Source organism: Palaemon carinicauda, chromosome 20 (genome assembly GCF_036898095.1).
Source record: "Palaemon carinicauda isolate YSFRI2023 chromosome 20, ASM3689809v2, whole genome shotgun sequence".
In the NCBI taxonomy this organism is placed as follows: Eukaryota; Metazoa; Arthropoda; class Malacostraca; order Decapoda; family Palaemonidae; genus Palaemon; species Palaemon carinicauda.
Genome location: NC_090744.1, coordinates 72,186,570 through 72,258,658, shown reverse-complemented (window position 1 = coordinate 72,258,658; position 72,089 = coordinate 72,186,570). Strand labels below are relative to the sequence as shown.

Sequence of the window (72,089 nt, the reverse complement as noted above, 5' to 3'; positions counted from 1 at the left end):
TATTTAATATATCATATCATACACTGTTCATTTACTGTTAAATTGTCACTGTCGAAAGACTCATGAAATAAGAAAGTCTTCAGTTTCCTCTTCAAAGCCTTAATGTCTTCAATCATTCGAATGTTTCATGGGAGCTTATTATATAGTCTCGGGGCCGCATATTTAAAGGCTCTAGAGCCTAAAGTAGACATAAATCTAGGGTCCAACAGTTTGAAGCCATCTGTAACTATTCTCGTGTCGACACGATTTGCTGGCAGCGCAATGTGTAGCAATTCTTTTAAGTACTTCGGACGCCCGGTTCTGATAACTTGGTGGGTTATTGTACCTATTTTAAATTCAATTCTCGCTTTAATCGGCAGCCAGTGTAAGTTGATTAGTATAGGGATGATCCTTTCTCTAGGTGGGACACCTTTTATCAGTCTTGCTCCTCTGTTTATTATGTTTTGTAATTTCTTATGTTGCACTTTTGGTAAATCGTAGTAGATAGAGTTGCAGTAGTCAATCCTGGTAATAACACAGTTTATCACAAGTTTCTTTACAGAATTTTCGTCCAGGTACTTTTTTATAAATGCAATATTTCTTAGATGAAAACCAGCAGTTTTTATTACATTATTTATTTGGGCATTTAGAGACAGGTTACAGTCAAGAAATGCACCTAGATCTCGAACTTTACTAGATATCGGCGCACCGAGTCATTATTTATGTTCATTTGAATATCACCTAAGTTTCTCACGCTGTTTCTCTTGCCCACCACCATGAATTCAGTTTTATTCTCATTTAATTTTAGTTGTTTAAAGGTCATCCATTCTCTAACACTGTCAAGGATTCGGTTTAGAGTTTTAGTAGTGTCATGTATATCAATTATGGAGAAGTAGCTTTAAGTAATGTATGTAAATTACATAAGACTTTCGTCATTCATTTAATTGTATTTTCCTTCAATTCAGTATATGTAAATTTACGTTATTTTTTAAAAATTACCTTTTTATTTCACGTAGTTTTGTTACGAAGTCTTATGTAAACTCATTTAGGTATGCTGTATGACTCACATAAATTATGAGTACAAGGGATTACATCATCTTTGTATTTCCACGGGGTTAGAAAGTGCAAGAAAATTCTCGAATTAGGTTTACTCTTTTTATTGTCACGAGAGGTAAGTGGGCTGAGTTAGCTGAGTGAGGGTTGCCTCGCAAGCAAGGTTAGTATCCCTTCTTCAATTTACTATGTTGGCAACCTTGCGCCGCTAGACCCTTCTCCCCACGCTTCCAGTAGGCCAAACTGGAAGGTTCTGGAATAATTAAGTCAATATATATAGCCCCCAAGAATGCACAAACAGCAGAAGAGATCCAGCCTATCCCTTTGAAAGAGACAGCGTCCGCTTGCCCTCTCTCCTCTCAAGTGTGTGTCGTCTCAAATGTGAATAAGTGATTTTTATCGTATATTGTGTATAGTGTTAATCAAACGTTGGTGGAATTATTGGATGTTAATTCAAGCGTAGTGCATTAATGAAGTGCATTTAACATAAATTTTTGTAACTGGTCCATTGAGATTTAGGTTAAACAATGAAGTGCATTAAAGAAAATTTATTAACCATTCTGTAACCTTGTGTAAGCCAAAAGACGTAAGTGTAATAATTACGTGTATGTAAAATTATTCATGATTTATTTATTAGAGTGTTAAAGTGTTAACTCTTTTCATTATTGTCAAAATTAAATACTTTTATAAACTAATTTCAAGTGAAACAAGTGATTGTATAATTTTTTTCAAAGTATCTTTCTTTTGTCTTAGTCTAAGGTTTAATTCAGAGTTAATATTTTGAGTGATTTATTTTTCGTGTTAATTTTTGTGAATTGCTGTTAACTTTTTATAGAATATATCTATTTCTTGTGTATTATTTCAATCACCAATTTTTTTCTCAGTGCTCTGCTAGTATTCCCTGACTAAGAACCAGAGTAAGAGGTGGGTTTTTTTAAATTTCACATGACTAATCGACCAGTTTTGTTTTGAGTGTAACGTAAAAACCTTTGGATATTCAGTGTTCATATATATATATTGCCATATGGGAGTTGCAGAATATTCTCAGAGCTTTGTTTTTTTCAAGTGTAACAGATTTATGTAAAATTAAAGCAGGTGAGTTTTGGAGCTCGGGAATTTGCGTAATTCATCAGCCGTAATAATATATATATATATATATATATATATATATATATATATATATATATATATATATATATATATATATATACACACACACTTGAGGAAGAGGGAAGTTTGGGAGAATATGGCTAGAATGGTAGAGATGATATACAAAAGAACAAGGACAAACGTAATAACAGCTGTTGGAGAAACTGAAACCTTTGAAATTAGTGTTGTATTACACCAGAGGTTAACATTACGCCCATTTTTTTTTTGCGCTGATGTTCGATGTGTTAAGTGAAGAGATCAGAAACAAAAAGTTGTGAGAGGTGCTATGTACAGATAATTTGGTGATTACTAATGAAAATAGGGAAGACTTACAGACAAGGGTTGCAGAGTGGCAAGAGATTTTGGAGAGGTGTGGCTTGAGGGTAAATGCGAATAAGACTGTAGCTATGCACGGCTATGGTGAGCAGTAAGGAAGGTACGGATACATGATAGTAGAGGCTTAGTTATAAAACAGGTAGAACAATTCAGATACTTGAGATCTACTTTAAGTCAAGAGGGAGGATATGAGGCTGAAGAAGTTGAGAATAGTAAAAAAGCACATAGGGAAAGTGGCGGGAGGAGGAAGGAGTGGTATGTGATAATCAAATGTCAACCAAGGTAAAAGTCAAGATCTATAGCACAGTAGTAGGACCAATGTTAATGTATGGATCAGAATCTTGAGCTTCAAGAGGAAAAGAGGAAGCAAAGCTTGAGAGAACAGAGATGAGACTGCTGAGGTGGATTATAGGTATATCACTGCTTTAAACATTGGAAAATGATGAAATAAGAGTGACGTGCAGAGTAGAGATTACAGATGTGATAAAAGCATCACGACTGAGATGGTGTGGGCACGAGTTGAGGATGGGTGATAGGGAGGGAGTAAGAAGGGCTTGGGAGGAACTTGTTATGGGGAGAAGATTAAGAGGGAGACAGAGAGTTAGATGGCGAGATAGGGTGAAGGGTGTTATGGAGATAAGAGGTTTGGTGGAAAAGGATGCCTTTGATAAAGGCATTGGAGAGGGGTCATCAGGCAACCAACCCCTTAATGTAGGGATAACGGTGGGAAAGAAAAAAAGAAAAAAAAAAATATATGTATATATATATATATATATATGTGTGTGTGTGTGTGTGTGTGTGATCAACAAAGCTGTGATAGTCAGGGCCATCTGTACTATGGTGGTTTACTGTGACCGATCAGACTAAAATCTCCCACCATCACCAATCCACACTAGCCAACATGGTGAAGATAATTGGCCAAATCTCAGGCATGAATTGACATTTCTGAGGCATTTATCCTGCAGTGGATCAGAAATAGCTGCCTTTATTCTTGTTGTATTTGATAAATGACTTTGAGGACAAAAGCAATCTTCCAATTACTATGAGATTCAGGGCCTCTGTAACACGGTTTTTTCGCAATAACTTTTTTTCTATGAATTTCATAAATATAACGCTTATTCAGAATGCACATTATATCCACACATAAATTTTGACTATATTCTGCATTACGTAGGTTGAATAAATTTGGTACTTTATTAAGTAAAAGTGACGATTTTTGAGAAAAGGTTTCGAACGCACTCGTTACGTAACTTATGACGGCATTTCTTCTCTCTTTCTCGATCGATGATTGGTTATACGTAACGAAGGCTATACCTCTGCCAACAATAACACAAAAGTGTAAATAAAAGCAAAGCAGTACACCTTTATGAACTCTGAAACCTCTCCACTGAGAATTGTCATAATGAACAAACCAACAAAATATGTTAATAAATACAAAAACACTTCGATTATTAGTCTAACTCCCAAAATAAGTTTCCTAAGCAATTACAGTCTACTTTATAGGTCACAATCAGATTGACAAGGTGTAGGGAATAGTTGGTAATTTTCAAAAAACATAGTAGACAAGCTTGATTTGATAACTGCTATATCCAATGTCAAGCAATTTTTATTTATTGTCTATCTACCTACCTATTTACTGTAAGAAAAGAAAAATAGCCGGTACCGTATTTTGGCTTTAAACCTTCACCAAGAATGATGACTTCATGAGGCTCCACCCACTTTGGCAGCGTTACAATTCAGGATAACACTGAAGGCTATCATGGGCATTGTTGGGTCAGAAAATTTAAATTCTGGCTATAAAAACTCATTCCTCGAGTAGTTGTAAGAAGTGCTAAATGCTCCTCAAGGATCCCAGCAGTTGGCCTAAACGTTTAATTCATGTATACTACTGTTGCGCACTACTACGACAGTAGTATTACTACGCTAGCACAGATACCCCACCCACATTTATGTATCGTTCCGCCATTCATAAAGTCTTTGTAGTGTTTTTTCACTGTGCAATAAGCCATGGCGTCCTCAGAAATTAAGTTTAACATTAGATGATAGGTTATTTTATTAAGCTGTCAAATTATGGCATCTGGGTATGTTATTGCCGATGTTGAAGCTAAAGATAAAGTATGGTATCATTCCTTCATTGCATTATCATCTTTACTACTATTTGTTTTGCTACATGTAGTGATTATTTTAAAGGATAAATGAATTATGTTCACTTTACTTCTATAAATTCCCATTAGATGTAGAAATAAAACTCCTAAAACTATTCATGATTTATTTACAAAATGCAGTCATGCCTAAAACATAGCCAACACGGTCGTACGGCCGAAGAAGAAGAAAAAATATTATATTGGATGATCCGTTGGTCTGCTGGAGAGATTAGCACAAAATTCTTATTTTAACAAAAATAGTCATATAAAGACTGTTTACATACAATCTCTCTCTTTCTCTCTCTCTCTCTTTGTGGCATAGTGAATAGTTAATGGAAATGTTCAAAAGCCTGAATGACATTACAAGTATTATAACCATGTTACGCTACATACATATCAGACCATAAACATTGGATTTAAACTAGAAACTGAATAATTACCTATTCAGGCTATAGTAAATATGGCCACGGGCTTTCTCTTGACTGTATAAAGTTGCAAGTCGTAGGACAAATGCAGTTTTGCAACCACGGAGGCAAAACTGTTATGGGTTTCAGAGCCGAATGTCGATGGAACAAGGTGAATGGGTGTCAGGTGGATGGGCGGGTCAAAATTTTGTCAAAGGGTGTTTACATTGCTTACGTAATGAATGTTTTCGACTCTTGGCTCGTTATAACTGGCCATGGCGTCGGCTAGATCATTTTTACTCTATAAAAATTAAAAGTATCGGGTTTAGATTATTGATAATGCTGACAAAATTTGTGTGTGGTTGTAAAATATACATATGTCAACTTTCAGCTACATCCGATGCTTTGATAAGGAGCAAAGTCCAAAAAACCGTGTCACAGAGGCCCTGAATCTCATAGTAGGCTTCAGAAGACAACGAGATCTCCCAAACCCACTGCAGACGAAGACGTCACTCTGCCAGAATCTTCATGGGCATCCGATGAAGGGCCTGGAGGAGTGATTTCTTCGTCTGGAGAGGCTTTGGGGATCTTGTTGCCTTCTGGAGCCTAAGTAGATTGTTTTCGTCTTAAAAATCATTTATCAGATAATTTCTTTGTAAATTTCAGACTATTTAAACTTATACACACACACACACACACACACACACACATATATATATATATATATATATATATATATATATATATATATATATATATATATATATATATATATATACATATATGAGTGTGTGCTTTTATATATGGTACGTGTTTGTTATTATTATTATTATTATTATTATTATTATTATTATTATTATTAAGTAGCCTACAATCCTAGCTGGAAAAGCAGGATGCTATAAGCCCAAGGGCTCCAATATGGAAAAATGGCCCAGTGAGGAAAGGTGATAGAGAAATAAATAAGCTACCGGAGAAGTAATGAACAAGCAGTATAAAATATTTTAAAAACAGTAACAACATTAAAATAGATCTTTCGTACATAAACTATTAAGAGAGACTTCTATCAGCCTGCTAAACATAAAAACATTCGCTGCAAGTTTTAACTTTTGAAGTTCTACTAATTCAACTGCCTAATTAGGAAGATCATTCCACAATTTGGTCATAGATGGAATAAAACTATTAGAATAATGTGTAGCATTGAGCCTTATGATGAAGAAGGTCTGACTATTAGAATTAACTGCATGCCTATTATTACGACGATGGTACTTTCTTTGAAGGTATGAAGGCAAAGGACGGGCTGAGTTATGAAAATTCTTATGCAACATGCATAAAGAACTAGGTGAACGACAGTGCCAGAGATAAATATCTAGATCAGGAATAAGAAATTTAATATCCACACTAAGACAAGATTCGGCAGCTGAAGATCAGGCAAGAGAACAATGCTTGAAACAAAGCAAAATGAAAAAATCAAAACACTTCTTCAGAATATATTGAGCACCAAAAATCTAAAAAGAATTTCTCAAAAAGCCAATTTTTTGTGCAATTGAAGAAAAAAATAGTTTCTCAAAAGTATATTTGCAATCAAGAATCACACGTAAAATTTTAAAAGAGTTGTATAGAATTCAAGAAACATGTTCAATGCAGTTATCTAGATTTTAGGGGAGCTACTGTCCTCGACCTACATATCCTACTTCCAGATTAATATACTCTTACGGGCTGTCCAGCGACAAGAGCCCGTGTCATGCTACAGGCATGGCAATCTTCACCAACCAACCAACGACCTACATACAATCATATTTTAAGTTTTGTTAGGGTTCAACTTCATGACCCATAATTTTCACCATGCATTGATTCTAGATAAATCTCTACTAAGGGATTCAGTAAACCCATCTATACATTCAGGAGATGGAATTGAAGCAAAAGGAGTAGCATCATCTATATATATGCATGAGCTTGATTCCAGGGCCAACCCACATATCATGTGTATATAACATGAGGAGTAATTGGTCAAGAACACTACCCTGATGAATACCAGATGTCACATTCTTATACTCAGGATGGCATCCATCCACAGCTACTCTTTGCAATCTATTATTCAAACAATTCAATAATGGTACTAAGAAAAAGCCCCCCAGCTCCTAACTGTTTGAGTTCGAAAACAAGGGCGTCATGATTGACACAGTCAAAAGAAGCACTAAAATCAAGGCCAAAAATACGAACTTCCTGACCACAATCAAAGGATTTCTGTACAGTATTGGAGATTTTAAGAAAGGCACTACAGGTTTCGTGATCTTTACAAAAGCTACATTTTTTCTAAAAGACGTTCAGATACTTTGAATAATATTGGAGATGTGAAAATTGGGTGGAAATCCGCTGGACTAAAGCTTCAACAAACGCATTTACGTAATGGAGTAACATTATCCATTATCCAACAAGTACTAAAAGCTTCTCTGCATACTAACTTGCAGAAAATAGCAGACAACTTGGAGCTAAGAAATCCCCAATAGGGTCTGCACTTCCAAGCTCATCAAGGTCCATCAAGAGAGTTTTAATTTAAAGGGACATAAGCTAAACTAGTTAGTTTAGCCACAGGTATGAGGAAGATCAAGTTTCTCATTACCCTGCTTACTATCATACATCTTTGGACAATGAGCGACAGAGCCATCTGGTTTAAGTAAAGGAGGAACTGTTGCATCCACACCAAAGAGTGCAGGTTTAACGGTAGCCCACCCCTTATGTTCCTGGCTTGTACCAGAAAAGTTTCTTATATGATTAAAATTTATTCCTTTTCAATTGAAACATAAACTTTCTAGGCATCAACTCTTTACTGAGTGTAGTTATTCCAAGTCAAGTATAATCTCTCAGCAAATAACAATACATACACAGATATATATGTATATATATATATATATATATATATATATATATATATATATATATATATATATATAGCTTATGTATATATATATATATATATATATATATATATATATATATATATATATGTATATATGTATGTATATATATATATATATATATATATATATATATATATATATATATATATATATATATATATATATATATATACTAGGAACTGGGGATATTTATAACATGAAAGATGATAGATTGCGTTTAGGAGTTCCTTCAGTTTCAAGACCAAAGTGACATAAACAATATATGGACAGACATGGTTGAAACATTTCCCAAAACCAAGTTTTACATAAAACTGGCATACTCTGAAAAACAAAACAAAAGAATGAGAAAAAACTTCGGGAAATAATCTTGGACTATTTTAGCATGAAACATGTTACGAGATCTAGGTAGCAATGAAACGGGAATTTCTTGAAAAGAGAAATTTGGAAATGATCGGTTTATCAAAGTAGGTTTTTTGGCCTAAATTTAGGACTCGAATGGAATGGAGCAAATGGGTCATTGTAGACATGGAAAAGACGATTTGCTAGAAAAAAGAAAAAATATGAGCCGTTAACAAAATTATTTGATTTTGAATCAAGTCTATTGAGAGCATTTTCCCCGATAGAAATCATTTCATGCTGAAGTAATGTGCTATCAGACGAAAAAAATATGAATATGAACCCTAAGATTAATGGAATTCCTTTCATTATAGAGAAAAAAAAATTGGTGCATAAAATGTTGAAACAAAGAGATGCCATAGAAGTAGGCCAGATTTATAGTAAGAAATAAAATGGAAAGGAGGGAAAGTAAAAGATATCGTCTACATTTACGGCGCACCGCCTAAGGCTCTTGGCGCAAGGGCACGAAATCTGGACCATAGACATTGATGGAAGAAATCTCAGCGACCGGTTCTAGAAAGCGAGTTGAACACAATGAACCTTAATATATTCACATTTTCTTTGGGCGTGTAATCCTGGTGGCAATGGTATGGATAAACTCCAATCAATAGACGCACTTCCATACAGGACCGCCATCGAAAGGAGTCGACCCTAAATTCGTTCGCCAGACCAAATATTAGGACTGGGAAGATTCCTCGCATTCACCAGATGGAATCTAAACACATATTATTTACGCTTGGCCGTATATAAAGACTCAGCGCGTTCTTATCACCACGATATCAAGGGAAGGGAAGAATGTTTTGGCAACGGGGTATTTAAATTCCCTTCTGGACCAGTTTCTACAAAGACTGCCAAGGGATTCTTCCTCAGCCTAGAATGGGAATAGCAAAATATAACGAATAGCACGTCGATATTTTTTATATCTATTTACTCATTCTCGTCGAATATCATGTGACGTTTTTATTACCTAACGTTGTTAATATAGAATTACAAAGATATGTCAGAATTAGAAAGACAATATTTTGGTATTTTTCCTCAAAATCTGATGATGACTGGAAATTCATATTGTTTCCCTTTGTCATTAGACTCGTTCTATAGTTTTAAAAAAAACTATAGAGAGAATTTTCCCACACATGCACACATACAATATATATATTTATATATATATATATATATATATATATATATATATATATATATATATATATATATATATATATATATATACACATATACATCACCACAAGAGATATGTAGAAAAGTTCCTAAACAAGATTAAGGAAAAGATTTAGTAAAGACCAACAGCCTAATAAAGAAAAGATTGGAAATGAGCATAAAATCCAAGAGAAATGAAACAGAATTAGCAAAACTATCCAACACAATAAATAAACTAAAAACTCAAGAAATGTGTAAAAACAAACATATCAAAATTGAAGAAACAATAAAGGAAAGAAGAAGCATCAAATTGATTAAAAGAAAACTTTGAACAATGCGCCAAAAGATGTTTGCTTTAAAGGATGAAAATGGAAATAGTATCAACAAAAGAGATGGAATGATAAAAATTGCTGAGGAATTCATTACAATGTTATACAATAGTGATATAAGAAATGACTTTGTCAATGGAAATAATGAAACACTTGAGCCAGTACTAAAAGTAACAGTAGGAGAAACAAAGAAAGCATTAAAAGGAATAAGAGGCAAAGCTGCAGGAAAAAATGGCCAAACAATTGATTTAATAAGGAATGGAGGATATTTCGTAGTAGTAAAACTCTCTGAACTTTACACCAAATGTCTGCTAGAATGCTCTATACTTACACGAACTTTATCATCATATCAACTCACAAAAAAGGGAGACACAAAAGACCCGAACAATTACTGCCCAATAAGTTTACTCCCCGTAATTTATAGAATAATTATAAAGATCATATTAAGCCGAATAGAAAGGCAACTAGACTTTAATCAACCAAGAGAATGGGCAGGCTTTTGAAGGGATTATTCAACAACTGACTATATCCATACAATTAAACATCTGATGGAAAAATGAAAAGTATGAGAAACCACTATGTATAGCATTTACAGACTATGAAAAAGCTTTTCATTTTGTCAAAACTCACCAGTATTGAAATCTCTTCAAAGACAATATTATGTTAGAATACTTGAAGATATCTATGCAGGAAGTACAACAATCCTAAAACTATATAAAGATGGCGAGAAAGTTCTGATTGAGAAAGGAGATAGACAGGGAGACGATTCTCTTTTAGATTATTCACAGCATGCCTTGCAGTTTTGAAAAACGTAGGCCGGGAAAATGTCGGAATTAATATTAGTCGGGAATACCTTAACAACCTAATATATGCAGATAGCATAGTTCTGTTTTGTGGATCATGGGAGAAATTGCAAAATATTATAGATCTGAGTAGAGGAAGCAGAAATGTAGGACAAAAAAGGATATGAGTATAACTGATATAATGTTCAATGAAAATATAAAGACAACAAATAAAGGAAATGGACGAACCTCTAGAGATTGTTAATGAATATACGTTCTTAGGGCGGACAGTAAGTGTTTACCCAGGACACAAGATTGAAATTAAAAGGATACAAGGGCGCAGGAGTTTTTTTTTTTTTTTTTTTTTTTTTTTTTTTTTTTTTTTTTTTTTTTTTTTTTTTTTCAGGTGGAGGTTGCTAAACATTGAAAAAAACGGGGTCTGGGGGATCCTCCCTCAGAAACCTTTTACGAGGTACCACCTTTAGATGCAATTCCCTGGCATTTGAGAGCAGATTGTACCAACAACAAAATAATATATTTCGACGATTTTTATGTGACAAATTTCAATTTCTACATATTGACTATAATGAAATACTGGTAGGCATACTTGATGAATTTACCAAAATACTAATGATGTTGATTCTTTGCTATAAACTCAATCCCAAGTTTGGGTTTTCTATCATTTGTTTTTCAGTTCCAATTTTATCTTTAAACTTTTAAAGTCTTTCATGTTTTTAATGCCTCCTAATCAGGACCCTGTCTGTCGAAGATGTTGCTGTTATTAGAAAAGCTGAAGCAAACAAATTTGGATATAATAGGATTGATGAAATTAGAAGAACTGGGGAATCTTATACATAGTTAAAAGAGGGCCATGTCTTTTTCCTGAAATGACATGAAAAGAAAAAAGAAAATGGAGTGGGTTTTCTTGTTAATAAGAATTGTACAGGTAACAGAAGTATTTTATAGTATCAGTGATAGAATTACAGGATCCCTTATCAAGTGAAATAAAAAGAATGAAAAAGATCATTCAAACGTATGCCCCAACAACAGAGAAAGAAAGACAAACTATTCATGGACATCTGGATATATCTTAAAAAAACATAATACCCTATTTGTTTTGGGGAATATCCATGGCAAAGTAGAGCAAAAGAAGAGAGGAGAGTCAGCTGTAGGCAAATGAGAAGTAGGCGTGAGAAAACCAGAGGAGACATGCTTGTATAATTTAGTAAAAGAAAATAAATTTTAAATCATGAACACCATTTTTTATAAAAAAGGAAGAAGCAGAAACGAAAAACTAAATAAATTTTAGTATCAGTGGGAAAAGTTAATTTACTTGATGATGTAGCAGTGCTAAAAAAGTTAAATTCAAGTGACCATAGAATTGTAAGAAGTACAATTTGTGTATATCTGAGGAAAGAAAAAATTAAAAAGGAAATAAACACTCCTGTAATAAAAGAAAAATATGAAGAATTTAGTTTAACAATACAAAATATGTACTCCAAACTACATAACAGAATGGAAGCAAATAAAGACGATATGAATAGTAATCTAGCAAAATTTGTATTTGAATCGTTCCAAGAAATAGCTTGAAAAGTTTTTAAACAAGATAAAGGATAGTTTTCAGAAAACACCTAAAATCTAATAAAGTAAAGTCTGGAAATGAGGGTAAAATCCAAGTGAGATAAAGTAGAATTAGCAGAATTATTCCAAACCATAAACAAACAAAAACCCAAAATATTCGCAAGAAAAATCAGACGAAAAAGTAAAGAGGAAGAAATATCAAATTAAGGAAAAGAAGACTTGGAACATTGTGCCAACAGATATTTCCCATTAGCGGATGAAAATGAATATATCAACAAGAGGGGGCGGTATAGGATTTATATATAATGCTATACAACAGCTATGTAAGAAAAAATTTTCCAATAGAAATTATGAAACACCTGAGCCGGTACCCAAAGTAACAGTATAAGTGAAAAAGCAATACATTAAAAGAAATGAAAGTATACAAAGCAGGAGATGGCCTAACAAATGATTTACTAATAGTTAGAAGATATTTCACAATAGTAAATCTCATCGTACTTTACACAAAATATTTGCAATACTGCTCTATAGTTTCAGTTTGGAAAGAAATATCATTATATATATATATATATATATATATATATATATATATATATATATATATATATATATATATATATATATATATATATATATATATATATATATATATATATGTATATATAAATATATATATATATATATATATATATATATATATATATATATATATATATATATATATATATATATATATATATATATATATGTACATATACATATATATGTATATGTTTATATATATATATATATATATATATATATATATATATACACACACACACACATATATATATATATATATATATATATATATATATATATATATATATATATATATATATAGTGCACGTGACCCATCATTTATTTAGACATGCAAAGACATGCACATGCAACCCACTCTCACCAAACAACTCTTCTTCGCTCAGCGGCTACTTTCCCCTTGGTAAGGGTAGGAGAGACTATTAAGCTATGGTAAGAAGCTCTTCTAGGACGACACTCCAAAATCAAACCATTGTTCTCTATTCTTAGGTAGTGCCATAATCTCTGTACCATGGTTTTCCACTGACTTGGGTTAGAGTTCTCTTTCTTGAGGGTACACTCTGACAAACTATTATATCTGTTTCCATAATTCTTTTCCTCACTGGCCTATTTATTCCTGTTGTATTCCTTGGGTTTATAGGATCTCGCTTTTCCACCTATGGTTTTAGCATAGCAAGTAATAATAATAATAATAATAATAATAATAATAATAATAATAGTCAAAGAGCGGACCATGAGGTTTTCTTTCACACACGGAATTGAAATCTTTTGTGAGAAACCTATTTTGAATAATTGGAATAATTGTTTTTACTGCTTTTCAGTGTATGAACTTCAATTTTCTTAGTATTTATTTTTTTAAAACAAAAGTGCTTTGACGGTCGAGGGTGTGGGGAAGTTCTGAACGGCTGCTACCTTCTCAGGGAGGGGATGGACTCCTTCAGGAGTGATGCGGTGTCCTAAGAATGACACTTTGTTGGTGCCAAAGGTACACTTGTCGTACCGGACTACAAGGCCATTTTGTTGCATGCAGTCGAGCGCAATGAGAAGGTGACGGAGGTGTTCCTCTTTGGGGAAGAGAACACAAGCATGTCGTCCACGTAACATACACAGAAGGGTGGACCCCTAAGATGCCATCCATGAGATGTTGAAAAGTGGCCCTAGCATTACGAAGGCCAAAACAGGAGTAATTGAAGGTGTATGTACCAAACGGAGGGATGATAGCAGTCTTGGGGATGTCTTCTTGGTTCATAGACACCTGATAATACCCCTTCAGTTCGAGGGTGGAGAAAACCTTCGCTTTGTGCAGGTAGGAGGTCACGTCAGGATGTTTGGGATGCGGTAGTAATCCGGTTCTGTTTGCATGTTCAGGCACCTGTAATCCCCACACGAACGGAGGGAGCCGTCTTTCTTCTGGACGATGTGTAAGGGTGACGACCATGGGCTGGAGGCCTTTTGACAAAGGCCCATTTCTTCCATTTCGGCGAACGTCTGTTTGGCGGCTACCAATCAATCCGGTGCCAGAAGTCTGAATTAGGCAAAGACTGGGGGTCCCGTTGTCTTGAGATGGAGATAAATACATACCGTGTTTGGCAGGACCCTTGGGCATTTGGCGAAGTTCTGGACGGAAAACTTCCGGGTATGACATGAGGAGGTAGGCGTAGGCATCCGTGGGTGCGCTGATGGGGAGAGCGAGGTTGGACAGGGCAGGTTGAAGAAGTGTCGACAAGTATGAGTCTACGTTGACCAATCATCAGTGGGTGACATCGACCATAAGGTGGAAATGAGAGAGGAAATCCGCACCGAGGATTGGCAATGTGACATCAGCAATGAGAAACTTTCAATTAAATTTGCCGTTTCCAAAGGATAAAGTGAGGTTCTTGTAACCGTAGGTGGGTATCGCAGATCCGTTGGCAACTACAAGGAGGACGTCGGCAGACTTAGACAGACTACGTCGAGTCCTGAAAAGTTCTCTTGGCAAAAGAGAACGACAAGCACCCGTGTCTACCAAAAATCGCACGCCCGTTCCTGCATCATGAAAAAAGAATGGATTTTGACGTAGGAAAAATCTATTTTTGGTTGAGATAGCCATGTCGTCCTGATGGAAGTTCCCTTCGGCAGCTTCCAACTGTATAATATTCCTGCGAGTGATATTACAAGAAAATTACCATCAGTTATCGCAGGTTTCTAACCCCTAGAACAACTATCCAAAGATATCCTGTATAATCAGGGACGTATCCGAAAATAACCATAGATATCTGCACCCCCAATAGACTTTACCCTGTCTAATCAACTAAGGCAAAGGATAAGTGAGGAGCCGTTACATATCCTCTCAACCTAAGGTGCCTTCGTTCGTCTCTGAGCCCCCACTCCACATAGCAGCGTAACTACTGTGAAAAAAGAGCATCCTACGAGGAATCGGGGAGGGACAACGTAACGGGTGGGCCATCAGGACGACATGGCTATCTCTCCCAAAAATAGATTTTTCCTACGTAAAAATATGTTTTTGGGCTCGAACCATGTCGTCCTGATGGAAGTGTACCAGAGGATTACCTATTACTCGGTAGGAGGCCTTGAAGAGAGGTTCCAATACCAAAATGTGCCAACCGGATTACTCCGTCAAAGCATAGGTATCAATCTCAAACTTCTATTCCAGAACAATAAAGAAGCTGTATTGACAAGTATGATGGCCTGTCAGGGAGGCAGAAAAGGGCCAAAGGACCACCTTCCTCAATGGGAAAGACATCCGATTTCAGTAGTGAGATTTTAGAACACCTAAAACTGAAGGAGGCATCGTAGATAAAACGTATGGAACAAATACTCATCAATATGTTAAACAAGCCTGTTCAGGAAGGATAATAATCAAGAGGCACACTAATTTTATTGCCACTGAAATAATAAGAGGCTTAAAAAAAAAAGGCATGTAAAAGTTCACAGTCTTTTATTTACAAGTATCAGTGCAAAGAATAATAAATAAATAACATAACTGGCACATAGGAAATGTGTTTGTACCAAATAATACATCCCTACCATACCCATACAAATGGTAACATTAGGGAATATAAAAACATGACATAAGGCACCGTAGGGAACTTATGACAAAATAAAATGATTAATAAAGACAAAACATACATGTACAACAAATAAATTGAACTATAGTCTAATCAACATTGAGACAGTTAGTCCATAACAGTAAAGGTAAAACATTATGTCGGAGAGACACGAATGAACCTGAAAAATAAATTATTTATAGTATTTTTTTGTGTTCCTGAAACGAAAACTCACTGTTTACTCATTATAAATAACAAGCTGGAGGAGTGCCCTAGGACGCACTTGAGGGATACGTCGATGCAGTGGGTTTGATAACACTTCCCGCAGCCACCACAAAATAACGTATCTCCTCCAATTGCTTCAGATAATGCCTGAAGAAAACCCTAGTGGACTTCCAACCGGTATATTCCTGTAGTCCCTCGAAGGGACTACAGGGTCATGACCCAATGGCATACTAGCCGGGTCCGCTCTTCGTATAAAATAAGTAATCTTTGCTGTTAACTGTTTCAGAGACAAATCTGATCCCACCATTTCCCCCTTAAACAATTGATCACCTTTAAACTGCACTGTTCTTAATAAGTAAACTTTTAGACACTGCACTGGACACAGGGAGGGATCACTTGATAGGGGAACTATTTTCCATGGACTCCAACATTTAGAGGGAAGTTCATTCTTAGCTAGGAAAGAGGGATCAGGATATAGATTAACCTCAACATTATCCACAAATTCAATGTGACCCTCGTCTCTAGAAAGAGCCATAATTTCACTAACACGAGCACCGGGAGCCACCACAACTAAAAAGACGACTTTTTGAGTAAGATCATGAATAGAAGCTGTTTGATTGTCTATGTCCGAAGCGAATTGCAAAACTTTGTCCAAAGACCAAGAAATAGGCTTCAGTGGAACCGACAGCCGCAGCCTAGCACAAGCCTTCAGAATTTTGTTGAAGAGATCCGAGTTAAAATCAATATCAAAGGTGTATAGTATAGGTCTAGCAAGGGCCGACTAGTACAACGAGATTGTGGAGGAAGCTAGACCTTTCACGTGCAAATCAATCAAAAAAACTAAACAAAAATCCATAGTAATTGAACCTGGATTCTTGTCCTTGACATATTTGATCCATTTCTTCCATGACATTTCATACTTAGTCATAGTGGTAGAAGTCTTATAGTTTTTTGCAAACTCCAACTTATCACGTTGAATTTGGAATCTCTTTTCCAGAGCTAAGGCGAAAAAATCACGAGATAAAGGTTGTTCGTTCTCCATGATGAAGCGTAGACAATCTTTAGCTATACCTCCTGGAACAGAATCGGGTTGGGCAACGGCACCAACTTGGGATTCAATTATGTAACCATGGAAAACCAGTTGCTCTTCGGCCACAGAGGAGCCACCAAGTCCGCTGTCCCTTTGAACGTCCGAAGCTTGTCCAGAACCTTCATGAGGAGAGTGAAGGGTGGAAACAGGTAAATCCTCGTCCAACGATTCCAATCCAGGAACATCGCATCCATGCTCACTGCTGCTTGATCCACATTCAGGGCTACATAGCAGGGAAGTTTCTCGTTGAGACTCGTCGCAAACAGACCCACTTGAAATCCAGAGACTTGATCCTGCACGAAAGAGAATGATTTTTCGTCGAGAGACCATTACGTCTCTAGAGGTTTTGTCCGAGATAGGGAATCTGCCATCACATTTCTTACTCTGTGAAGGAGGAATGCTGACAGATGCCAATCTTTCCTCTGAGCCAACGTAAAGATGGCTAACATTACGTGATTTATTTGAGGAGACCTCGATCCTTGTCTGTTGATGCAATGGACTATCACTTTGCTGTCGAGGACTAGACGAATGTGAATGTTCTTCTTCAAGTGTAACTTCTTGAGGGACAAGAAGACTGCCATGGCCTCCTGAATATTGATGTGGAATTGTTGAAATTTCTGGGACCAACCACCTAGCACTTTCTTGAGTGGGGTATGACCCCCCAACCATCCAATGAGGTGTCCGTATGAAGTATCACTACCGGAGGAGGAAAGCGCAACGGTATCATCTGTGACAGACTTTTGGTAGTGGACCATGGTCGAAGTTGTCTTCGGAGTAAAAACGGGGTCTTCTGATGGTCGCAAAGAGCTTTGGAGGCTCTTTGTTTCCAAACTCTGCTTGCATCCTTGAGACGTACTTTGAGGACAGGGTTCATTACCGAGGTGAATTGCAAAGATCCTATAACCCTTTCCTGGCTTCGACTGGTGATCGTCCTCGACTTGATCAGAGACCTGACTGACTTCGCTATATCCTTCCTCTTGGAGGGAGGGATAGAAAGGGAATGAGACTTTAGGTTCCAATGAATCCCCAACCACTGGAAATCTTGAGCTGGAGTCAGTCTTGATTTCTTGAAGTTGATCTGAAATCCGAGAGACTAAGGAACCTTACAACTTGAGTGGTTGCTTCTGAGCACTCCGGTGCCAAGGGAGCCGACACTAGCCAGTCGTCTAGGTACGCCGCTACTTGAAGGCGTTTTTCCCGAAGTTGCTGAACGACTGCGTTGATAATCTTCGTGAAAATCTTCGGAGCTATGTTGAGCCCGAATGGCATAGCTCTGAATACATAGCCCTTTCTCTCCAGGCTGAAACCAAGGTAGGGGGAGAAGTGTCGACCTATCAGAAGATGCCAATAAGCGTCAGTAAGATCTATAGAGACGGTGTAAGCCTCCAGGGGTAGTAAGGTCCGTATCTGCGAAATAGTCAGCATCTGGAACTTGTCGCACTGAACGAACAGGTTTAGACGGGGGACAACACGAGAATAGTTTGAGGTATGTTCGAATCTTTCTTTGGCACGCAAAATAGACGACCTTGAAATCTCATAGATCTCGTGCAACGGATAACTCTTTTCTTCATCAGGTCTTGTACATATTGTTCCAGATGAGGTGTTGATCTCTGAAAAAATCTCCTGAGTTTTGATGGCCTTCGCTTCCACTTCCCACCAACCCGTTGGAAATGACGCTCTATCCCCAAGGACTGAATGACTATCGGTCCTTGAACAAGGTCAGCCGCCCCCCTACCAGGAGATCCTCATTGTTTGATCTGAGGACGTGCACCCCTTCCTCCTCTGCCGCCTCGATGTCCCCGACCCCTGGATCTGCCTCCTCTGTCAGAGTGGCCTCTGCCCCCTCTTTCTCTCTCTTGAGATCGAAAGGACGACGACCCCTCCTCATACACTGGGTTGAAAACCGGGTACTGTGTCATCACGGGCTGAGGTACAGCAAAATCAGTCTGAGGGATGGCGGCGGGGGATAGAGCAAACGACTTCCTTAGGTAGGTCGGTTTGCGGGACATCATAGGCTGTGGTCCTCCTCCAAGGGCGAACTTTCTCTTCAAAGAGATCCCCCACTTCTGGAACATGCTCTTATTCTCAACTGCAGCTTTATCCGTAACCTCCTTCACTAGCTTCTGGGGAAAGAGGTCTTTTCCCCATATACTAGAATCGATGAGACGTTTCGGCTCATGGTTTATAGAGGCTGAAGAGGGTACATGTTCTCTACAGGCTCTACGGGTCTGAAAGAAAGCATAAAGATCCTTCATAAAGGTGGCAAGATGAGTTTTTGCTAACAAAGAAAAGACTGGGGCATCCATAAAGTTCCCAATCATCCTTTCCATGAAGCACTGGAGAGACATTGAAACTGATAACCTCTCTCTGGTCTCCATTTCAGCCTTAAGAAGGTGTTCAGGAATCCTGGGCAATTTCTCATTAAAAGGGCGGCTGGCTACATCCTTATCCAGTTTACACTCTGCAAAAGTAAACTGGACATCTACCCAGTGGTCAGCATCATGTGGGAGGATGAGTGATAATGGTTTGCACTCTTTCAACACTGGGAGAGACTTACCCTCACGAATGGCTTTCTCCACAACCATGAAGCCTTTCGAAGCAAAAGGGAAGACCATCGTGTCCAGAGCCACAAAGGTGGCTAACCTTTTACCAAAGGCACCAAGCTGTGTATTAATACACCCTTCCGTCTTCATTTCTTTCACTACCAGGTGTTGAGCTCTTGTATGTTCCAGAAGAATCATTTCTTTAGGGATGGTGTCATCCCTCAACGGAACCCCTTCAGCTAACCTCACGTAGCAAAATGGATAGGCATCAATATCTGGATAAAAATCAAGATCGGCTACCGGTCTGGAGCCTAGCCCCTCGCCAATGTGGAGGATGCCCTCGGAAAGCACCGCATGGCCAGAATACCTCCAGGGAATCTGCTGCATGCAGTAAGGTAGCTGGGAGGGCAAGACTTTATCCTTAACCGGTTCCTCTTGCTTCTTCAAAGCCTGGATCTCTTCACACAAGGCTTTAAACATCATGAGTTGGTATTGCTGATTCCCCTCCATGAAAGCCTTCATGTTAGCCAAAAGTGTCAGATCTACAAATGTACCCGATGTACTCGGGAATTGAGGGGGCTCCAAAAGCTCTGCAGGAGATGGCGGGGGAAAAGAAGCAGGAACCATTCCCGTCACGAAAGATGTAGTCGTCGTCGTAGACAGGGAAGCCACTGTCGTAGTGAAAGCTGAAATGGCAGATACTACTGAGTCCTTAACAGACCCCACACTAGCATCATCCAGCTCCGGCAGGTAAGAATCATCCACCGGAGGGAAGGGTTCTTCATCTGACTCCACTGTAGAAAGGAGAGCCGATTCTCTACCCGGAGAGAGAGAGGAGACCATAGACATCCTCTCTGAGTGTAGACTCATAGCAACTAATGCCTCGTCAACTTGTAGCTGGACAGTTGGGTTGGGTTTAGGGTAAAAGTAACCCAAAACCAAATCAGGTGCTTCCTTAGGGAAGAGGATACACTTCCACTCGGTAGATGGGAGGTAAGGGGCCTTCGGATCCACATTCTTCTTGATTCCCCTTACCCAGGTGCGAAGGGATCGTTGGAAGAACACCCAGTCATCCTCAAAGATATTCTTCGAGATCCAACCCGAATGATGCAGGTCCTTGCAAACACTGCAATCCTGTAGATCCCAATATGAGACTGGACCTTTCATCTTCCGACACCTCGCATGGGTGCGACAAGTATCGTGACCGCACGGATGTCTCACGGTCCTGGCACAAATCTACACTCTACATTGCATCTCCGTCATAGACACCGCCTGTAAAGAGAAAAAGAAGTACAATGAGTACGTGGGTCTCTAACAGCCACCAAAGACTGAAAAGAATGGATTACTAACATTCTATGCTGACAATAAAGGGAATAGTAATCCCCAAATTGTGTGTAATTGCAATTGGTGAGAAAGTAGGAGATGAAGTACAAAATGTCCAAACCCCTACTAAGGGTGTTAGATTGGAATAATTAGCCACTTTAAAAATAGTTGCTATAGGCTTAAATGAAACAATAGGGGGGTATGCTCATGAAAAGAACCGTCGCTCCTATATCTCCACAGAGAAATAACCAATCAGAAGTCAACGGAACAGGTAATCCAATAGACAAGCAATCGACGCATTGATAAATGAGCAAAAGTGTATAGCGACATGGAGACTATAAATGCGGGTTGATAATCTCACAAGAGAGAACCGAATATAGGGATCTAGCCTATAGAGTTATCAACCATCTATCCAATCTACAGCTTCAAAGGGAAATGGACAAATTGATGGAAAACATATAACCATGTGTAGTGGTTATCTCTATGCCAAGACACGGAAGACCTTTCGTAAAACACACTCCCATGTCCAGCATACATAAAGAAGCCTCAAAAGTGGACGGAATAAGGCCTTTATGTTAATAAGTAGCGGTAGTCGCCTACAGTCAGTAGAGAACCCACCTTATAGTAGATAAAGCAGTCTTAAAAGGACAGAAAGACATGTGCCCTAAAGGTACCATCGTTGCCGGAAGTAACGGCACCGCTCTGGTAACGGCATTGTCGTCAACGTGTTAACCGCCCTAAGGTGCTCGCACAGTGATCATTCCCATAGACTAATACTAGCCCCGCCGCCAGTAATGACAACGTCGGCTGGTGTATGGCAGCGGAGAGAAACGGCAATGGTTTCCGCAGAAACACTATGCTGTATGGGAAGGCAGTGTCGCTAAAAGCACCACCGCCGTAAATAGCGATGCATGGCCAGTACAGGTACTATAGGAAAGTATGCCGTTAGGAGGTGACAAGGCCGTTATGTACTGGCACTGCCATCAGTATAGCTACTCACCCCTCAGGGAGAAGCATGCTGACAGCTCTGGAGGGTCAGAACCCAGAAGGAACCAGCCCTCACCAACAACAATTGCAAATTCACAGCCTGATCTAGAGATCCCAGAGGCTAAGAAAAACGGCAGAACAATAAAGTCAGTGCACCAACATTTTGAGATCACCCTTCACAAAGGGGAACTCCAATGAACTGCACGGACCCAGCATGAGAAATCACAGAAAAATGTAGCATGGCGGACCAACGGATTCACTGGCGAAAGTTAGGCTAAGCCTGGATGCAACAAGTCAAACGAGAAATCCCATAGGCTAAGAGGAACGGCAGAACAGGAAGTCAGCGTACCAACAAAATGAGATCACCCTTCGCAAAGGGGAGCTCCAAAGTACTGCGCAGACCTAGCCTAGGAAATCACAAGTGATTGCAGCACGACGACCATAAACCTAAACGGTCTAAAATACTGGAGGATCGAAGACAAGTGGGCATAATTACTCAGTAAACTAGTATAATTAAGGTAAAAAAACCCTAAGGGAAAAGGCCACTGCCAACGAGTCCAGTAAGACAGACCTAAACGCCATCGGTGAGCCCGTCTCCAACTAAAATGTTACTGCTCTCTAGGCTAGGCTACCCGAAACTAATATGCACCAACAAAAACATAAAATACAATAATGCACTGTAAATGCAAACATAAAACAGAGCCCAAAGTGTCGAAATGCTAAAATAATACTAGCTAATGTGAAACTTATAAAATAAACTAAGTGAACACAAGAAATAAGGGCGATCAGGTACAATAACAAGACGCCCAAGCTAGCTGGACTCAGAGCGCTCCGGCTCCCTCATTGTAAAAGCTAAATAACTTTCCCCGTAGGGATCCAAAACACTTACAGCTAAAGCAAACTGTAAAGAGATGTTGGTGCTCAACTTAGACAATGAAAAGGAAGCCATCATACGAAGAAAACACTTCAAAAAAGTTGATAAAGAGCACACAACGAAACAACAACAACAGTAGGTCTACGCTGCGAACAAAGGAAGAGGACTTCAGAGACGAACGTGGGCACCTTGGGGTGAGAGGATATGTATCGGCTCCTCGCTTATCTTTCCCCTTAGTTGATTAGACTGGGTAAAGTCTATTGGGGGTGCAGATCTCTATGGTTATCTTCGGATACGTCCCTGATTATACACGATATCTTCGGATAGTCGTTCCAGGGGTTAGAACCCCGTGATACCTGACAGTAATTCTCTTGTAATATCACTCTCAGAAATATTATACAGTATGAAGCTGCAGAAGGGAACTTCCATCAGGACGACATGGCTTGAGCCCAAATGATAGATTAGATACACGGGAGGCCACCGCCATGAGCGATAGACTACTTACACCTTTTTTGAAAACAGACAATCCTTGGCACATTTCTTTGCGGCAGCCCCGAATCTGGAGTGGTAGTAGCAAAACTGCGGCCGATGGGCGGCAGTAAGTGGCTGTAAAAGTCGTTGGTTGGGGCGTGACCAAGTGGTGGGTGATGGATGGCTTTGTCGTTACTCTGGCACGTCACGGGGTAGACGTGTGTGTTCTACGGCATTCACGTCATCTTCGGTTGATGTTGAATAGGCATCCTCTTTGTCAGGAGTGAAGGCGTTAAAAGAGGTCTTGAAGGTTGTGAAGTGGCTGTCCATAAGGGCGTCGGCTTTGGTCATCAAGTCCTTTGTGGGTAAACTATCGACATCGGGTATGGCAGCGCATACATGTTCGGGTAAACGGCGTACTCAAAGTGCACGAAGTAGGTTCACCTCACGAGGAGAGCCATCTGGTCATTTCCCTGAGGGCGAGCGAAGCCCTTTGGTCCCCCAACAGTTATACAAAATATATCTAAGATATATTTCACATTTATTGTTTACTTGACAGTATGTTATTTCTCTTTAACTGTATTTACATAAAACTCCTGGATACCTTTTAAAATATTTTGTTTCTTGTTAAGCAGGGGGTTTAAGAGTTTATGTTTCGAGTTCCTTCTACATCTCATGAATCATAATCACCAAGTTAATTATAGAGATTCAAATTTACTATTTTCACTTTATTATGGCTAAAGTTTTTGTTCAGAAAGTTAATTTGGCTGATTCATGGTAAATGTTCTTTTGACTAACCTTTTCAAACCTAAAGCTATAGACGAAATAACAAAGTTTAGCAGACACAACCATATAATGTCTTGAAGCCGAGGCGACGATATAACTGCCAAAACGCAGAAGAGCAGTTGTGACTCGAAGACTAGAACGACAGGACCTGTAGTTGAACCATCCTACACGTTTTTCGTGTATCAGCCAATATGCTTATAGTCTTCATGGACCATAGAGCTTAATGGTATAATCAATATGAAGATTTATTAGTAAGAAGTTTGCTGAGTACAGCTGCCATTGACGATGAAAGTGAAATTCAACAAAAGTACCGAAAGATTTGGGGAGAGAAGGGGGACAGGTTTTTAGTAGTTTGGAGGTAAGAATCGAGTTACATTTACGCGTGTTTTAGTCGATTTTCAAATTGCTTATATTTGAACTTAGTCAATTCATTAACCTAACTTGCACGTCCTATAAAACATTACCTGATAGTTCGTGATATTTAGAAGGAACTTGATGATTGTCCTTGCACTGTTATTTTCTCGTGAACTTTGGCAAAACTTAGCGAGGTTTAAGTATCATAGATTAAGCTAACAAGTAACTCAGTTCTTTCATGTATTAACGTTGAAAAACTTCTAAAAACTTTAGACTGGGCTATTGAGCTTGCTTATAGGATGGCTAAGTAGACTAAGCACTGGAAAAAAATTATACTAAATTTTAAGCTAGGCACTTAACCTAGTAAGGTACTTTAAATTTGTATCAGGCTAGCCTAAAACTTGGCTATCCTACTAAGCTAAATACTAAGAATATTACGGTCTTTGCTATCAAACTTATTACATTTTTATATATTTACATTTAAGTAAAAACATTAAAGACTTACGCCTTAGTCTAAACCATAGATGGCCATGGCCTTTATTACAGATATTTCATTGTAATTGTCAGGTTATGTAAAAATTCAGTGGTGACCATGTGCTGGAGTGGTGTCTGGCGTAAGGTAATATCTTCATGAATAGCACGGTTTGGAAGGGTTACAGTGCACAAAGGACAAGGATTCTATCAGGCAAAGGGATTACATTTCATTTTCCTAAGTTATAAATTTTATATTTCATTTTGACTGTTGTAATTAAATATAAATTAAATGATTTCCTTAATTTATCCTGTCACCATTAAATTGTAAATTATTACATGATTCAAATAAAAGTTTTTCCATAAAGGTTGTTGAGAGAGCTTAAAAAGCTTTGCTATACAGGCGGCTGGCGACGGCGAGTACTGCTGCAGAAGGTATGTTTTGACGGAGTGATACGCTATTGGGGTGTCTCCTTGTTCGCACAGCCAGTCGGAGATTTCCGGGAAGGTGTCCTTAGGTATCGCCACGAGAACACAATCTGCTTTGGTGGTCGAGCGAGTCACGCCTTTGATGCGGAACTGGACTTCTGCGCGCTGAAACTAAGCAGTCGCCTCTCCGCTGGCGAACGAAGAAAGTTTGAATTGGGCGGTGCCAATTTCCGTGGAGTCCACTATAGTAACAGTGAGAGGGGGATGGTGGGAGGAGTGAGTTGCACTCCGGGGTCACCAATGTGACGGGCCAAGAGTAGGTCTTGAGTCAAAGGCGTGATGAATGCAACTGAGTAACTTTATTACTTTACTTACTTTGATGGCTGCTTTTCCGGTCCCATACAGCAGGAGAACCCTACTCTCTACAGGACCTCCGCTGTCGTTTTACCTTGTTTGTTCAGAATGTTTAACATTTCAAATCACGTATTGTTCATTTACTGTTGAATCGTCACTGTTGTATGATTTTTTAAATAAGTAAGTCTTCAGTTTCCTCTTGAAAGCCTTAATGTCTTCAATCATTCAAATGTTTCGTGGGAGCTTATTATATAGTCTTGGGGCCGCATATTTAAAGGCTCTAGAGCCTAAAGTAGACCTATATCTAGGTTCCAACAGCTTGAAGCCATCTGTAACTATTCAAGTGTTGACACGATTTGTTGGCTGCGCAATATATAGCAATTCTCTTAAGTATTTTGGACAATCGCTTCTGATAACTTGATGGGTTATTTTACATATTTTAAATTCAATTCTCACTTTAATCAGCAGCCAGTGTAAATTGATTAGTATATGGGTGATCTTTTCTCTAGGTGGGACACCTTTTATCAGTCTTGCTCCTCTGTTTATTATGTTTTATAATTTCTTAAGTTGCACTTTTGGTAAATTGTAATAGAGTTGCATTAATCAATCCTGATAATAACACAGTTTATCACAAGTTTCTTTACAGAATTTTCGTCCAGGTACTTTTTTATAAACGCAATATTTCTTAGATGATAACCAACAGTTTTTATTACATTATTTTTTGGGGCATTTAGAGACAGGTTACAGTCAAGAAATACACCTAGATCTCGAACTTTACTAGATATCGGCACTGAGTCATTATTTATGTTCATTTGAATATCACCCAAATTTCTCACGCTGTTTCTCTTACCCACCACCATGAATTTAATTTTGTTCTCATTTAATTTTAGTTGTTTAAATTTCATACATTCTCTAACACTATCAAGGATTCGGTTAGAGTTTCAGTAATGTCATGTATATCATTTATGGAGAAGTAAAATTGTGTCATCCGCAAATGGTTTGACCTTCACGCCATGCCTTTGTAGTATTTCCGATAGACCAATAGTATAGATGCAGAATAAGATTGGGCCAAGTACATTCGCCTGGGGTACCCCTCTGTTTAAGGGTTGATATCACCAATAAGAGTTTCCAAATTTTACACAGTAATTTCGTAGTCCTTTAGGTACTCGAAGGCTTGATCTTCAACGCCGATGGAACGTGGATCATTTAGTAGTAGCTCATGCACCACTGTATCAAAAGCAGCACTGAGATCGAACAGTATTAAAATACCAAATTTATTTTCATCCATCATTTCCAGCATATCATTTACAACAGAGCAGATGGCTGTCTCCATGGAGTATAGTTTTCTGTAAGCAGATTAGTTGTCAGGCAAAGCTTCTATTACTTCTAAATGACTGACTAGTTCTCAAGAATTACATATTCAAGCACTTTTGATTCAAAGGGTAGATTTGAAATAGGTCTATATGAGCTTAATTCCTGATAGTATCATATTCCCTTTTACTCACTTTATTATAGTAGTCGTAAGACAGTTAGCACACTTAGCTCCTAACAGACGTTGGTCATCATGGTCACAGGGAATGTTGATAGCATCTTTTATTTTCTTTGTAACATCTTCAATAAATACGGTAGGAGAAAAATTTGATTTACGTCTAAAGTTTATTTTCTTTACTAATGCATGTTTCTGTAGAGGTAGACTAAACGTAATAAGTTTGTGTACTGGGGAGATAGTACATTTCTCTTCAATATTTATATCAGATACAATATTATTCATGTCATCGCTTAGAACTAGGTCTAACGTATGCCCAGTTAAAGTAGTTGTACAGTCGACATTATTCACTAGTCGATATGATTCTAGTAACTCGCTAAATGCCAAAGAGTCAGGATTTGATGCGTCATCCATCCAAAATTTGAAGTCTCCACAGATAACTAATTCGTTTTTCTCCATGATAATCATCTCAATGAGAGCACCGAATTCTTCAAAAAAGATACATGTGTTTGTTCTAGGGGGTTTGTAGATTGTTACAAAGGATATTCTTTTCTTTTTTGGCATAAATTTTATTCCTATATACTATAAGCTTGTTACACTAATTCTTTTCAACATTTTGAGATTTGAGTAACTTTTATGAATAAAGAGTCCGACACCCCCACCAGACCTGCCTTCTCTCGGTAAGTGAAAGAAGGCATGTGTGGGGGGCGTCATTTCAGTGATCTTTGCCTTGTCCAAGTTTTTTAACCATGATTCAGATAATGCTAGCATATCCAAATACTTCTCATTTATCAATTCTCGAATCTGAACAGTCTTATTACCTAAAGATTGTATATTTACATAGCCACAGTTTATGACATCCCTAGTAGCCATGATCAGTATTTTCCGCTAGTCTTTTCAATTCCAAGTCATAAGCTTTGCTGTCTCTAGAATTTACTGTGTGGTCACTTGGTTTGTTTAACTTTGTGCAGTTTATACACTTTGACACTTGCGAATTACACTCCCTGGTGGAATGTCTCCCTGAACATTTCTTAGACTTGCAATCTTTTTCAAAATGTCCATACCTCTGACAGTGGTAGCAGGGAATCACGTGGTACCTATCACGTATGTTATAGATACCCCATCATAACGAAACTTTGTCCCTATTATCATGAATAGCCCTACGAACTTCAGGATCACATTTCAGCACATAGTGGGTGGTTCCCCCCCCCCCCCCCCCGGCTTTTTTCTTCAGGACTACACTTATCTTCACTTATATATTTAGGATTTGGTCCAGGCAGCTATTTATTTGAATCAAAGCATTTACTACATCATCTTCATCATTGTATACATTACGACATATCAAGTATATATGCACACTAGGTCCTGGTAAGGAGGTCACAAAACATAAAGATACTATTTCTTGACAAACCGGCAACCGGTTCTGTTAACAGTTAACAATGAAGTAGGCAGACAGGTTGAAACAAGTGGCTGTCAGTGCGAGGGGAGAACGAAGATACAAAGAAGATGCAAAAAAGAGAAATGTTGTTACAATGTACGCTCGTGTGACACACGGGTGGTACACCTCTCTTCTGAAAGGTTCAGTCTGTCATGCAGGTAATCATAAAATACTCTAAGGCTTTGACATTAATAACAATAGATCGGAAACCCTTTAGTAGTATTTCATGCACAAGTGTGTCAAAAGCAGCACTCAGGTGTAACATTTTTCTTTTTCCATCATTACAAATCAGTAGATAGTTGTATCCGTAGAATATGATTGCCAACAATGTTAACTAGTTATCTGCCATAGCTTTCATTCTTTCTAGATGATCAAAAGCTTGCTCACAAATTACATATTTTGTACTTTGACATGATGGATGAATTTAAAATAGGTGTGTATAGCTTGAGTCTACATAATCGAAAGTACCTTTCTGAGCTGTTGTAACTATAACCACTTAGGAGACTTATACTCATTAATGATAGTATTTACTTCTCTTGAAATTATTATTATTATTATTATTATTATTATTATTATTATTATTATTATTATTATTACTTGCTAAGCTACAACCCTAGTTGGAAAAGCAGAATGCTATAAGCCCGAGGGCTCCAACAGGGAAAATAGCCCAGTAAAGAAAGGCAATAAGGAAACTACAAGAGAAGTAATTAACAATTAAAATTAAATATTTCAAGAACAGTAACAACTTTAAAATAATTTTTCATATATAAACTATAAAATTTTGAAAAAAACAAGAGAAAAGAAATAAGATAGAATAGTGTGCCTGAGTGTACCCTCAAGTAAGAGAACTCTACCCCAAGACAGCAAAAGAGGCTATGGCACTATATTCAAGTGTTATGTTTAGCTATTGTACATGACGTAGATTATGCAAAATCTTCTCATAAAGTTTACGAAACAATAGGAAAACATTAATAGCAAATGAAAATTATAGCCAGCATACATAAAATATAACTATATTGAAGATTAAACTTAAGTAATTACAGTATTGTACAAAATCCACCAAATACTCATAGCACACCATGACTAATAGTTAATATACATAAGTTCTTACTAAGAGGTAGATATAAATATAAAAAGATGATATAGAGAAACACAGCTTCTGGTGTTGAACAGAGGAATTATTGAACTTCTTCATCTACTTCAATATAAAAAGAAGCAGGTTCAATAAAAAATTCCAGGACACAGACAGTAGGTGTACCTGAAATGTCTCCACTCACAAGCAGTGTACCACCAGTGTGTCACACTGTCGTACATAGTAACGACAATTCTCTTATTTGTATATATATTTTGTATCTTTGCTCTCCCCTCGCACTGACAGCAACTTGCATCATCCTGTCTGCCTATTTCACATTGCTAACTGCTAACGGAACCGGTTGCCGGTCGGACAAGAAATAGCATGTTGTATTTTGTGACCTTCTTGCCAGGACCTAGTTTGTATATATACTCAATGTTGTGTCTATAACAAAGTACTCAGTTGCTTTCATCTCACCTTTGAGTCACAACTTACTCTTGGTCCGTCACATTGTTGACCCCAGAAGTGCACTCGCTCCTCCCGCCTTCACCCACCCCCCTCACTATTACTATGGCCACCCCATTGAAACTTTCGTCGTTTGCCAGTGGAGAGGCGTTTGCTTGGTTTCAGTGCGCAGAAGTCCCGTTCCTCATCAAGGGCATGACTCGCTCAACCACCAAAGCCGATTTTGTTCTTGCGGTGATACCTGAGGACACCTTCCCAGAAATCTCCGACTGGCTTTGCAAACAAGGAGACACCCCAATTGTGTATGACGCCCTCAAAACATGCCTTCTGCAGCAGTACTCACCGTCACCAGCCGCCCGTATAGCAAAGCTTTTTCAGCTCTCTCAGCAACCATTGGGGGACCAAAGGGCTTCGCTCGCCTTCAGGAAATGACCAGTATCGCTCGCCTGCAACCTGCCACAGACGGCTCTCCTCGTGAGGTGAACCTACTTCGTTCCCTTTGGGTACGCCGTTTACCCGAACCTATACACGCTGCCATACGCGAGGTCAATAGTTTACCCACAAAGGACTTGATGACCAAAGCCAATGCCCTTATGGACAGCCACTTCACGACCTTCAAGACCTTCATCAACGCCTCCACTCCTGACGAAGAGGACACCTATCCAACGCTAACCGAAGCTGACATGAATGCAGTTGAACACACATGTCTACCCCGTGACGTGCCGGAGCGGCGATAAAGCCACCCCAACCAACGACTTCTACAGCCACTTACTGCCGCCCATCAGCCGCAGTTTTGCTACTACCACTGCCGCAAAGAAATGTGCCAAGGATTGTCAGTGGCCAAAAAACGTGTAAGTAGGCTATCGCTCGTGGCGGTGGCCTCCCGTGTTTCTAATCTTTTCTTTTTACATGATGCAGGAAAGGGCGTACGATTTTTGGTAGACACGGGTCCTTATCATTCTCTTTTGCCAAGGGAACTCTTCAGGACACGACGTAGTCTGTGTAAGTCTGCCGATGTCTGCCTGGCAGCTGCCAACAGATCTGCGATACCCAACTACGGTTACAAGAACCTCACTTTATCATTTGGAAACGGCAAATTTAATTGGAAGTTTCTCGTTACTGACGTCACATTGCCAATCCTGTGTGCGGATTTCCTCTCTCATTTCCATCTTCTGGTCGATGTCGCCCACTGACGATTGGTCAACGCAGACTCATACTTGCCAACACCTCTTCAACCCGCTCCCTTCAACCTCGCTCTCCACATCAGGGCACCTACGGATGCCTACGCCCACCTCCTCATGTCATACCCGAAAGTTTTCCATCCAGAACTTCGCCAGATGCCCACGGCTCCTTCCAAACACGGCATTTATCTCCATATCAAATAGACGGGACCCCCAGTCTTCGCCAAATTCAGACGTCTGGCACCGGATCGATTAACAGCCGCCAAACAGATGTTCGCCGAAATGGAAGAAATGGGCCTCTACTAAAAGGACTCCAGCCCATGGTCGTCACCCTTACAGATCGTCCTGAAGAAAGACGGCTCCCTCCATCCGTGTGTGGATCTGCAAGTGTACCTTTGGCGCCAACGAAGTGTCGTTTTTAGGGCATCGCATCTCTCATGAAGGAGTTCATCCCCTCCCTGAGAAGTAGCAGCCGTACAGAACTTCCCCACGCCCTCGACCATCAAAGCACTGCAGGAATTCTTAGGCATGATCAACAATTGTCACCGTTTTCTGCCAACCATTACCGCCACTCTTGCTCCCCTCTACGCCTCCCTCAAGGACAAGCCAAAAGACCTGAATTGGGGCCTCCTTCAAGAAGCGGCCTTCTGCAATGCAAAGAATACCCTATCAACTGCTGCTGTTCTCACTTTTCCCATCCCACATGCCCCTCTCCTTCTCTCTACCAATGCCAGCGACATCACTATTGGTGCAGTACTCGAACAGATGGTCAACGGCTTGCCCCACCCATTGGCCTTCTTCAGCAGAAAACTGTCCAAGGCAGAATCATGTTATTCTACCTTCGATCGTGAATTGCTGGCAGTGCAATTGGCTGTCCGTCACTTTTGCCATTTCTTAGAAGGTATGCCCTTCGTCATTCGCACAGACCATGTGCCTCTGGTGCATGCCTTCACTCAACAGTCTGATGCCTGGTACGCCCGTCAACGCCGACATCTCTCCGCCGTGGCTGAATACAATTGCACCCTGCAACACGTCCCTGGGAAGAAACACGCTGGCCGCCGTTTAACTGGGATTGAATTTAAATGCCTTGGCTGAAGCCCAACAACAGGATCCAGAGTATCAAGCATATAGGACATCTTGCACATCCCTCCGTTGGGAAGACGTCCCCCTCAACACCACCCTCCTCTGTGACTTCAGTCCTGGTAGACCACGACCGTGGATTTCTGCTCCCATGCACCGACAGGTGTTTGATTTCATTCACGGCCTTTCACATCCCTTGCGTCGTTCTACTGCACAGCTGCTGAAGATGAAGTTCATTTAGCACAGCATTACTAAGGATGCTAAGTATTGGGTCTGCGCCTGTAGTTCTTGACAAACTTCCAAAGTACATCATCACACGGATTCAGGAGTGGGCACCTTTCCTCAACCTCAGTGTCATTTCACCCACAGTCACGTCAACATTGTAGGCCCCCTACCCACATCACAAGGACATCGTTACCTGTTTACCGTCATCCACCGCTCCACTCGTTGGCCTGAAGCCATTCCCATGGAAACTGCAATGTCCGCCTCATGTACATCTGCCTTACTATCAGGATGGATTGCAAGATTTAGTATCCCTGAGCATATTACTTCTGACAGGGGTACCACTTTCACCTCTCAATTGTGGACTTCATTAGTGAATCTCTTGGGCATCACCCTACATCAGACAACTGCCTACTACCCCGCTGCCAATGGAATTGTTGAACGCTTTCATCTCACCCTCAGAGCAGCTTTGGTGTCCTGCTGCAAGGACTCCAACTGATTTACTCAGCTTTCCTGGGTCCTCCTGGGCCAAAGGACCACTCCTAAAGACACCATGGACTTCTCGGCAGCTGAAATGATGTATGGCGACCCGTTGGTCTTCCCTGCCAAATTTTTTTCTTGTGCAACCTCCTCCAACGATCTCCAGCGCGTACGTCACGTCGGGGGAAAATTTACTCCATTCCGCCAGACTTACAAGCCCCCAGCGAAGCATCATATACCAACAGAATTACACTCTGCAACGCAGGTCTTCCTATGCAACGACACTAGCAAGCCACCGCTAACGCCCCCTTACACGGGCCTTTTCCTTGTGATCTGACGCAATCCGAAAGTATTCCTACTAAACATTCGTGGCAAAGAAGTCCGGGTCTCCATTGATCATCTAAAGCTTGCTTATCTCCTGCCAGATGACCCACCTACTGTTCGCCTCTCTAGATCAGGGCGCCCTATTTAACATGCCCTCTTATACCATGTACCACCCGTGTGTTACACGATCGTACATAGTAATGACATTTCTCTTTTTTGTATATATTATCCTTTGTATCTTTGCTTTCCCCTCACATTAAAAGCAACTTGCATCAACCTGTCTGCCTATTTCTCAATGTTAACTGTTAACAGAACCGGTTGCTGGTCAGACAAGAAATAGCATGTTGTATTTTGTGACCTTCTTGCCGGGACGTAGTGTGTATATATACTCATTGAGTCTATAATATAGTACTTAGTTGCTTTCATCTCGCCTTTGAGTCACAACCTACTCGTGGCCCGTCACAGCAGTGCTCGGTCAGGTATCTCTCCTCTCGTGGCAGTGGTGCCACATCAACAGATTGATCTAATTGCTACATATTTTTTTGCTAAAAATATCTATAATTTCCAAAAAGTCCTAAAAATGTTCAAAGTGAACCAAATCTATTTAGTATTTACCAAAAATAATCTGCAAATTACTACAATATTCCTTTATGTGTAGGAATATTAAAGCCACATCGTCAACAGTATCTACTTCATTACAATGCCCATAAGCTGCACTAAACTGGGTAAATATATTGTCACAGAATGGATTCTGACCTCCATGTTATGAAGACATTTAAGCATCAGTTTCCTTATAAGCCTAACCTGAAAACTGGTGACAGTTGCCATTATGGTTGCGTACCATTCTTGTTTCATTTGTGTTTATACTATTATTATTATTATTATTATTATTATTATTATTATTATTATTATTATTATTATTAGCTAAGGTACACCTCTAGTTGGAAAACCAGAATGCTATAAGCCCAAGGGCTCCAACAGGAAAAATAGCAAAGTGAGGAAAGGAAATGAATAAACGATCTGAGAAATAATGAACAATTGAAATAAGATATTTCAATAACAGTAGCAGCATCAACACAGATATTTCATAAATAAACCATAAAATGACTTATGTCAGCCTGTTCAATATAAAAAAAACATTTGTTGCAAGTTTGAACTAATGAAGTCCTATAGAATCAACTACCCGATTAGGAAGATCATCCGCACAACTTAGTCACAGCTGGAATAAAACTTCAAGAATACTGTGTAGTATTGAGCCTTAGGATAGAGGACTAACTATCAGAATTAACTGCATGTCTAGTATTATGAACAGGATGGAACTGTCCGAAAAGGTCAGAATATAAAGGATGATTAGAATTAGGAAAAATCTTATGCAACATCCATAACGAACTTAAGGTTGTTGCTACTTATATGTGTGATGGATTTCAAGTGGATAGCTTGAATGCCTCTATAATTCGCCTATAGTCTGTGGTGTCATTACATTTGATAAGATGTCTTTAGGAGATTGGTTATCTCATTAAGGAGGGGAGAAGAAAGTGAGTATACGAGCAGTAATAGTCTGTCTTTTCCTGGCGATCTTCAATCCTCTATTTTTCATTTCTCTTCTCCACTCCTCCAGTTTCTCTTCTACTACGTTTCACCTAGTGCTACACAGTATATCATCATCAGCAAAAAGCATACACCAAAGAGGCTGATCTCTAATACTTTGGGTTACTACATCCATGACCAGATCAAATAGGTAAGGGCTCAATGCAGACCCCTGATGTGGTCCCACATTCACTGGGAAACTTTCTGTTAGGTCTAAACTGCTCTTAACATTTGCTTCTGCCCTCTTATACATATCTTGGGTGATTCTTACATATTTCTCAGGGACTCTCTTTTCTCTCATGCATCTCCACACCTTCCGACATGGTACCTGATTGTATGCCTTCTCCATGTCAATAAAGACCATATATAATCCCTTCTGTTTTTTCCGATGTTTTTATACCATCTGCTTCAAAGCAAATATTGTATCTAGAGACCCTCTTCCAGGCATGAATCCAAATTGTTCCTCACCAATTATTGTTTCATCTCTGAGTCTCTTCTCAATGATCTTCTCCCAAATCTCCATAGTATGGTTTATCAACTTTATGCCACTGTAGTTGCCACATTCCTGGATGTCTCCCTTCCCCTTATAGATGGGGATGACTGAAGATCTTTTGCATCAGGTCACACAAGATATCTATCGCTTCCTCTTTAAGACTCTTCCATAGCTCTACTGGTATGTTATTCGGTCCTACAGCTTTACTTTTTTCATCTTCTTTACTACCTGTTCTACTTCTCTTCTAGTCACTCCTATGGTAACTGCCTCGTCTGGGAGTCCAACTTCAAATACTGTTCCTGGGTTATCCTCATTCAATAGTCCTTCAAAATAAGTTCCCCACCTTCTTTTAATTTCATTCTCTTCTGCTAGAACTATACCATTGCTATCTTTTATTTGCCTTATCTCAGCATCTCAGGCCTTAGCAATTCGTAATATTTTCTTCTCTCCTTCTGGTTTTTCCATCTCTTTATAGACTTCATTTCATTTCTCTGCCTTCGCCTTTGCTACTGCTCTACTTGCTTCTTTCTTTGCTTGCTTATATTCTTCTTTGTCCTGCTCTTGTCCTGATAGATCTTCCTTCTTCTTGGCTTCTTTCTTGGTTTTTACCCGTTCTTGCACCTCATCATTCCACCACCACGATTCTTTATCATTTGGGGGTTTTCTTCCTATTGACTTTCCAAGTACTTTCTCACCGATCCTTAGAATCACTTTACTATTCTCAGTCCACCATTCTTGTACATCCTCACGTAACCTTACTGCTTCCAGCACTCTTTCCTTATACAAGACCCTCAGTTCGGCCTCTTTCAATTTCCACCACTTAATCGTTGGGTCCATTCTCGTCTTTTTACTTCTACAATTCCTTAGTCTGTAATCAATTACCACTATCCTGTGTTGCGCTGTTACACTCTCCCCATTTATCACCTTGCAATTTCTATCCTCCGTCAGATGGTCTCTCTTATACAGCAGCAAATCTATTGGGCTTTCCCTGCCACCGCTACTGTAAGTAATCATTCTGTTAATCTTTTTCTCAAAGAAGGTGTTGATCATTGCTGGTCAAAAGCCACTGCAAAATCAGTCACTCTTTCTCCCCCATCATTTCTCTTGCCCACACCACAGCCTCCATGCACTCTCTCTATCCCTTCCCTACAAATTCCCAAGTGACCACTCAGATCTCCTCCCATAATTACCCTTTCCCTTGCAGGAATTATTCTAATCCCCTGGTCCATCTCCTCCCAAAATGTATCCCTCTCCTCCTCTTACATCCAGCTTGTGGGGCATAGGCACACACCTCATTGACTATTGTTGCTCCCAGTCCCACCTTTAATCTCATAATTCTGTCATTTTTCCTATTCACTCCAATCAAACTTTCCTTCAAATCTTTGGATAATATTATTCCTACACCATTTCTTCCTTCATTATTTGCTCCAATGTAATAAATTTTACAACCTTCGCCTAGTTCTCTTGCCTTATTTCCCTTCCACCTGGTCTCCTGCTCACACAGCACTCCAATCTTCCTTCTCTCCATGAGGTCAATCAGCTCCTGCCCTTTTCCAGTCATTGTCCCCACATTCAGAGTTGCTACTCTCATCCTCTCCTCATATATTTTCCTCCAAGCTTGCCTCTTTAACTCAGCCCACCCATGACTGGGTAGCCCTTGCCGATTGTTTCGGAGGGATCAGGTGACGTCCCAACGCGTCACCTATGGGGAACGCCCTAGCGTTAATTCTAATCTCACAATCTCCATGGGCCATATTGGTTTGGGCTAATGGAGCCTTTGTAGGGTGACAGCCAGATCCATTTTCATTCATAGAAAATGGGAATATTATAAAGTGGGGTGGACTGTGGCCGTCATTCTATAAATCGAGTTCGTAGAAAACTGGAATATTTTGAACTGTGGCCGTCGTTCTAAAATCGATTTTGGCGGGAGAAGCTAACTTAAAAAACCCACCTAACCTATGCTAAAAGCCGTGTCCTTACCCAGGGGGGCTTCGCCCCCCCGGACCCCCCCCCCTTACCTACTACGGGAGCGAGAAGATTCGTGGCCGGAGTAAGAACTCGAGCCACAAATTTTCAGGTAATTTAGGGTTTTCGGCAAATAACATAAAAGTGTGCGTTTAAGCACATATTTAAAATCCGTAGACCATTTCCAAGCGTTTTTATTCTATAAAAGATAACAGTCGGGGCGATAATAAGTAAATTAGGACGCTTGGCCGTAGCGCTACATACTACCTGGGCTAATTTTTCATAGCCGGATGCCTTTCCTGCTGCCAACCTCCCTATTTACCCGGGCTTGGGACCGGCACCAAGTTGAGGCTTGCTTGCCCCCCTCAGTGGCTGGGCTAATAATAATAATAATAATAATAATAATAAAAATAATAATAATAATAATAATAATAATAATAATAATAACAACAATAATAATAATAAAACAGCATGCAAAAGAAGTGTGATCACACTTACATTCACCCACGAAGGGAAGAAATGGTAGAAGTTTGCAACTATGCTGATCAAATTCTTCTTGGCTATATAGTCCAACCTTCTCCTACCGACACTATGCACTGCTGCAATCCCTTTCCTACAAACTTTGTAGGCTACACCAGAATGCATCACAGTGAACATTGTCTTTACTAAGAGTTTGCTTTTCTCCTTTGTATACTTTCTTTTAAAAGACTTCTCATTAATACAGCCACAAATATATGCATTTTGCTTATTAATATCACCGAGGGCCCAATAAGTCTCAAGAATATCTTTCACTTTTTCCATAGTGATCCTTTGAAAATAAACATCTTTACACTGGGGCCCAAGTTTCTTTAAGCCCTGTATTTCAATTTTGCAAGCATAACTTTAATAACTTAACCGTGAAGAATATTTCATTTATCTTAATGTTGTCACGTGCACGAGGAAAGAGGGAAATATGTAAAGAATGGGTAAGACTATTCAGCATATGTGTAGGCAGAGAAAAAAATTAGCCGTAACCAGTGAGGGATCCAATGTACTGTATTGCTATCTGGCCAATCAAAGGACCCAATAACTGTCTAGCAAAAGTAACTCAACGGGTGTCTGGTGGCTTGGCCAACCTACTACCTACTAGAAAACTGTCAATTTCAGTGTTATCGTTCACAACACTTGCTGATGTGTTTTTATTGCAAACTGTCAACTGGATCGATGTTATTGTCATCTATATTTTACTTGGAATTGGAACCTGAAGAATATGTAAACTTACACCACCAGTTCTTGTTCCTTAGCACTTACCGATGCACTGTTTAACGGTAGAAAACCCCAATATTTATGCTACTGCCACTCGATGTGGTTGGTTGGAGATCGATCAGTACACTCACTATCATTGTTCGATATCGTTCCAAGTGTTAACAATGTCTAAAATAGCCAATAAACCTTGAAAAATCAACACAAAATGTTTTTGGGAGAAGTTCAAACTTGACAGCTGAGCCGCCGCCGCAAAATAACAACTGCAAGTCCTCGAGCATTGGCTGCCTGCCACTTCGTTCATAAGCATTAAAATTTTCTGCAAAATATTGTTTTCAGATTGTGTATCGGCAGATATTTTCAAACTTAATTTGATTATTATTGCACACTAAATAAAAAAAAAAGTAATGTAATATATTTACGCTTCTATGTGGCATCCCTGCTTCACCTATCATCCCTGCTTCACCTATCAGCTGACAGGTTCATAGGTGAGGCATTAGCCCTTGTAACGGCACTTCTAATAATAGCTGATAAGAGATCGGGAAATGGTTAGCACTTAGCACGGAGCAAGGTTTCGAATTTCGGCTCAGCCAACCACAAGGTTCAAAATCATATGCACACTCAATGCGAGAATCAAACATATTTCATTTCTCGGATTTTACTCTCACTTATACCACTAGAAAGAGGATTATTTATTATTATTAAAGGGAGTGATTAACCAGCCCATATGAGTCAAGCCACTAGAAATAGGGGAAATGGTGCTTTTTTTTTTTTTTGGAACTTTCCAAAAATTGTGCAATTTCTTTTCATCATCTTCACATAGGTGGGCAATACTATTGCTATTCTCACAACATGATTCATAAGTCCAAAAGACATTTAATGGCCACAGCTGCAATGCTTGGTAATCATGATGTAATAATTCCTGATTTGCATCAGCTGTTTATTAACACTACAAGAAATCAAGCCATAAATACTTGAGTAAAATGGAGGGGTTTGAATTCATGGTAATATTATATTTATGGGCTTATTTTCTGGATGTATTTCTCAAGACTACAGTATTAAAACACTACAAGACCATAAAGTTAGTCTAGATGTATGTAGGAAATTGTATTCTTCACTTTCGGGTTTTGTTAAAGATATAACTGGGATATTTTCGATTATTTTGAGGAACTGACAAAGGAAAAATTTATTAATGTTGATTTCAACAGATCTAAGAGAAGGCATATCAAAGATGATGCTTTAGAGAACCTTGAGCCTAGAGACAAATTCAGAGTCAAACCCTTTATACCTGTGTTGGATGCATTAGAGTAAAATCTATCAAAGCTATAAAAGAAGAGATTCATGAAGAAGTTACTTACTTTAAGGGCTGCTTAAAGGCTTTCATCTGGTCCTATACTGCAGAGGAACCCTACTCCCTACAGTTATTTACAGAATTCATTTAATCGTATACATTCAAACACATTCAACATTTCACATTGCATACTGTGCATCTATTGTCAATTCCATATTATCAAAGGATGTAGAAAACAAGAAAGCTAAAGTCTCTTCTACCCTTGCCAAGTGGAAAGTAGCCACTGAACAATTAGCCTACAATGCAGACATTGACCCCCAGAGCAAAGAACAATTGTTTGGTAATCTCGGTGTTATCAGGTGTATGAAGACAGAGGAGAATGTGCAAATAATAGGTCAGACTATTCAGTTTATGTTAAGGCAAAGAAAAATGAGTCGTAACCAGAGAGAGGTATCCAATGTAGTACTGTCTGGCAAGTCAAAGGACCCAATAATACTCTAAGTGGTAGCATCCATGGTCCTTCCACTAAACCTACCCAGCACCCCATTAAAAAAAAAACAAATATATAAATAAACAAATAAATAAATAAATAAAAACAGAAGACAGAGAAAAAGATGGATGAGTGTGCCCGAGTGCACCCTCGAGTAAGAGAACTTTAATCCAAGACAGTGGAAGACCATGGTACAGAGGCTATGGCACTGTCAAAGACTAGAGAACAATGGTTTAATTTTGGAGTGTCCTCCTAGAAGAGCTGCTTACCATAGATAAAATCTCTTCTACTCTGACATAGAGGAAAGTAGCCACTAAACAAATACAATACCGTGTAACGATTTGTTGTTTGTGTAGGAAAAGGTGAAGTGAGCCATAACCAGAGAGGGATCCAACGTTGTACTGTCTAGCCAATCAAAGGTCCCAATAACTCTCAACGGTGACTCACCACTTGGCAATCTTACTACCTATCTTTACTTATACATATGTAGTATATATAATATAGACATGTATATGTATATATATACATTATATCTATGTATATATATATGTATATATATATATATATATATATATATATATATATATATGTGTGTGTGTGTGTGTGTGTGTGTACATATAAACATATGTATGCCAAATTACATTATATATATACACACACATCTCATACATTATATATATATATATATATATATGTATATATATATGTATATATATATATATATATATATATATATATATATATATATATATACAGTATATATATATACATATATATATATATATATATATATATATATATATATATATATATATATATGTGTGTGTGTGTGTGTGTGTATGTGTGTGTGCGTGTGTAGCCTAGCAATTGATTTAATAATAGCTGGAAGAGCTTTCATAGTAGTAAAATACACTGAACTTTACACAAAATTTCTGCAAAAATGCTTTATACCTACAGCTTGGAAAAACTTATCATTATATTAATTCACAAAAAGGGGAACATAATAGACCTGAACAATTTTCATCGAATAAGTCTAATCTGAGTATTATGTAGAAAATATTCACAAATATCATATTAGGCCAAATAGAAGGACACCTAGACTTTAATCAACCAAGAGAGCAGGCAGGCTTTAGAAGTGGGCATTCAACAACTGACCAGCTAATAGTAAAATCAACCACTTTACATGGCATTTACAGATTACGAAAAACCTTTTGATTCTGTCAAAACTTCAACAGTAATGAAACCCCTTCGAAGACAAGGAATGAATTAATCTTATGTTAGAACATTTGAAGATATCTGCACAAGAAGTACAGAAAACCTAAAACTACATGAAGCAAGTAAGAAAATTCTAATTGAGAAAGGAGTTAGAAAGGGACACACCATCTCTCCTAAATTATCCACAGCATGTCTAGAGGTTTTTTAGAACTTAGACTGGGAAAATGTAGTAATTAAGATTAATAGGGAATACCTTAACAAGTTAAGATAGGCAGATGACATAGTTCTATTTAGTAAATCATGAGAGGAATTGCAAAAGTTGATAGAAGATTTTGATAGAGAAAGCAGAAAGGTAGGACTTAAAATGAATATGAGTAAAGCTAAGATTATGTTCAATGAAAAAGCAGAGACAACACATAATAGATTGTTAATGTATATACCTTCTTAGGGCAGACAGTAAGTGAATCCCCAGGACATGAGACCAAAATCAAAAAATGTTAAACATGTGCTGGAAAGCTTTTGATAAACAAAATGTGATTATAAAAATAAAATACCCCTTTCTCTTAAAGGAAAAGTATTGAATCAGAGTTTCATAGGGTCCTACCAGTATTAACTTATGGATCAGATATTTGTAGCCATACTAAAGCCTTAGAGCATAAACTAGCTACAACTCAAAAAGCTAAAGAAAGAATAATGATGGGAATAACACTAAGGGATAGAAAAAGAACGGCATGGATACGAGAACAAATTGAAGTAGAGGATATTTTAACAATATGTAAGAAAAAGAAATGGACATTGGTAGGGCATATTATGAGAATATTGAATAATTGATGGTCATTACGAGTAAAGGTCATCGAGTAGTTGTTCTTTATGGCTTAACAACATTTTGATCGTAAATTGGTAAAAATGTACAAAAATCATAATGGGTCCCTATAAATATGCAAATTTGATTAAGTCTATTTATGAGCATGGTAAGTGCAAAGTTAATGTTAGTGGAGTCCTATAAAAGGAATTTTCAGTGAACAGTGGAATAATCCAAAGGTATGTGTTGTCACCTATGCTGTTTATCCTCCTCATGGATTTTGTAATGCATAGAACAGTTGGAGATGGTGGAGAAGGATTGGACTGGATGAGTAATAAGAAGTTAGCTGACCTAGAGTATGCTGATGACACTGTCCTTATTAGCAAAACACCACAGGATTTGCAATGCTTGCTTGCCAGAATACATGAAATATCACACGAGGTTGGGCTCAAGATAAATACAAGAAAGACAGAGATGATGAGAACAGAATGTGCAATGGAAGATGAAATACCATTGGAAGGAGAAAGGATTAATGAGGTAGAATCATTTGAATATTTAGGACCTATGACCTCTAATACAGGGTCTTTAGAATTGGAGCTTAATGAAAGATTGAAAAAACAAATCAGACAATGGTTAAGTATAATTTGGGAAACAAATCGCCTGAAATTACACAAAAATCAGGCTATATATCACCTTAGTGAGATCAGTGTTACTGTATGAACATGAGTCGTGGTATGACAATGAAAAAATATCCAACAGATTTTGTAGAATTGGGAACAAACCCCTCTGAAGAATATTGGGAGTTAGATAGCTGGACAGGATTAGAAATGAAACTCGAGTGCCATATGTAGATGAGATCATGATGAGGGGTAGATGAAGATGGTTTGGGCATGCTCTTCGCACTCCCAAGAAAGAATAGTTCACCAGACTTTCAACTGGGTTCCTCAAGCCACTAGAAGAGTTGGAAGACCCAGGCCTACATGGCAGAGGACTATGAAGCGTGAAGTAGGTGAGATCATGGTAAGGGGTGAATGGAGATGTTTTGGGCATGCTCTTTGCACTTCCCAAGAGATATTAGTTCACCAGACTTTCAACTGGGCTCCTCAAGGGACTAATAGAGTTGGAAGACCAAGACTTACGTGGAGGAGGACTATGAAGTGCGAAGTAAGAGATGGTGAATGGAGAAGTATTGAATTAAAAGCTCAAGATAGAGACGACTGGCGAAATCTAACTGAGGTCCTTTGCGTCAATAGGCGTAGGAGGAGATGATGATGATAATGATAGATTGCAAAAGCAGCAAAGGAAGGAAGAGAAGATGGTGGATGGACGAACTAAGAAAATTTGCTGGTATAAATTGGCAGAGAGAAACCTTAAACAGATGCAAGTGGAAGGACATGTCTGAGACCTTGTTCTGCAATGGACTATGGTTGCTTGACTTTAACTTATTTAACACTGTTACATCTTTAACTAAATTAACTTTTTTCATTACGAACAAAACCTACCGGTATTTCATTTATTTACTTCTCTATTTGGGCTTCTGCATATATATATATATATATATATATATATATATATATATATATATATATATATATATATATGTTTTATATATATATATATATATATATATATATATATGTTTTATATATATATATATATATATATATATTATGTATACATATATATATATATATATATATATATATATATATATATATATATATATATGCCCATATATATAATATATGTAGTATAAAAAATAAACTGCTGGTTATCATCTCAAAAACATTGCTTTTATAAAAAAAAAAAAAAAAAAAAAGTACCTGCATGAATATTCTGTAAAGAAACTTGTGATTAATTGTGTTCTTACCAGGATTGACTACTGCAACTCCATCTATTACAATTTATCAAAAGTACAACTTCAGAAATTACAAAATATAATAAACAGGTGTGGATGAAATGCCAATCTTGTCATTGCAGGTACTCTTTTTCAACAAAAGAACATCCACAAGTATACATGGACTTCACCATGTGGCAATTACAAAAATCAGATATAACACATTGGCATTAATAAAGAGAAAAGGAAGGCTCTGAGAAATGTAAGAAGCTATAGAGGTGCAGATATTGATAATGATCACCAGCTCCCATTGTCACACTGAAATTAAAACTGAAAGCACCAAACAGAAAGATAGATAGAATACCTAGGTTTGATACAACTAAGCTTTTAGAAGAAGAGCACAGAGAAACATTTGCAATTGAATGTAGAAATTGGTTTGCAGTTTTAGAGACTTTAAGAGACGAAGAACAGACAATTAATGAAGAATGGTGTGATATTAAGAACACATGTCAGTCAGTTAGTAGTGAAGTCTTGGGACACGCAGTTACACGGAGAAAGCAATGGATATCGAATGATACTTGGGATACTATAAAAAGAAGACAAAGGCAGAAATTGGTTGTTGAAAGATTTTAAGGATGTAATGAAAATTACAAGGAAGAGCATGCTAGGTATTTAAGTATTGATAGTGAGGTCAAAAAAAAACCAGGAATGACTGGAGAGAATATTTAGATAGTAAAGCAGAAGAGGCTCACAAAGCTATGATTTCAGGAAATGGCTATGGTGTAAGGATTGCTCATAGAATTATTAATGAAATCTCGACTTCGGCAAAGAAGAAGAAGCATATACCCATCAAAAAGAGAGATGGCAACAGAAGACGAAGAAAGACAACGTTTGATGAAACACGTCAGTGAGGTTATGAATAGGAGATATGAAGGGAATAATTTGACTGATATACGTGAAGTTGATGAAGACTTTGATGTTCTTATGAATTAATGCAGCGTATTTGAAGTCGGAGCTATCCTAAAAAAACTAGAGATGGAAAGGCGCGGGATACGATGGAATAACTGCCGAGATGATACTGGCGAAAATGAAATGACTTCCAGACTACTTACACCAAGATTATTTTGTAGAATGTGGCATGAGGACGCAAAACCTGATGAATGGGAGTTAAGAGTGCTGGCAAAAAAAAAAAAAAGGAGACCTAAACGATTGCAAAAAAAAAAAAAAAGGAGACCTAAACGATTCCAATATTTACAGAGGCATAGCGCTTACATCAGTTGTTATGAAAATATATGTATGCTCATTCTAAAGACTGGAGAGAAAGACTGATGAAAAGGTGAGAGATGAACAAGCAGGATTTAGAAAAGGTAGAAGTTGCACTTACCAAATTTTCATTCTGAGACACGTACAGCAATGCATAGAGTATAGAAAACCTCTTTTGATGGTGTTTGTGGACTATGAAAAAGCCTTTTATAGTGTTCACCGGCCAATTTTGTGGAGAGTCCTGCGTTATTATGGAATTCCTTTTAAATATGTAAATTTGATTAAGTCTGTTCATGAGCATAGCAAGTGCAAAGTTAATGTTAATGGAGTCTTATCAAATTAATTGCCAGTGATCATCGGAATGCTCCAAGGGAATGTTTTGTCACTTTTGATGTGTATCCTCCTCATGGATTTTATAATGCGTAGAACAGTCAAGAGATGGTGGAGAAAGTTTGGACTGGATTGGCGATAGGAATTTAGCAAACCTAGATTGTGCTGATGATGCTGTCCTTGTTAGCAGAACACCACAGGATTTGTAATGCTTGCTTACCAGAATGCTTGAAATATCACACGAGGTTGGGCTCAAGATAAAGAGAAGACAGAGATGATGAGAACGGAAGGGAAAAGGATTAATGAGGTAGAATTATTGAAGAATTTAGGAACAGGAGTTAAGGAAGACGTTCGAGAGAACTATCGACCACAGGGGGCACCTCAGCACTGGATCTAGTTGGCGATGATCACTATGCCTTCTTCTCCTGGAAGGACCTCCAACTAGGAACAGGACTTCCATGAGACGAACTCGACCCTGAACTCTCCAACAGGATCCAAGGAGTAGCCCTGACTTACACAGTCCAAGGCTGAGGCGGTGGAGGAGCCACACCCCAAGACTTCTGGAGGGTTGATGCAAGGGTATCAAACCAAGAAGGGAGTTCACCTCACTTCATGAAGTTCGAGGTTTTCTTAGGGAGTCCAGGAGGACAGAACTTCTCCTAGAAGGAACCCAAAAAGGTGCCTGTGTTGACCTAGGCAATAACCTCTAGGGGAACAGAAAATCCTCCTTCAAAAGGCAAAGAGGATGATCGGTACAGATAGGAACATTCACAAATTTATTGGGAGGTTCCTTGAACCCTTTGGGAAAGGATATGAGCCTATCACTAGAGGTGGAAGAAGCCAGAGGCAGAAGGGGAGGTGTTGGGACCATACTTGCTTGCGATTTTGATAACACTACTCTCAAATTGCTTGCGGAAATCGCCGATTCACACGTGAAATCGCGAGATTCACATGCTCGTTTCACAAGCAACAGGTGCCGATCATGAAGGTGGAGGCCATGAGGACTACTGTTGCACTGGAGAATCACTCATGCTGGCTGCAGTAGGTAACAAGAGCCTTTGAACGGGAGCAACCCGAAGCATTGGAGAACGTATTACTGCAGAGGATGGCGTCTGAAAGCGTCACATAGGTGAGTGCTTTGCTAAAGCGCCCCAGGCCGTAAAGGGTGCTGGGGGTAGCTTAGGTGGATGCCTGTCCGGTTGTTTTTCAACAGCAAGATCAGGTTCAGTCGGAGGTCGTTGATGAACATCTACATCGTGATCATGAAGGTTCTGTTCGTAATCGTGAGCGTTCTGTTCATGATTGGGATCATCTTGCTCACGATCTTGAATGGCGCAAAAGTCTAGAGTGCCTAGCTCGTGGTCATGAGTGTTGGCCTCTCGATCGTGAACGTCATCCTCATGGTCGTGATCATCGACCACGTGAACGCGAATGGTACCCTCGCAAGCATGAACATCGTCCTCGTTAATGTGAGCGTCACCCTCCCAAACACGAGCGTCATCCTCGTGATCTAGATCATTGCGATATAGAACATGAATGTTCAGACCTAGATCTGGAGTGTCTAGCTCGTGATCGGGATGACCGCTATTGCAAGCTTTAAGCTCGTGAAGTGGAACACCTTTTAAGAGAAGAGCACGAGATCGTGATGACCTTCGATCTCTCAGATGATCTTCAGATTGTCGCGAACCACGATCAGAATACGAGAGTCCAGAAGGACGAGAAGATGGAGAATCTCGCCCTCGAGAACGGCTAGCAGATGGAGCGCTGGCCGCATGAAGATCATCATCACCATTGGCTAGAGGATTCCTGTAGGAAGAAACAGAAGGCTGAGGATTAAGAGACGACAAAGTCCCTGGATGGAGAGCAGGATTGTTGTCAGTAGGAGGCCATTGGAGGGGTGAACACGACCAATCGCCACGTCCACGCGTGGAAGTGCCAGGAAAGGTTGACAGAGGGACATCGCACACAACCTGAGCATAAGATGTTGAAGGCTCTGGAGAAGAGTCCATCCTAGCCCCACGCTGATGGAGCTACAGCAATGCTTCCTTCGAAGTTGTAGCAGAAATCCCTAAGGATGGCCACACCCCTCAACACATCTACAAAGGAAAAAGGGTCCCCAGCAGCTGGAGGTCAAGGTGCTCCACTAAGGGAAGCAATGCCCCCCCCCCCCCCCCCCAGTATCCTGAGGTTGCCAAGGAGTTATCTAGTTTGATCTCCTGCTCAATCAGCCCCCGGGGGAAGGTGTATGAGAAGGAGATTTGGAAAGAGATTTGGGCGTACGGGAAGATGAGGATCTCGCTTTCTTTGCTCCTGAGTGAGAAAGATCACGCTTAGCCTACTTCTTCCTATGATATCCAAACTTCTCCAACTGGGAGGCAGGCCACTACCGACACTCGTCGCAGGCGAACCCTTCTCACAACAACGCCTCCTACAGTTTGAACACAAGGTATGAGGGTCGGTCTCAACCGACGACATGAAGGTACCTTCAAGCGGCACCCTCTCGACCAGTTCACGTTTGCATTGGAGCTTCAGGAAGAAGTCACAATCACATCTGAATAGAGAAAAAGCAAAGCAATTACAAAGTCAATGGCAAGCCTTAAGGAGGAGAGAGAAGACACATTTGCTCTCTACATGCCAAAAGAAAAAGGTGACATAGTTAAGAGTAGTGTGAGTAGATATAGGTGCCTGGGTACCCCCAGCACCCCCCTGCCTACCCACTCAGTGGTTAGCCAGGGTTGCCACCTCGCACTTTTTAGTCCAATGGGTACCTTCCAGCTTCGCAAATAGATAATCCAAATAAATAACGTAAGGTTTGTTAGTATGGGAACAAACACCACATTAAATTTTATAAGGCTAAACTATACAAAACTCAATGAAACACAACCACTTCGATCTTTCAATACATAACCTAACAATAAATAAACTGTCAATGAAATATATAATTAGAACAGACAGTTCAGTAATGCAATAATAAATGGAAATAGAGTAACAAAAATGTGGAACCTTGCCTTTAGGGTGAGGCGATGTCTGTTAAAGAAAGTTGTGCGGTAGAGGATGATGACAAATGGCAGAAAACATTAACAAGTGTCAGAAAAGATAAACACTTAACTTTACGAAACACATTAATAAATGGCAGAAAACATTAATACTTAACTTTACGAAACACATTAACAAATGGTAAAAAATATTAACCCTTAACTTTACAAAAAACTTGAAATTAATTTATTTTTTTTTATTTTTTGCCTTTCTAATTTTTTATTTCTTTTACTTTACGTTTTGTATTTTCTAAATTTGATAATTTTCCTCATCACTTCCACTTTTCTGTTTTTTTTGGGGGGGGGGTGTCACTTTGACCTTTACCTTGGCCTACTAGTATCGAAGACCTCTTTAATAAATAACTATCCGAGGAAGCTTGTTTCTGCCTGCTTCTCAAAATGTTCCGGAAACATTTATGTACTCAAGAGCACAACCTATGTGAACGTTTTCTGGGTGTCTCTTATCTACAAGAGTCACCAATTTATGGTAGCCAGCTAGAGCCTCCTTAATTTTTGCTGTTGTCAGGCGGTCATCCTCCTCCTTGTCGCTGCTAGAGAACTGTTCCTGAACGACGTTCAATTGCATGGCCTCCAGCTCCTTCAGGTCGTCCATTGTAAGCTCCTCTTGGTGCTCCTCGAGAAGCTCATTAATATCATCCTCATCGACTTCCAGACCCATGGCAGTTCTGAGTCTAACAATTTCTGCAACTTCAGGTTGAGCAACAAGTTCAGGATCATCAACTGATTAAGTTTCGGCTTCTGCTAGGCCTACGTAGAAGCCCTCGAAGTTTCGTGCAGAGACAGCATCGGGCTACAGCTTCTCCCACAAAGAGTTCAAGGTGTGCTTCGAAACCTCCCACCAAGGTACATCAATGAGTCTGAGGCATATTATAACATCAAAATGCTCCTTCCAAAATTCACACAGGGTGAGCTTTGTGCTGTTTTTATTTTGAAACATCTCTTGAAGAGATATTTCGTATAGAGCTTCTTAAAGCTGGAAATCGTTTGGTGGTTCATGGGCCGGAGAAGAGGGGTGGTATTTGGCAGAAGAACCTTGATGAAGGAATACTTCACTAGGATATATTCCTCGAGGCTAGGAGGGTGAGCCGGGGCATTGACCAACACCAGCAGGCATTTCAGAAGGAGGCGCTTCTCTTCCAAATAATTTTTCACAGTCGAGCCAAAACAAAGATTTACTCATTTGGTGAACAAGCATCTTGTTACCCAGGGTTTTTCATTAGCCCTCCATATCACCGGAAGCATATCCTTAAGCACTTTGTGGTCCTTGACTTTACAATCCACACTGGTGTTTGCACATAGAGCATGGGCAAACCTGTCCTTCATAAGCTTATGCCCAGGTGGCTTCTTCTCTTCCATCGTGATGTACGTCTGACCAGGCCTTGTCTTCCTAAAAAGCCCAGTTTCCTCACAGTTGAAGACTTGCTGGGGACTGTAGCCTTCCTTGACAGTCAACTCATCGAACGTCCTAACAAAGGCTTCGGCTGCTAACGTGTCCGAGCTGGCAGCCTCCCCATTCTGCACACAGAATCAATGCCAGATCGCCTCTTAAATTTTTCAAACCACCCCTGAAAAGCCTTGAACTCTGGGGGTGCCTGCTACGATGTCCCTTCTCCTACATCGTCTTCGGCCTGAGCACACATGATATCATAGAAAATGGTGCTGGCCTTCTGGCAGATTATTGTCTCGGTGATCGTGTCTCCAGCGATTTCCTCATCCTTAATCCAAAAGAGAAGCAGTCTCTCCATCTCATCATTGACGTTGCTCTTCTTGCTGGAGAAAATAGTTATGCCCTTAGAAGGTGTTGCTGCTTTGATGGCTTCCTTCTGTTTAAGGATGGTTCCTATCATCAACAGCTTTTGACCATATTCCTTAGCGATCACTCTTAACCACATGCCAGCCTCATACTTCTTGATTATCTCAAGTTTTGTATACATAGAGGCTAGCATGTGGTTAAGTGTGATCACTAAGAAATACGGCTGAAATCCGTTGACTAAGGCGCCATCCTTAAGCAGAAGAAAGTCATTAAAGCAGCAACACCTTTCAAGGGCATGACTGTCTTTTCTAGTAAGAGGATCCATGTCCATGACGAGATTAGGAGACAGCTTCTCTTCTGGATTAAGGACAAGGAAATCGCTCGAGACCTAATCACTGAGGCGATAATCTGCCACAAGGCCAGCATCATTTTCGGTGATCTCGTGAGTGCTCAGGCCAAAGACGATGCAGGAGAAGGGACATCGTAGCAGGCGCCCCCAGAGTTCAAGGCTTCACACAGGTGGTTTAAAAAAAATCAAGAGACAGTGGTGGGGCATAGGGAGACTGACAGCTCAAACACAAAAAAGGCCATAATCTTTGTTAAGACATTCATTGAGTTGACTCTCCAGAAAGGATACAGTCCCCAGCAAATCTTCAACTGTGACGGAACTGGGCTCTCTTGGAAAAAAATGCCTTGTCAGACTTAATCACGGTGGAAGAGAAGAAGCTCCCTGGCCATTAGCCTATGAAGGACAGGCTTACACTTGCACTCTGTGCTAATGCCAGTGGGGATTGTAAGGTTAAGCCCCTACTGGTGTATCATTCAGGTAAAATTCTCTGGTATATCACTTGCGGGAAATATCCCAAGTAGAAGCTACCTAGAGGAACTTCAATCAGGACGACATGGCTATCTCACCCAAAAATAGATTTTTCCTATGTCAAAACTCTTTTTTGGGTGAGATAGCCATGTCTTCCTGATGGAAGTTCTTCTAGGCAGCATTCTACTTGGGATATTTCTGCGAGTGATATACCAGAGAATTTTACCTGTAGAGGTATGACAGGGTTACTATCCCCGAAGTGAATATCCAAAAAGATATCGTGTATATAACAGGGAAGTGTTTGAAAAAGCCTCGGCTATCCTTCCCCGAATAGAGTTAACATTGTCTAGAAGGATATGGGATAGGATTGGATACATGGGAGACCCATTAGAACTCCTATATCAATGTGTTACTGTAACACATACGATGGTTTGCCATTTCAGCAGCAGCCATCAAAAGCAACATGGCCTTACATTGAGATTTGGTACGGGGTGAAAAGTAACGGTGTAGTGATTTGTGGACTGTGGCCAGATGCAGCAAGCAAACTGCCTATTGTCTAAATGCCGACCACACTCCAATCTGGGCAAAAAGTAAATAGTCAAGGCTGAACTGGGCACTGGGCACCACCCCTTGATTTTATACTGGGCAAGGGGACCCAGCTAGAACCTTACTTCACTCTTGTCTTCTCTTGTATTGAGCTTGCTGAATAAACACATAGCATGACCATTGATTTGATTCTGGAAAAATCAGAAGACATTATGAATAGCTTGAATCTCAGGTCAGATTTTATAAACATATCAGTTGATACAAAAAATAAAATATAATTGGTGTAGTGGAAAGAAAAGCTGTTTACAAAAAACATGAAAAATGTTTATTTTGAGAAAGAGAAAAAAATGGATACATTTAAGATTAAATCCAGGTCTTCAACATTAAATGAACGTTAACCAGTAATAACTAGACTAAAAATGAAAGAATAAAAAAATAAGACAAATAATTCGGTTAACAATAAAATTTTTGTCAAATTTTAATAATTTATATTGAAAAAGAATTAGTCTCCCTTTACACTCAAGCCTCACAATAAGAAGATAAAAAGAAGATTTGATAAGCCGAAAAAGAAAAAGAAATATTCACTTGCAGGACACTCATATGAGTTCCATATACAAAAACAACATATAATATATTATACCATATAGATGGATCTGTATACAAATTTTAACGGGGCTGTGGGCCAAAGAACAATGAGCATCATTTGACTTGAAAAATCATTAATGTTCATTTCACCAACACCTCATTCAAGGAATTATTTGCATGTTCTCTGTAGGCTTTTTTTATCCTGTACTTGTTTATTCTCTTTGTCCTTTTTTTTTTTTTTTTTTGGCTGATGTTCCAACATCTTGCTCCTGTTCAATTGACGGCTCCACGGTGTCGTCTTCAGTTGACAAGCACCGTCATATCCTTTCCCCACTAATTTGCACCATGGTACAAGCTAAGCCTTGTCATTAATAGGCTAACTGTAAACAATGACTTTTTGCCTCCAAGGGCCTGTTGCCATATTCTAGCGTACCGCACACCACACTAAATAGAAGGCCGTTGTACAAGAGAACTACAGTATCAGACACACATAGGTTACTGTCTTTTATTACACATGCCTTCAAATGACTTTTTCACTGAAAGGTCCAATTACTGTATATGCAGTGTCCTGGGTCAACACACCCTTCTGTCTTTGTTTTTTCTGGGGACCTCGGGTAAGGAAAATATCACTATACGACCAACACCAAGAAACCAGGCTAGTGTCACAATTTCCAAGCATGACAAGATAAATTTTACTATACATTCCCCGCTGCGTGCAGGGCATCATCACTCTGTATTAAAAAGGAAAAAATTTGAGCAAGGGACTGATGATAAGACAAATTAAACAGTATAAAAAATACAAATTCAGTATACATCTAACAAAAACAATGAAGATTGAATAAGTACAGTAATGAATCTAGAAATAATTTGTATTTTTCCACAACTGGCAGGTCCATCAGGACAACATAGCTATCTCACCCAAAAAAAATTTATTTTCCTTCGTCAAAATTCCCTTTTTGGGCTCAAGTCATGTCGTCCTGATGCAAATGTACCAGAGAATTAAAATATTCTCAGCTGTGGCTTATGAGAATTTAACCATGTAATTGCTTTTTTGGGCTCAGGCCATGTCGTCCTGATGGAAGTTCCTTTAGGGTAGCTTCCTAGGGTATATTTGACTACGGTGATATTCCCAGAGAATTTACCTTAAGGTATCCAGAATTCTAACTCCTGGAGCGAATATCCCTAAATAAACTTAACATGGGATATTGCATAATATCAGAGGACATATTCTTGACACGCCACATAGCAATCTTCACCCCGAATAGAATTAACACTTCGAGGAGTCAAAGTGGCAAGAAAACGAAAAACGAGAATGAAAGGAGAGCCGTTAATAAGGTACCTCTCCTATCCCGCTTCGAGTGTGTATACAATGCCGCCGACGGCGCCATCTTCATTCCTTTTTCCGTAGCTCAACAACTCGGTGTTTATCCCTGTGTTTTCTCGTGAATCTTGGAATATTTCAACTTTATGATGCTTTCTCCAGCCTCTTCTGCCTCTAGAAAGTTGAGTATTATCTTTATTATGTATAAATGTAAGCTCTTGGTCTTTTGAAATAAATCGAAAGCGATATTAACGTTTACAAGAGCTGTTGCCTACCAGAGGCATCCTGGACGCTGTCGCTCGCCATGCATGAGTCATTTAGTTAGCCAGAGCGATGTTCCCGGTCCTTATGCTTTAACCCTGGATAGGTACGGTGGGTCGTTTGCGACCCCGAGCGTCAAAAAAAAACAGGTTTTTCTCACGTGACTCACCCCCGTGACTGAATTTGTGGGTGATCGACCTGCAGGAGGTGTCTCCCCTACACGCTCTAGTAGTGTCCAGATGTGCATTGCTGTAGCTGTACTCCTTCCCCGATTTCTGAGATGCGTCGGGGTCGTTCGCGTCCGAGTTTACCCTTCTAGGGTAGTTTGCATAATTATCAAAGTTATTACGTATTATGAAATTGTCGTAGAATGGTGCAACTTGTATAGGTTATCAGTTGTGGAAAGTCTTGGTGGATTGTTTGGCTACCATGTGCATGTTTTTTTTTTTAGTTAAAATGTCGTTCATCACCACGAGGACCATTTTACCGCGAGTGCCCCTTTTTCATTTTTTTTCATTTTTTTGCCAAGTCATTTTTCCGTAAGATATTGCCAAATAGTGTCGTAAAACTTTTGCTTGTTTAGTGTTGGAAAGTGTGTCTAGATGATCTGGCTACCCATGCATGACTTTGTTTTTGTCAGAATCGACGTAGTTATTGGTATATTGGGTATTTAACTGCGGTTACCAATTTCTGTTTTTTTTTCAATATTTGTAAAAATTACTACGTAGTAAGGAATTGCCGTATATTATTCATTTTTTTTTCATGTTTATGTGTTAGAAAGTGTGCCTTGATGGTTGGGCTAACACGTGCATGTCTTTTTTTTTATCTGAGATGTCGTATATTAGAATGTCGGGCATTTTACCGCGAGTGTCCCTTTTTCATTTTTTTGCCAAGTCATTTTTCCGTAAGATATTGCGAAATAGTGTCGTAAAACTTTTGCTTGTTTAGTGTTGGAAAGTGTGTCTAGATGATCTGGCTACCCATGCATGATTTTGTTTTTGTCAGATACGACGTAGTTATTGGTATATTGGGTATTTAACTGCGGTTGCCAATTTCTGTTTTTTTTCAATATTTGTAAAAATTTACTACGTAGTAAGGAATTGCCGTATATTATTGATTTTTTTTTCATGTTTATGTGTTAGAAAGTGTGCCTTGATGGTTGGGCTAACACGTGCATGTCTTTTTTTTTATCTGAGATGCCGTATATTAGAATGTTGGGCATTTTTCCGCGAGTGCCCCTTATTATTTGTTTTGCATTTTTTTGCTTAGTCATGTTACCGTAAGGAATTGGCAAGTAGTGTCGCAAAACTTATATTTTTATAGTGTTGGAAAGTGTTTCTAGATGATCTGGCTACCCATGCCTATTTTTTTTTTAGCCAGATATGGCGTATATATAAGTATGTGTTCGATTTTCCTGTGATTGCCATTTTTTCGTTTTTTCCCATTTCTTTCAAAATTACTACGTACTAAGGAACTATCACAGAGTAATATTTCATTTATATGTTTATTTGTCGGAAAATATGCCTTGATGGTTTGCCTAGCACGTGGCTGAAATTTTTTTTTCTGAAATGCCGTATATTAGAATGGCCATTTTTCCACGAGTGCCCCATTTTATTTGTTTTGCATTTTTTTGCTTAGTCATGTTACCGTAAGGAATTGGCAAGTAGTGTCGCAAAACTTATAATTTTATAGTGTTGGAAAGTGTTTCTAGATGATCTGGCTACCCATGCCTATCTTCTTTTTTTAGCCAGATATGGCGTATATATAGGTATGTGTTCGATTTTCCTCTGATTGCCATTTTTTCGTTTTTTCCCATTTCTTTCAAAATTACTACGTACTAAGGAACTATCACAGAGTAATTATTCATTTAGATGTTTATTTGTCGGAAAATGTGCCTTGATGGTTTGCCTAGCACGTGGCTGAATTTTTTTTTTCTGAAATGCCGTATATTAGAATGTTAGCCATTTTTCCTCGAGTGCCCCTTTTTATTTGTTTTGCATTTTTTTGCTTAGTCATGTTACCGTAAGGAATTGGCAAGTAGTGTCGCAAAACTTATATTTTTATAGTGTTGGAAAGTGTTTCTAGATGATCTGGCTACCCATGCCTATCTTTTTTTTAGCCAGATATGGCGTATATATAGGTATGTGTTCGATTTTCCGGTGATTGCCATTTTTTCGTTTTTTCCCAATTCTTTCAAAATTACTACGTACTAAGGAACTATCACAGAGTAATGATTCCTCTAGATGTTTATTTGTCGGAAAATTTTGTTTACTTTTTTTTTGATTGAATATCATCAAATTTTTTTAGCTAAAATATTATATTGTTTTACATTTTTTTTTTCGATTTTATTTCCCCTCAAAAAAATTTTTTTGGGTCAGAATTTTAATTTTATAGTCGTAAAATAATCGACAATTATCCAGCAACCCACCATACAATTTTTATGCATATCCAATAATAATTAGATTAGTAAATAACACCTTGAAATTGACATACCCTTCCTACATTTCAAGTGGCAGATTAGGGAGTCTGAGTCAGTGTGGTTGGCGGCCATTTTGTGGACATATCCGAAGCGTAAGCTGCCCTATCTATATATATTCTTGTTCCCTATAGAATTTGTGATATTTTGGTATATTTTTACCTGCATAAATATCATATTATATATTAAATATATGTATTTTTTTACGGAATTTCTAAGTACTCAAAAAATTACCTTTAGATATGGCCCCTGATATAAATGTAATTTACAAAATAATGAAGATTTTTTTACATATTTCTATTTTAGGATAACATATGTTTATTCCCTAAAAAAATTAGCCACTTCCTATTTCATTTGGGTACCCAAAAAAATTCATGAAATTTGGACAAATTTTTTTGGCCAAAAAAAGTTACCCTTTTTTTCTCATTTCAGATCTTCACCTCCATGGGTCTGACTTCATCCAAAATACATCAAGATGTGTCCTAAACATTCAAGAATCAATTCCTAAAAGGATTTGTGTATATATGTATAAACTTTTTTTTTATGAATTTTTATGTCAGGTCTTTTTTTTTTTCTACTTAATTTTTTAAAATATTTATAATAAATAGTTTTTCTGCAGATGAGTAGTATTTATCTATACAGTTGTTTTAAGCATTCATTGAAGTTTTTTTTGGCAAAAGAAAAAAGGAGGTTACTGCAAAAACTGATTTTTCAAGAATTTTTTTTGGCGTCGGGGTCGTTCGCGTCCGAGTATACCCTTAAAGGGGTGTCCGAGGACCGTACCTATCCAGGGTTAATAATTCCAGCTATTTAGCTTTACAATAGGAATTCTTTATATGATGCCGTTAGTATTTCAGTTTTGGCGATTGAGGTAATCGATTCTAATCCTACGCTAGGCTTTGTAGCCTAAGCGTTTGGCCCTAGTACTTTCATGCATAATATACAGATTTCCGAGTGTTTTAAAATTTAATGAAGCTATAGGCTGTTTTATACATATAAGATATTGTTGATATTTTCTTCCAAGATTGTATACGAGAGAGTTTTGGTGATTTAGGTAATCGATTCTCTCTGCGCCTAGGCTAGTAGCCTATGGAGCTTTAGTATACTTTCACACACTCCCCGGTTGCTCTTTTCTCCTTGGAGATTAAGTGCAATCCCTTTTCCCTCTGTATTAAGCCTAAGGCTTAACCCTAATGGTTTATCTGAATAAACATTTAGATATAACTATATTAGGGTGTTTCTGTTCTATTCCTGTAACCAGAGAATCTGGCTTCAGGGGTGGGCAGAACATCAGAGTATTTAGTCTGGGGTCTGTTTCTTTCTAGCATAGAGAATGAGATTCCTTTGCTAAGTTAGGAGCAGACATAGGAGGCATAGCCTCCCTAGACCACATCTGAAGGTTTCTGTACGAGATGATTCCTTCTTCTAGTGATCTAGCAGACTAGTCCAGTGTTGTTGTTCTCGGATTGAAGGATAAGATTCTTCTTTTCCTTGTGAATAACAACATCAAACTTTGTTTTAGTATTGAGTGAGGTGGCAAGTATTGCTGACCTCCCTCCCATGATAATCCCTAGGCTAGGATGAGCTTTCTTGGCCGTCGGATGATCTCATACTACAGCAGAGTTTGTAGGACCCTCTTCTCCCTTTCCCCCCTATCCTTAGTAATGGCCTAGCTATTACATCTCTTGGCCATCGTTCTACATTTGTACCTAGTGTAGGTTAAGATGTGGAATTGGCTCAGTCCTTTGCCGGCCGGCAAGATTGTGCCGGCCGGCAAGATTATGCCGGCCGGCAGAGGCCTAACTTCTGTAAAGTGTTCCCCAGACCTCCCTTGGTCTTACATTCATGTCTGTCAGTAGAGCCCGGCAGGCAATGGATAGAAGGAAGCCTGAATTTTACATTCTCCCCTTCCTTATGTTCACTCTTTCTGGATGGAGGGCTGTAAGGCAGTGCCATCTTATATCCTTACTGTACATCCATTCTGTTTTCCTTTTAGTGTATGTACCCCTAGCCCGGCTGTCGGCTTAAGTGGCCGGCAGCCGGGCAGGTGGAAGTTCTCTGGTTCTTTTTACTACCGGCCGGCATAGGTAGCCTACCATTGCTGGCCGGCAACAGAAGCACACCATAAGATCTGCCGGCTGCTACGATTAGCGGCCGGCAGCCGGGTGCTAGTGTTTATAGTTGCCGGCCGGCAGAGACTGCCGACCGGCACACACAACTGAACCAGCAATCTTCCGCCCAGTAGTCTAAAGGTAGTATACCTTGGAACTATATTAAGGTACGTGCCAGCCAGCAGGTGTTTATATTGTATACTGTACAGTAGCCAGTATTTTTACAGTATAGTATATACTGCATGGAGAAAACTATAGTATAAAATATAATGTAACACTAAGTTCTTCCAACATACTTGTACATCCTTTTGTTGAGACCGTACAGATGAAGAAAGTGAGTTCTTTCTCTATTAATTATCCAGTATATTAAAATTCTTTATAATGGTGTGAGCTACACCTATATCTTCCTCTGGAAATATCTTGAAGGTTATTCTAGAATAAGATTTAACCAAAATTTTATTATCTGGAAGGTTACAGTAATTGGCTGGACAGGAAATACAAGTGTGTGTCTTTCCTTCTTTCCTTTCTAGCTTAGTTATTTTAAGCTATATATATAGTAACATTAGTTATCCAGTGATATGTTTTTCACTTGATACTCATGGAATTTCTTCTCTTTACAGGAGGACCATCCGAAGTGCGGGAGCATGTTCTGCAACGTCCACAGCAAAAACTTCTGTGGACATGAGTTGTGCAGGAGGCACGCACCATGCGCAGTCTCCAAAGGTGATCTCCGGTATTGGGACCCTCAGGTATGTACGATTTGCACTAACGTGATTACTGAGGCATTTGACGCCCCTAAGTCGGTGGAGTCAAGGGACGCAGCTAGGGAAAAGCTTCGAACCTGGGCGAGGGGCTTCCAGAAGAATACTTCTGGCCCCTATCTTCCAAGCGAGAAGATGAGGGCTTATCTTTTTCCTAAGGCATCAGCGGATGCAGTGATTCCTCAGCCTCATGCAGAGATACCATTAGGTCAGATTCCGGTTGATTCTGAAGTCTTGGACGCCCTACAAGACATCCAACTGGACGATAGGATGTCTGAGGTGTCTGAGTACACTGAAAAGGACCTTCTGGCAGAAGACCAAGAAGAGGAGCTGACCCAGGCTCCGGATACTGAGGAGGAAGAAATCGACGAGGGGTCGGTTACATTGGTTCAGGCCCCTCAACCTGTTCCCTCAACATCGTCTGCTATCCCAGATGATCTGGGATGGACTCCCTCTTCCATCGTTGAAACGATTCAACAGATGCAGAAGAAGAATGATGAAAAGGAAGCTGCAATGAAGTTGGAGATGCGGAGATTTGCAGCATCACGTGGGCTTCAGAAGAAGCTCAACGTGAAGGATCTTCCTTTGTGCTCAGATGCTAATCCTTGGAGGTATGCCGAGCACATGCCTATGACAACTAGGAACATTGTCATATCGGAGAAGTTGGTTTCAATTCCCTTTGAAGAAGTGGAATTCTGGCCCAACAAGGAGTCTTACCCGGACAGCTATGTCCGTCTTAGGAAGGAGCCAGCCTCAAAGGAAGAGATGGAGCCGAAGGAGGTCATAGTTTTTTACCATAGTAAAGCACAGGCTTTACTATCGAGCTCAATGAAAGAGAGGGGCTTCACAAACTCAAAGGTAAATGCTTTGAGTAAGAAGCATCCTTCCTTTGTGGCTTCTCCTACCAGAGCCTTTCCCTTTATGGAGAAGGGATTTAAAGCTGCCTTGAAAGCGGTTGAGGCCGGGAAACCATGTCCCTCCTTGGAGGAATGTAAACCTCTGTCCCTGACCTTACCCATGGACCAGAAAGACTGGAAGAACGTCCATCTTACTTTCTCAGTCGGGAAGTTGGAAGCCGATATTGCCGGACGTCAGTTCGGTGAAGACCTTCCAAAGCTGTCAGATATACTCTTGCGCAGGGAGCAAGAGACAAAAGAGAGACTTGCTGCATCGATGCCATTACAAACGACTCTGGAAACGATGGCAAGTGACCCCAAAGTCCAAGATATGTCTATGGTAGTGGCCAAAACCCATCTGGCTACAGTAACAAAGGACCTCTACAATTTCATCAAAGCTAGGAGAGCTTGTAGAGAGTTCGTGTTCGCCTCAGCTGCAGTGAGGCACGAACCGAGGAAACTGATCTCCTCTTGCATATGGGGTAAAGACCTCTTCCCTAGCGAAGTGGTCAAAGAGGTAGTGGATAAGGCCGCCACAGAGAATAGAAACCTTCTCCAGAAGTGGAGCCTAACTCTTAAAAGGAAGGTCCCCATCCTAAAAGGAAGACTAAGAAACCTAGGCCATCCTCTCGGCCAGCCAAACCTTATAGGCAGCAACAGCAACAACTTCCCATGACTGCAGTGCCTCAGATGGTGGCACAAACCCCAACCACGTACCAGTTGGTACCTCAAGCCGTGACAACTCAGTCACCGGCATTTAACCCAGCATTCGAAAGGCAGACAACTACCTTTCGCCCAAGAGCTAGAGGAACAGCCAGAGGTTCATCTAGACGCCCTTCAAGAGGAAGGGGGTTCAGGGGAGGACGAGGTCAAGGAGGCAAGGCCTCAGGTCAACAACAGCAGAAGTGAAACGCTTCCGGTGGGAGGGAGACTTCATCTTTTTCGGGATCGTTGGACCTTCGACCCCTGGCCCCACAGCCTAATCAAGAATGGACTGGGTTGGAGCTGGTACAGTACTCCACCTCCGTTCCCACAATTCTTCCAACACTCTACCCCTGTTCTGGAAGAATATATTCAAGAACTCTTGGAGAAAAGAGTAATTCGAAGGGTAAAGTCCATCAAGTTCCAAGGAAGGCTGTTTTGTGTTCCAAAGAAGGACTCAGAAAAACTCAGAGTCATTCTGTACTTGTCGCCACTCAACAAGTTCATAGTAAACTACAAGTTCAGGATGTTGACACTTCAACACATAAGGACCTTACTACCCAAACGGGCATTTACCATTTCTATAGACTTATCAGACGCTTATTGGCATATTCCAATCAGTCGTCACCTCTCCTCCTACCTAAGGTTCAAGCTACAACGAAGACTCTATGCCTTCAGAGCCATACCATTCGGGCTAAACAGAGCCCCAAGAATTTTCACGAAGCTTGCGAACGCAGCTCTCCAACAATTAGGCCTAAAGGGAATCCAAGTAGTGGCCTACTTGGACGACTGGCTGGTGTGGGTAGCATATAGGACAGAATGCATGCAAGTTTCCCAACAGGTGATCCAGTTCCTGGAACATCTAGGATTCAAGATCAACAGAAAAAAGTCTCGACTTTCTCCATCTCAAAAGTTTCAGTGGTTGGGAATCCACTGGGACTTACTGTCACACCAACTTTCCATCCCTGTAAAGAAGAGGAAAGAAATAGCAGGTTCTGTCAAGAGACTACTAGAATCCAAAAGGATATCAAGACGCGAACAGGAAAGAGTGCTGGGCTCTCTTCAGTTTACCTCAGTAACAGACCCAGTGCTAAGAGCACAGCTAAAGGATGCAACCGGAGTTTGGAGAAAATATGCATCAAACGCGCGAAGAGATCTAATAAGACCAATACCGACTTGTCTGCGAACGATTCTCAAGCCGTGGTCCAAAGCCAAGCAACTGAAGAAATCGGTACTTCTTCAGCCACCTCCCCCCTCAATGACTATTCATACAGACACTTCGAAAGAAGGATGGGGAGGTCATTCTCACCAGAAGAAATTCCAAGGAACTTGGTCCAACCTATTCAAGAAGTTTCACATAAACTTTCTGGAAGCCATGGCAGTACTTCTTACATTGAAGAAAGTTTCTCCTCGCCACTCGATCCACATAAGATTGGTACTAGACAGCGAGGTGATAGTGAGATGCCTGAATCGACAAGGATCGAGGTCACCTCAAATCAACCAAGTGATGTTGGCCATCTTCCGGCTACCGGAAAAGAAGGGATGGCACTTGTCAGCAGTTCACCTTCAAGGAGTCGGCAATGTGACGGCGGACGCTCTATCCAGGCTCACGCCGATAGAGTCAGAATGGTCCCTGGACGCAGGATCATTCTCTTTCATCTTGAGTTAAATCCCGGAACTGCAGATAGACCTCTTTGCGACAAAGGACAACAAGAAGTTACATCTTTACGTGTCCCCGTACGAGGATCCTTTAGCGGAAGCAGTGGACGCTATGTCCCTCGACAGGAACAGATGGTCCAGGATTTACCTGTTCCCTCTGCACAATCTTCTACTGAGGGTCCTCAACAAACTGAGATCTTTCAAGGGGAAAGCAGCAATAGTGGTTCACATGTGGCCGAACAGCGTTTGGTTCCCTCTGGCATTAGAACTACAGCTGAAGTTTCTACCGCTAGCGTATCCAGTTTTGACTCAGCGAGTTAAGAAGTCGACTGTCTGCGCTTCATCACAAAAAACCCAGAACCTGCAGCTCATGATTTTCTCTCTCTAGCGGTGAGAAAAAGATTCGGGATATCAAGAGACAGTATAGACTTTTTAGAGGAATATAAGTCCAAATTTACCAGAAGACAATATGAGTCATCATGGAGGAAGTGGGTGTCCTTTGTCAAGGTGAAGAATCCACAAAAGATCTCGACAGACTTCTGCTTATCATTCTTCATCCACCTCCATGGTCAAGGTTTAGCAGCCAACACAATATCAACGTGTTAGTCCGCCTTGACAAGACCTATTCTATGTCTTCCAGGTCGACCTCTCTAATGACATTTTTAACAAAATTCCGAAGGCCTATGCTAGGCTCAGACCATCAGCACCTCCGAAACCCATTTCAGGGTCTTTGGATAAGGTTCTTCATTTTGCTTCAATGATGAATAATGAGGAGTGTGCTTTAAAGGATTTGACCCAAAAAGTTATATTTCTGTTTGCACTCGCTTCGGGGGCTAGAGTTAGTGAAATAGTAGCCCTCTCGAGAGAGGAAGGTCATGTTCAGTTCTTAGATGGGGGAGAACTAAACCTTTTTCCGGACCCAATGTTTCTTGCCAAGAACGAGCTACCCACCAATAGGTGGGGTCCCTGGAGAATCTGCCCTCTGAAAGAAGATGCATCTCTATGTCCAGTGGAGTGCCTAAAGGTCTATCTTCGTAGAACTTCAGACTTTATGGGAGGTCAGCTGTTTAGGGGACAAACATCAGGCTCAAATTTATCTCTGAAGCAACTAAGGGCGAAAATCACCTATTTTATTCGCAGAGCGGATCCAGATAGTACACCCGCAGGTCATGATCCGAGAAAAGTTGCCTCTTCCATAAATTTCTTTAATAATATGGATTTCGAACATCTTCGCTCATACACTGGCTGAAAGTCATCCAGAGTATTCTTTAAACACTATGCGAAGCAAGTGGAGCAACTGAAGAGGTTTGTGGTGGCAGTAGGTAGTGTCGTTAAAACTGCTGTTTAATTCTGCGAGGAACAGTGAAATTAATTGGGATGATTAATTCAAGGGTGGGTGTGTAGTCACGGACTGTTTCTACAGACTAAGCGTTAGGCCACTAAGGTGTCCTTGTTAACTGTTCCATAAACAAAGGTGAACCAAGCATAAGTGCAGACACGTGTGCCAAGCGTTTCTGACGCTAGTGTGATTGAGTAGTAAGACAGACTATGATAATAATATTAATTTTCGATATTAAAAGTGGCGCATATATGTTTTTTTCTTTCAGATGAAACAATATTTTCTGTTTACTGTGATCCTTATGCTTATTTATTGGTTCATCCACATCTTATAATTTTATAATAGTCGATTAAACTATATATTTTTATTGATTGTCAATAAACTAGTTCTTTGTGAACCTTGTGTCTTATTCGCCTATGTCATTTTACTAGAAAATGGTTTAGCATTACTTTAAAACTATGGATAATTTTACCATGAATAGTCCTAAAAGATTGTTCCTTGCTACAAGCAAACATTCATTGGTTTATGCTTTCCCCAAGTAGGAAAGACTTCATACCCTATAGGGATGGTGGTGGATATGCAAAATTTATTCCTATACGGATATAAACCTTTGTTCAATCCAGTGATAAGAACGGGCACACCGGGGGACTTGTCGGTATTTCATACTGACATTGGTGGTTCTTATACAAACTTTGCTTTATAACATAGAGGGTGAGACTGCTATAATGGCTTGTCTGTTAGTCATCCATAGGTATATGTACTCCTCGAGACTTTTTCCAGAGTCTAGTATGACTCTTCCCTATAGGGGGCAGGAAGCACTAACATGGTTTATGCTTAGATGAAATGATGTATGACGGTAACATCATAGGTCTCTAGGTCTATGCTGACCAGGAAATACTTTCTGGAGAGTACGGCACGATTTGAGAATCCACAGATACAGTAATGCTCTGGTATACCTCCATCAGGACAACATAGCCTGAGCCCAAAAAACAGATTTTGAGCGAAGCGAAAAATCTATTTTTGGGTGAGATAGCCATGTCATCCTGATGGACCCGCCCTTCCTTTTTAATAAAAAGGGCTATAGGACCCCTCCCTATAATGCAGTATCTGTAGCACCTCGTGTATCGCTACAAGGAATGAAGATGGCGCCGTCGGCGGCATTGTATACACACTCGAAGCGGGATAGGAGAGGTACCTTATTAATGGCTCTCCTTTCATTCTCGTTTTTTGTTTTCTTGCCACTTTGACTCCTCAAAGTGTTAATTCTATTCGGGGTGTAGATTGCTATGTGGCGTGTCAAGAATACGTCCTCTGATATTATGCGATATCCCATGTTAAGTTTATTTAGGGATATTCGCTCCAGGAGTTAGAATTCTGGATACCTTAAGGTAAATTCTCTGGGAATATCACCGTAGTCAAATATACCCTAGGAAGCTACCCTAAAGGAACTTCCATCAGGACGACATGGCTATCTCACCCAAAAATAGATTTTTCGCTTCGCTCAAAATCCGTTTTTTGTTCCAACCTCACTAATTGTAAAAGATTTAAATTTGTTCTATAATTAGTAAATCTAATGATTGTTTATTTTACTCTTCCAAATATAATTATTTGGTACAACAATCCAACCCAATGAGTGGACTATAAAGTTTTTGTAACCCATATCAGAACTAGAAAGTTATCATCGCAGCCCCACACGCTGTGATGAAGGTAACATGTATATCATCAGTAGGAACATATACAGACTTAAATTAGTTTGTAATAGGCGGGAGGGGGGGGGTGTAAATAAATGGGGTACACTAATTTCTATCTAGAAACATTAGGTCCATTACAAAAGAAATGCAAAAAGACGTATATTCTTTTATTATCTCTATAAGTAAGCAAATGTAACAGAATTGATACAGCAGTATTTACATTTAGTGCTTAAAAAACAAGAATTGTTTACCCCAATAACATAGTATTGACTGGTATAGAAATACCAATCGTTATGGTAAAAGTAAGGTCACCTTTTGATCTTCAATATAACAATTTATTACACAATGCAACTAGAAGGACATTCAACCCGTACTATGTACGCTGTAATATCATACAGTCCATAAGAGTCCATACACAACACTAAGAAGCTGGTTTCCACTACCAGCAGCCACAAAAAAGTGGTTAATCTTCTCCAATTGTCGCAAGTATTGTTTGAAAAACACTCTTGAAGATTTGCATCTAGGATAAGCTTGTAGACCTTCGAAGGACATTTACTGGAAGAGTTTAGGTAAAAGGCAACTTTCCTTGGCATACTATGCCGGTCAGCCCTTCTGATAAAATAGGTGAGTTTGGAGCACAGTTGTTTCAAAGAGAGATTAGATCCTGTTGTTTCCCCTTTAAAAAGTTGACCGCCTTTAAAAGCTACAGTCTTTGATAGATATGCTTTAAGGCATTCCATAGGGCACAGAGGAGGATCTTCTTTTAGAGGGACGATTTTCCAAGGCCCCCAACGTTTCGTGGGGAATTCATTTTTAGCCAGGAATGCAGGATCCGGGTATAAATTAACTTCTCCCGACTCAGGAAAATCAATGTGGCAATCATCCCTTGATAGTGTCACAATCTCGCTGACTCTAGCACCAGAAGCCATAGCTAATAAAAAGATCGATTTTTGAGTAAGATCCCTCAAAGAAGCATTATTATTATTATTATTATTATTATTATTATTATTATTATTATTATTTTATTATTATTATCACTTGCTAAGCTATAACCCTAGTTGGAAAAGTAGGATGCTATAAGCAGTGAGGAAAGGAAACAAGGAAAAATAAAATATTCTAAGAACGGTAACATTAAAATAAATATCTCCTATAAAAACTATAAAAACTTTAACAAAACAAGAAGAGAAATCAGATAGAATAGTGTGCCCGAGTGTACCCTCCAGCAATAGAACCCTAACCCAAGGCAGTGGAAGACCATGGTACAGAGGCTATAGCACTACCCAAGACTAGAGAACAATGGTTTGATTTTGGAGTGTTCTTCTTCTAGAAGAGTTGCTTACCATAGCTAAAGATTCTCTTCTACCCTTCCCAACAGGAAAGTAGCCACTGAACAGTTACAGTACAGTAGTTAACTCCTTGGGGGAAGAAGAATTGTTTGGTAATCCCAGCGTTGTCAGGTGTATGAGGACAGATGAGAATTTATAAAGACTAGGCCAGACTATTCGATATATGTGTAGGCAAAGGGAAAGTGGACCGTAACCAGAGAGAAAGTCCAATGAAGTACTGTCTGGCCAGTCAAAGGAGGCTAAGTGCAAGATTTTATCCAAAGACCAAGAGATGGTTTTGGGGGGAGCATTTGGGATCTTATTGAACAGTTCACTGTTGAGTTCTATGTCGAAAGCATAAGTGATAGATCTGGTTAGGGCCGATTTACATGAGGAAATAGTTGTAGAAGCCAGACCCTGTTCATGTAATGTGATGAATAATGATAAAAAGAATTTCATAGCAATTGAAGTGGGTTTATGTTTCTTAACAAACTCCACCAACTTCTTCCAGGAGGACAGATTTTGTCTTTTTGTAGTAGAGGACTTGTATTCTTCGATAAAATCAATCCTTTCCTTTAAAACTCCGTATTTTCTTTTAGCAGTTGAATGTTTTTCGTTATCCAAGAGGAAGAGAATACAGTCTTCTGTTGTACATCCTGGGATAGCTCTGGTGTTGGCACAGGGATCTGACGAAGTTTGAGTTCTAGGACAATTTCTCTTGGGCCAATTGGGGGCCACTAATACTACTGTCCCCTTGAAGGTTCGTAGTTTGTCCAGGAACTTCATGACAAGATTGAACGGTAGAAAAGATAAATGTGAGTCCACTGATTCTAATTCAGTGACATCGCATCTATCCCCACTGCTTCCAGATCTAAATTCGGTGCTTTGTAATAGGGAAGCTTCTAGTTGAAGCTCGTCACAAAGAGATCTTTTTGCAGTTACGGGACTTGCTCTAGAATGAAACAGAATGATTTTTCGTCCAGAGACCATTCTGTTTCCAGAGGCTTGAATCTTGATAGGGTGTCCGCTGTCACATTGTGAACCCCTTCTAAATGAGCTGCAGAGAGATCCTAATTCCTCCTTTTCAACAAAGTTAAAATGGCCAGTATTACGTGATTGATCTGTGGAGATCTTGAACCTCTTCTGTGTGATGAAGTGGACTATAGTCTTGCTGTTGAGAACTAACCTGATGTGTGAGTTCCTCTTCGGGTTCAATCTCTTCCGAGAAAGAAGCACTGACATAGCTTCCAGAATGTTGATATAGAACTATTGAAACGCAACTGACCACTGACCCTGTATCTTCTTGGTGGGGGTATGACCTGCCAACCTCATTCCAAGGCATCCGTGTGAATTGTCATTGATGGAGGAGGAAACCTCAAGGGACTGCGTGTTGACATGGTATTGGCAGTTGACCCCGGCTTGAGCTGTTTGTACAGTAGAACCGAGGTTTTGTGGTAATGATCTCTTTGAGCATTTGATGCCTTTCTTCTCCACTCTGTTGTCATCTTGCTTTCAGGATAGGGTTTGTAACCACTGCAAATTGTAGCGAACCCAAGACTCTTTCCTGATGACGTCTGGTGATCGTCTTTGAATGAAGCAGACACCTGACTGAACTTGCTATATCCTTCCTCTTGTCCTGAGGCAGAGAAAGGATGTATGACTTCAAATCCCATTGCAGTCCGAGCCACTGGAATTTTTGAGCTAGAGTTAACCTGAACTTCTCGAGGTTGATCTGGAAGCCCAGGGATTGAAGAAACTTCATAACTTTCAGAGGTGCTAGAAGACATGCCGACTTCGTTGCAGCCCACACCAACCAGTTGTCGAGGTATACTATGAGTTGAGGACCCTTGTTCCTGAGTTGCTGAACAATGGTCTCGACTAGTTTTGGGAAAATCCTTGGAGTTACGCTGAGCCCAAAGGTCATAGCTTTGAATATGTAGGCCTTTCTTGCCAGTCTGACACCAAGGTAGGGGGAGAAGTGCCGACCTATCGGAAGATACCAATAACTGTTGGTAGGCCCCCTGGGGTAGTAGGGTGCGTATTTGTGAGATAGTTAGCATCTGGAACTTGTCGTTTTGAATGAACTTGTTTAGTGGAGACACGTCTAGAATAGTCCGAGGAGTTTTCAAAGCTCTCTTTGGCACGCAAAATAAACGTCCTTGAAAGTTCATGGATTTTGTGCAATGGATAACTCACTTCTGGAGGAGATCCTGCACATATTCTTTCAGGAATGGTGCAGTGGATTTAAAAACCTCTTGAACTTTGGCAGTTTCTTTCTCCATTTCCAGCTTAGTCCTTTTGTGACTATGCAGTGTGCCCAAAGGTCAAATTTTCATTGATCCCTGCAGTGATAGAGTTTTCTCATTGTTGACTTGAAGGACCTGCCCTTTTATTTGCTCTGCCTCTGTTTTCTCGGCCCCGAGATTGGCCACCTCTTCCAGATTTTCCCCTTCCTCTTGCACTTCTCCCTTGAGCTCCAATGGGGTGAAATGTGGTAGTGGCCCGTTTGTAAACGGGATCGAAGGCTGGGGACTGTGTAACATACTGCTGGGGAACCGTGTACACCATCTCGGGAACAGTGGCAAGTGTGGCAGTAGTGGCAGGAAAGGTCTTCATGTCTTTAAAGGGTATCCTAGGTTTCTTGCCTTTAGGTTGAGGTCCTTCTCCAGGGGTAGATTTTCTTTTATAGGACATACCCCATTTCTACATAAGGTTCTTGTACCACCTTCTGGGGAAATAGATCTTTCCCCCAGATGTTGGAGTCAATCAACTTTTTAGGCTCATGCCTAATAGTTGCAGCTGCTAGGACGTGCTTCCTGCAGGCTCTCCTGGCTAAAATGAATGCGTGCAGATCATGATGGAAGGTAGCTGAGCCTTGGCAAAAACTGAAAAGTGGTCAGTTTTCAAATAGTTCCTAATTAGCATTTCTAGATAAGACTGGTGCATTAAAGAAGCTGTCAGTCTTTCTTTGGCCTCCGAATCCGCTTTCAGAAGATACAGTATTCTGGAATTTTGGACAGTTTCTCATTAAACTGCTTACCTCCTATATCCCTAACCAGTTTGCCAACTGTGAAGGTATGATGGACATCTTCCCCACTTTTGGAGTCACATGGGAGACCAAGAGAAACCGAGTTGCACTCCTCTGGTATTGGTAGAGGTCTACCTTCCACCACTGCTTTCTTGACTGCATCTAGACTTTTCGAGGCAAAGGGAAAGACAGTGTCTTTTGGAGCTATAAACATAGTATGCTTCCTGCCGAAAGCAGAAAGCCGAGTATTGGTAAATTCGGCTGTCTTTAGCTCCTTAACCAACAAGGTTTGAGCTTTACCATGATCTAAGATGATTGTCTCCTTGGGAATCGTATCATCCCTAATCAACACTTTGGAATTCAACCTCACCTAGCAGCGAGGGTAGTTCTCAATAGAGGGGTAAAACCCTAAATCCAAAACCGGTTTAGAGCCTAGACCTTTGCCAATATGAAGGTACCCCTCACTCAGAACCATATGTTCTTTGTAATGCCAGGGGGTCTTCACCGAACATTCTGGGAGACTTGAGACTGGTGGAGCCTTGGACTTTGGTGCCTGTTGAAGCACCTCAATCTTTGCCTCTAAGGACACTTGAGATCTCATGTTCAGCATGAATGTTTTTTCATGAATGCTTTCATGGAAGCCATGAACTCTAAGTGTCCACAGAACAAAGCGATAGTCAGAGTTGGAAGAGGAGTGGAAGACAAGGCCGGTGTAGCAGATGCAAGAATAGGGGTAGGCAATGAGGTAGTACTTGGTACAGTACTAACCTGCTGACTTTCGATAGAGTCCGCTGAGGCTTCCGTTGTCAGCAAGAGCCTTTCTTTATCCGACGAAATGGAAGAGATTGTTGACATGTTGTCAATGTCCAAATTCATGAGCTGAATTGCATCCAAGACTTCCTGGTCTGCAGGATCTACTTATACCGATGGGAATTGTACCGTGGGTACCTGCTGACCGTATACCATGGTCACATCAGCCCGGGGGAACAGGAGATTCCTAATTTCCAATGAAGGAATATAGGGGGCAACCTGTTGAGAGCTCTTCTGGAATCCCCTCATCAAGCTTCTGATGGTTTTCTGGCTCCATGTTTTCTCATCCTGAGAAACAATGGTAGCGTGGAATCCAGAATGTAGAAGATCCTTGCATACTCTGCAATTGGACAGTTCCCAGATAGCAATGGATCCCTTTGAAACATGACAGTCTGCATGTTTACTGCAGATCTTGTGGCCGCAAGGCATCATGACCTTTCTGGTACAAGTTACCGTCGAGAATTCCTTTAAAGATAGAAAAATTCCAATAAGTATGTTATCGTCACATAAAAAAGTTTTATATATATCTTCACAGTGAAAAATATAGAATATATTTCCTCAATATGGTAAGTAATATAAAAATATAAACACAATATCAATAATTCTACATACTACTAGCTACAGCAAAAGGCTACACTACAATGGAAGCTCACGCCTAACAGCTCCAAATTCAAGATGAATTCCAATAGTGTGGAAAGAAAAAGTCATACCAATAGAACACTTTTTGGGCTCAAGCCATGTCGTCCTGATGGAAGTTCCTTAAAGTAGCTTCCTAAGGGATATATGTACTACAGTGATATTCCCAGAGAATTTTACCTTTAGGTATCCAGAATTCTAACTCCTGGCACGAATATCCTTAAATTTTCTCTCCAGGATATCGCATAATATCAGAGGACGTATTCTTGACCTGTCACATAGCAATCTGCA

General features: G+C 39.7%; 1 protein-coding gene across 1 annotated transcript; it reads right to left on the bottom strand.

Annotated features, from left to right (window-relative positions):
* Positions 1 to 50,257: 50,257 nt before the first annotated feature.
* On the bottom strand, positions 50,258 to 51,165 carry LOC137659887 (tigger transposable element-derived protein 1-like). The gene is made up of 2 exons (XM_068394664.1): positions 50,698 to 51,165; positions 50,258 to 50,596 (listed from the first exon to the last, which is right to left on the bottom strand). The coding sequence occupies exons 1-2, from the start codon at positions 51,163 to 51,165 to the stop codon at positions 50,258 to 50,260; spliced, it is 807 nt and encodes a 268-aa protein (XP_068250765.1).
* Between the last annotated feature and the right edge of the window lie 20,924 nt (positions 51,166 to 72,089).

Coding starts and splice junctions, on each gene's coding strand:
- LOC137659887 (XM_068394664.1), bottom strand. CDS start 51,165: ATGGACATGGATCCTCTTACTAGAAAAGACAGTCATGCCCTTGAAAGG. Junction 50,597..50,697: donor GTGCTCAGGCCGAAGACGAT/GTAGGAGAAGGG, acceptor TTCTGTGTGCAG/AATGGGGAGGCTGCCAGCTC.